This window comes from Chiloscyllium plagiosum, unplaced genomic scaffold (genome assembly GCF_037043375.1).
Source record: "Chiloscyllium plagiosum isolate Xiang-an unplaced genomic scaffold, Cpla_swu_hap1 HiC_scaffold_29, whole genome shotgun sequence".
Classification (NCBI taxonomy): domain Eukaryota; kingdom Metazoa; phylum Chordata; class Chondrichthyes; order Orectolobiformes; family Hemiscylliidae; genus Chiloscyllium; species Chiloscyllium plagiosum.
The window spans coordinates 1,052,465-1,111,027 of NW_028270167.1; the positions used below are offsets into that span (position 1 = coordinate 1,052,465).

Here is a 58,563-nt window from a genome sequence, read left to right on the forward strand (position 1 = left end):
CCCCATTTTCTGTGGCTCCACATAAAGGCTGCCTTGCTGATCTTTGAGGGGCCCTATTCTCTCTCTAGTTACCCTTTAGTCCTTAATGTATTTGTAAAAACCCTTTGGATTCTCCTTAATTCAAGTGTTGAGGGTAGAAAGGTTAAAGTGTAAATATAGTCTTTCTTAATCTAAAAATGATGAGGAATCAGAGAAAAAAGTTAGTGAAACATGCTTATAAACAGAAAATTTTTTAAATTTATCAAAATAGCAGATATGAAGTTAGTTTAAGTTACAAAAATGTTGTTTTTGCTGGAAAAGCGCAGCAGGTCTGGCTGTATCTGTGAAGAAAAATCAGTTAACATTTCAGATCCGGTGATACTTCCTCAGATGCTGCCAAACCTGCTGAGCTTTTCCAGCAACTTCTGATTTTGTTCCTGATTTTCAGCATCTGCAGTTCTTTTGATTTTTTAAAAAAAATTAAATTTTCCAAACCCAACATTTTATTATATATTGATCTTTTCAGTCTCTTTCAAATAAAATGGGACATTTCAAGTTGTCATCGCTACAAATAGTTTTAGGCATTGTCAAACATTCAACAAGGAAGTAAGACAAAAGAATGGCTGATACCTTTCTACGGAAGGTTAGAGTGTGACAGCCTCCAGTCAGTTCACAGATTGCGACTTGGTTGATCACTTAAAGGAATTGGAGAAAGTTTCTCCAATTGAACTTTATCTTTTGCCTCTTCCTGCAGATTATGAAGCAGTGTGGGGTAGGAAGGGAATGTATAAAATATAGGCATTCCAAAACCGATCAACAACTTGATATAAATCCCGATGAGACTTTAGTAAAGCATTCTGCTTCCTTAAAGTTGTTGTATCTTTCCTTTGAATGCAGTGTACTTGCATTACAATGAACACGAACATTCCTTTTAGGCTGTGCATAAAGACATAACCTTCAACACCAAAAATTGAGAAAAAGCAAGACAACTGCAAGTTACAAGGTATGTCAATATATTTATTAAATATACTGTACCAGGATTGAAGATTCCATTACCCTGAATCTTACAAGGGATACCGAAAAAGAGAATAACAGAAAATGCTAGGAATACTCAAATTAGGCAACATCTCTGGACAGGGAAAGTGTTGTCAGTTTAAATTCTCCAGTTGTTATCCAACTGGAGTATTTCCAAAACATTATTTTTGGTTCTCTGTATTTTGCTTTTATTTCAAAGAAATGTAGGATTCCACTCCATTATCAACAACAGAGAATATGAATGTATGCTCAATCACCAACATAAACACCCAGCCATTTAGCAAGCAATTAGCAAATTGCAAGCAATTAGCAAATTATTTGGAATAATACCAATTTCTCAATGTTTTTACGCTTGTTAGCAAAATAGTAAGTTAATGGTTGAAAGCTTCAGAATGTTATCTGAGATTAGGGTTGTGAAATAGAATGATGGATTTGGTGGTTACAAAATGCAATTCTGCTTAAAATAATTCTACGAACATACAACATCCTGGAAGGTACTCAAAACGTGCAGCCAACTTTTCAAGCTACATTGATCCCACAGACTTAATGAGTCATAGTCTTGCAGCACATAGGAACAGCTTCTCAGATTGTACAATCACCAGTCAATTCAAGCATCAAATCCATCACCTCATTCGGACCATCAAATAAATGCGTGGAATTGTACGGAACAATTATACGATATATATTGGGCAATACTGTTTCCTGATTGATTGACTACTTGTAGTTTGGTCACCTCCAGATTGTACAACCCAAAATACTGAACCACAATACAAAAGAGATAATGGAAAGCTGCATTTGGTGCATTACTTCAACTGATAGCATCTACCTGGTCAGACTTGTGAATCCAACATGTACTGCAATTAGAAGCAAATGACTTTCTGCATTTTATTTTATATGAAGTCAGAATGAGTTAGCATCAAAATATTAGATTCAAGCATCAAATGAGTGCATCGAGCGGTGAGTTAAGCTCTCATCTGCCATTTATCCTCATTTCAGTTTAATCAGGAAGACCCAATTGAAGGCTATGTGGATATTTGCTCCCACCTTGGATGGTTGGAAGAACACATAATAAAGACAGCAATAAATCCAGCAACTAATCCAGTAACTTCTTTCACTTTGAATCAACTGGCAAACCAATATTCAGGATCTGTGAATTGTACAAAATGTATTCACATTCACATCACATTCTATTACAAACACTTCAATGATCAACGCTTTTGAGATCACCTTTCTTTTGATGAATATCTATTTCAACATTTCAGATGGTACACCAAGGGATCAGACAAGCTATCCCTGTCCTGACTGATCCCTGCTCTCTGTTTTATTTATCTATTTCCTGCTCCTGATAATTTTCAGTCTTCAGGTCATTCAAACCAAGTTCCTCATTATCTTCAAATGTGCGCTCATACTTTTCAATCTTCATTTCTGGATCAGGATCTGGAGCATATAAATTCTAGAAAGACAGGAAAACAAGTAAATGAGTTAGGAATGCAGCCCAATAATAATGATTAAATCCCAAGCTCCATATTGCACCCTGTACATTGTCTCTTCTGTGTTTACAATACTTTCCAAATTAAAAACAGTTCAAGTTGTCACTACAATATATTTATGGAATCTCCTTTTTCTTATAGCAGTCACTCACTGAAGACAATTCAAAATGAAGAAGGGTTGGGGTGACATGAATTAATCTGGGTCTGTCAGTTAAAAGGCTGTGGAGCGTAAGTCACCAGTCATGTGATATTCATTCTGAACAAAGGGACATGAAACCTCAGTGTAGAGATACAACCAGGACAAAAGCAGTTAGTAGTCTCTGAAACTGCTTCAACACCAGCTGTGCAAATGCCATTTTGATTCCATGTTCTGGGAACAACGGATTATCGCATCCATGGGGATGTTCCTGGGTTTTTTTTGGGGAGGATGGGCAGGCAATCAAACTATATGTTCAGTTCATTTGAAGTTGCTTTTTTGGACACAGCCTGCAGCACATGAGAGGTTGTCCCCCCATCCTGAGAGTTTAAATAGGTGAAGCTATTCCAGCAGCACTTGCCTGGAGATAACTGTTTCCTGCTGAGTCTTTAAGAATGATGTGAGCTTCTCTCTTACCCGCAATAATCTGAAGGAAAAAATAAACAATTAAATTCAATTTTGAAAAGAGAGTTCAGCTAAAGCACAGAAAAACACAAATAGTTGAAAGTTAAGCTGCACAGGTTTGAGGAATCTCAGCGGTATAGCTCACCTGACAAGGTGCCCCACGCAGTGTAGGAGCTGCTCTCAGTACAGGTCGTTCTGTTATAATGCAATAGTTGTGTTCCTCTGCAACCTCACATTATGAGAAACCGCTGTACAAGATCGTGCTATGGAAAACCCGATATAACCATTCAGCAGGAAGTTTGTGTTATGCAAACAATGTCCATGATTCATCAATCGCGTTATAGCCAATTCGTGCTGACAAAATGGGTTGTAGAAGAACTACCTGTATTGTATTTACACCAGTAAACACTGTAGCTGCTTCTAAAAATACCATTAATAAAGCAACCAAGTAAAATATCCCAATGACCTTCACAGCAGCAAAGTCAAACAATTTGATAACAAGCAACATAAGACACTAAGGCAGGTAACCAAGAGATATCTTTTAGGGAACATTTTAAAAAGAGGAAAAATGTGGAGTTGTAAAGGTTGGGGTATGGAATTCCAGAGCTTAGGGCCTTAGCAACTAAATGTGTTTTTAATGTGTTTTTACCAATGGTGGAGTGATAAAATTTGAAGATGCTCAAGAGGCCAGAATTAGAGGAGCCAAGAGACATTGGAGGGTTGTGGTACGTTTGGAGATCACAAAGATAGGGAAATAGGATTTTGAAAGCAAGAGTTAGAAACTTAAGTCTTTTTTGTTGCACTATGAACTATAGAACAATACAATCTGACTTTAACAGTCCTAGTGTTCCACAGAAAAATATGGGAATAAAATCTATAAACTAAATACCAAAAAGTGTGCCAGTGGTCAAACAGTACACCTAATTCCATATCCACTCATAGTGGATGAAGTATATACATAGAAAGGAGAGACAATGAATGATAAAACTGTCCACTATGCTTTCAGCGATATAGAAGATTAGAACAGTGTTCTCTGCCTGTGAATCACTCCACGTTCTGTTACTGTCTACAAAGACTTATTCACCGTCAGCCATTTTATTCTGATTGTCAACATCCAAAGAGCCAACCATACCCTAAACAGACTCCCTGAACACAATCAATTCCTTACTTCACTGCAGTTTACAGTGGAACAGCAAGTCCTGTAAACATGAGAACTGGAACAATATTTACATAAAGTTCAACCATGGAGAAAGGTGCAAGCTCAAGGTCACTACAGTAAAGCAGGAGGTTTATTTTAAAATAGTAATTGGTTTTGAATCTGGTTCAGCTTCCAGTCACTGCTCAGTGCCAGCAGGATTCACTTGTACAGGGTGAGCTGCAACAGGACCATTAAGCACTGGGCCACAGGCGCAATGGATAATATGCCTGACTCCAGATCAGGAATTATAGCCTCAACTCCAATTCGCACCTTGGCATGTATGGTGGCTCAGTGGTTAGCACTGCTGCCTCTCAGCGCCAGGGACCCACGTTTGATTCCAACCTCGGGTGGCTGTTTGTGTGGAGTTTGCACATTCTCTGTGTCAGTGTGGGTTTCCTCCAAATGTTCCAATTTCCTCTCCATAGTCCAAAGATGTGCAGGTTAGGTGGATTAGCCATGGGAAATGCAGGGTTATAGGGTAGGGGGTGGGTCTGGTAGAGTTCTCTTTGGAAGGTCGGTGTGGACTCTATGGGCTGAATGGCCGGCTCCCACATTGTAGGGATTCTATGATTGTGAAACTAGTCTAATGCATACTTCAACTAGTCAGAACTGGAGGATCACTTCATTAGTTCATCTGAAGATGAACTCAAGATTTTTATATACAAAATTCACCCATAATATTTTTTTACCTCATCCAACTTCTGCCCAAATTCTCTGAGCTTTCCAGATTTTTCAGGAGCAGAGCTGTCCCCAGCAAAAAATGGATTCTTTGCCATAATCTACAAATAAAAAATAAACAGTGAGATATCCCATAGGCCAGTTTTCAAATCTTCAGAGCAACAACTAAGTTGGAGTTCAGCATTAACAGCCAAGATTGGCACAATCTCAAAAATAATCTGCACTGCTTTTCCATTTTGTTGCAAACCACGCAGGATCAACATTAAAGATCTGTTACAGCATTCAGATGAGATGTGCAAATTACCTACAGCCCTTTAACTCTGTGCAGCTTTAGAATAGTCCCAAACGTGGAGTAACGTGTTTTGTGACTGAATCTTTGCTTCAACACAAACTAAAATTTATTAACCAGAACTATGCAAAAGATCTGTATATGGGGCAAAAATGCAATTCAAAAACTGAATGCGGGGAGAAGAAACAGCCACTTCTCGAAGTCCAACATGTTTTACAAGCACTCCTTATGGCAGAGTTGGTACATTTTGAACAAGAGAATTACTTGCTTATTCCTAATACTTCCCATAAACACAACCCACAATTTTTGCTGCTGTTTCCCATTCACCCTTCAATGTTTTTTATGTAATAGCATGGTTTCCCTGTGGGATTGAGCAGAGGCAAAGGCAAGAGTAAGAATGAGCACCAGCTCTCTACTTCCATTGCCCCTAGACACAGTTGAAAGTATCACAAACATCTGCCATTGTTCCCAGCATTTCAGGCTACAGAATATTAATAAAATGTAGAAGAATAAACATTTCTCACCAATTCTTTCATATCTGTCAGCAACCCTTCCAAAGTGGTGAACTTTCCTCCAAGAATGCCCATTCCAAGCTGAAATTCCAGCTCTGGAATAGAAACGGTGCAGGTTTCAGACTGCAAAAGGTAAAAAGGACAGAATTACAAATTGTTCTGTTACACCCAGTAAAAACACAACTCATTTATGAATCATGTCAAGTCATACCCCAAGCCAAGTTGTCTAGTACAATAACAACACACACATCTACCTGGTTATGTGGAAAATTACTCAGGTATGTCCTGTCCACAAAAATTAAGACAAATCCAAAACAAGCTAATAAGCACTGCCCCAGTCTACTCTTGATCGTCAGTAAAAAGTGATGGAAAGTACCATCAACAGTACTATCAAGCAGCACCTGCTCAGCAATAAGCTTTTCAGTAACGTCCAGTTTGATTTCCCCAGCGCCTCAGCACATTACAACTTTGGCTCAAACATGGACAAAAGAGCTGAATTCCAGAAATGAGGTCAGAGGTCAAAGACATCAAGGCCGCATTTGACTGAGTGTCCCATCAAATCGTTCTAGAAAAATTGGAGTTAATGGTAATCAAGGAAAAAAAACATTTCACTGGTTAGCACAAAGGAAGATGGTTGTGGTTATTGTAGATCAATCACCTCAGCTCCAGAACGTCTCTGCAGGAGTTCCTCAGGGTAGTGTCCTTGGCCCAATCATCTTCCGCTGCTTCAATGACCTTCCCTCTATCATAAGGTCAAAATTGGGAATGTTGACTCATCACTGAATAATGTTCAGCAGCATTTGCTTGTCCATATGCACCATGACCTGAACTATATCCAGACTTGGTCTGATAAGTAGCAAGTAACAACACAAGTACAAAGCAATGACCATCTCCAACAAGAAATAATCTAATCCTCATCCTCTGACTTCAAAGAATTTACCATCACTGATTCCCTCATTACTAACATCTGGGGGTTACCATTGACCAGAAACTGAACTAGCCATATAAATACTGCAGCTGTAACAGCAACTCAGGCTGGGAATCTTGCAGTGAGTAACTCACCTCCCGACTCCCCAAAGATTGTCCAACATCTATAAGGTGCAAATCAATGGGGTGATAGGATACTCTCTATTTGCATGGATGAGTGCACTCCAAGAAGCTTGACATCAGCAGGATGAAGGAGCCTGTTTGACTGGCACCACATCCATCACTTTCAACACTCACTCCCTCCATCACCAACGTAATGACAGCAGCATTTACCAGCTACAAGATGCACTGCAACAATCAGTCAGTCACGCCTCCTTCAACATAACCTTCTAAATCCATGATTTTACGAGGTAGAAGAACAAGGGTGGCAAATACAATGGAACACCACCAGCTGCAAGCTTTCCTCCAAATCACTCACCATCCAATATATCACCAATCCTTCTGTCATTGGATTGAAATTCTGCAACTCCCTCCCTATCAGCATAGTGGGCGACCCCACACCACGTGGACTGCAGAGTATCAAGAAGGCAGCTCATCACCATCTACTCCAGGGCAATAAATGCTGATCTTGCAAGCACATCCACGTCCCATAAACAAAAAAAATGCCCTGTTTGCAAAGTTTTGATTATTCACAATTCAACAGGTTCATTTACCAGGTGTAAAGAGATCAACAGCAAAACACATTACAAAGCTTATCCATCAGATTACACTGCTGCAAACTGTCACCATGAAGCAATGCTGTACCTTCAGCAGGTCTCTGGTCATGTCAGAAGGATCTGTAATTCGCAGTGTGATTTTAGTGCCCAGAGGCTCTGTGGCACCTCCCGACTTCACCTGAAATTGCAAAATACAAAAGAAACAAGTAATATCATAAAATTCCACCTGTCCTTTTTCTCTCTGCTTACCATCACCTCTGCCACCTTCCCATACAGACTCCTTATAAAGGTGCCACAACATCTGAACTCTTATATTTGACCCAATAATTCTTTCTTCATCTTGGAGCGGTTTAACCATGGTGCACATCAGTCAGACAATAGTTCATTTCTGCATTACAACAGAGGCTTCCCAGCATAAATATTTCATTACCTGGAAAGCACTTCTGATATCTGGTAGGTGTGAGAGGCACAATATAAATGCAAGTCTTTAATTGTTTCTCAGACTTTGCAACATAAGTCACAAAATAAGGAGCAGGAACTAGTCCTTTTTACAAAGATTCTTGAGCCCAACAGCATAAAGGGGACAACTTTAGTACTGCTGCTTCATTCTGAATGGAATGAGCTCAGCACAGGAGGGTTTGGGAGTGCTCTGGCCTGCAGGAACAAACACAAACTTTTATTCAGAACTTTTGCTCAAGTATCAGTTTATCCTACTGCATGATTTCTATTCACAGTCAAATCTTGACTGGTTTTGCTATATTACACAGCAGCAGTAAGGAATTCCTTTTCGAGAGCAATACCTGAGTGACTGACAGATCGAGTGTAGGGAAGGCAGAGAGCTGTGTTGCTATTACATGATTAACAGGGCCACTGTGAATGTATAAACCTGAAACTCTCCACAGTTAACCTGCACACTCTGGGTGCCTTCGGGGAGACAGTTAATGACAGTGATTGGGAGAGTGTCACCCAGGCTAGTCTGATGTCATTCTAGTCTAGCATCGTCAGAAGTCGTCGACCAAGGTCATCAGATTATCCTGTTCATAATGATGAGGGCTTAGTGCAGATAAACCCAATGAAGACTCAATTCCCACAAAAGAATGGGAGAGGCAAAATTATTTTTCACAATGTCAGTGTCAATACTTCAGTCTTCTTCCCACAACCCAAAGGCACTCCCTTCCCCACCCTGTGATAAATTAGAAAGTTGGAACATTTGTGAGAATTACCTCATTGGTCCTGTGTCCACAAGCTCCACAGTTTGTTGCCATAATGATCACCTCCTTAAAGTGGGGGATCTCTAGGAATTTTTGATGAAGGAAAACACAGGCACCGCTTAACATGAAGTGATTGCAAACCCGGAACAGGGTGGCTCTAAGTGGAAGTGAGCACACCACCATTGTCCATGCTATGGATAAATTTTGACAACAAAAGAAAAAAATCAAAAAGAATGGATTTGAGAGAGTAATGTTAATTCTTGCCAGATACATGCTTATGTTCTAATCCCACAGGGAATCCTACATTAAATTCAAGGACAATCAATGACTGAGCAAAGCAACCCTGAATAGCAAACATTTGAATAGGGAAAACCTGCTATATTGCTTTTACTGAAGGCCATTCATGGTCATGATGCAAATAATTCCTTTCATAACCAGTTAAGCAGTTATCCATACCATTTCTCACACTGCTTCAAAAAACCTCAAAAAAAAGTACAATGTGATGATTCAATGAGTAATAAACCCCATATCATCCAAAACCAAAGGGGTCATTAGGCTTGACTAAACAGGCGAAGAGTGGGAACTGCAAGTTAGAGAAACTATTTCGATAGTCATCCATTCTCTGAAACAGCAATGTAACTGCTCACTTTAAAACACTGACTGACTGTGTGCAGCTCCAGAATTACATTTCTAAATATGACTGCAATTTCTATAAAGTTGCCCCATTCTATCAAGATTGTTTTATTTCGACTGAAATGATGTGAGATCTTTCATAAGGGAAAAGGATACTATAGAGTAGTGAATTCCTATGGCTTTTAACCTGTTTTTTTTTTAGAACATTGAATAGTAAACCTTAGGCCCATGATGTTGTGCCAAGCATTGATCTTAATCTAACATCAATCTAACCTATACACCCCTCAGTTTACTACCATCCATGTGCCTGTCCAGCAGTCACTGAAATGTCCCTAATGTCTCGAACTCTACCACCACTGCTGGCAGTACAGTGCATGCACCCACCACTCTCTGACATCTCCCCTATACCTTCCTCCAATCACCTTAAAATTATGACCTCTGTGACAGCCATTTCTGCCCTGGGGAACAGTCACTGGCTATCTTCTCTATCTATGCCTCTCATTACCTTGTACATCTCTATCAAGTTACCTCTCTTCTTTCTTCTCTCCAGTATGAAAAGCCCGAGCTCACTCAACATCTTTCCTACAACGAGGCGACCAGAACTGGACACAGTATTACAAGTGTGGTCTCACCAGGGTTTCAGAGAGCTACAGCATAACCTTGCAGCTCTTAAACTCAATCCCCCTGTTAAAGAGAGCCAAAACACCATACGCCTTCTTAACAACCCAATCAACTTGGGTGGCAACTTTGGGGGATCTACGTATGTGGACCCAAAGATCCCGCTGTTCCTCCACTCCCAAGAATCCTGTCTTTAACCCTGTATTCAGCATTCAAATTCGACCTTCCAAAGTCACTTCACATTTATCCAGGTTGAACTCCATCTGCCACTTCTCAGCTCAGCTCTTCATCCTGTCAATGTCTTGTCGCAGTGTCGAGGGCTGTTGCAGGCTATCTACAACACCACTGACCTTTGTGTCATCGGCAAACTTACTAATCCACTCTTCTATCTCCTCAACCAAGTCATTTATAAAAACTACAAAGAGCAGAGGCATAAGAACCTGTGAGACATCACTGGTCACCAACCTCCAGGCAGAATACTTTCCATCCACCACCACTCGCTGTCTTCTTTCAGCCAGACAATTCTGTATCTAGACAGCCAGATTTCCCTGTATCCCACACCTCCTAAATGAGCCTACTCTGGGGAATCTTATCAAATGCCTTAGTCAAATCCACATAAACCACATCCACTGCTCGACCTCCGTCAACTTGTCTTGTCACATCCTCAAAGAACTCAATAAGACCTGTGAGGCATGACCTGCCCCTCATAAAGCCATGCTGACTATCTTTAATCAAACTATGTTTTTCCAGAGTCATAAATCCTATCTCTCAGAATCTTTTCCAGTACCTTGTTTACCACAGACATAAGACTGACTGGTCTGTAATTCCCAGGGATTTCCCTATTTCCTTTCTTGAACAGAGGAACAACATTCGCCTTCCTCCAATTATCCAATACTACTCCCATGGAGAGTGAGGATGCAAAGGTCATCGCCAAAGGTGCAGCAATCTCATTCCTCACTTCCCGCAGTAACCTTGGATATTTCTGGTTCGGCCCTGGGCACTTATCTATCTTGATGCTGCCCAGAACTTCCACCACATCCACTTTCTTAATATCAATCTGTTCATGTCTATTAACCTGGTTCCACTGTGTTCTCATGATCAACAATGTCCCTCTCTCTAGTGAATACTGAAGCAAAAGACTCTTTAGGGTCTTTCTCTTCAGACTCCAGACACAAGTTCCCTCCATTATCTCTGATCGGCCCTACTCTCTCTCTGATCATTCTCTTATTCCACACATAAGTGTAGAACGCCTTTGGGTTTTCCATAATCCTTCCCGCCAAGGATTTTTTGTGACCCCTCTTGGCTCTCCTCAGTCCATTTTAAATTCTTTCCAAGCAACCCTGTAATCCTCTAAAGTTGTGCCAGATCCTTGCTTCCTCAACCTTAAGTAAGCTTCTTTCTTCCTCTTGACAAGAAGCTCCTCTTCTCTCGTCGTCCAAGGCTCCTTCACCTTCCCATTCCTTACCTGTCTCAGTGGGACCAAGTTATCCAACACTCGTAACAAGTGCTCCTTAAACAGCCCCACGTTTCTGTTGTGCATTTCCCATAGAACAATTACAGTCATAGAGTCATAGAGATGTACAGCACGGAAACAGACCCTTCGGTCCAACTTGTCCATGCCAACCAGATATCCTAATCTAGTCCCATTTGCTAGCAATTGACACATATCCCTCTAAACCTTTCCTATTCACATACCCATCCAGATGCCTTTCGAATGGTGTAATTGAACCAACCTCCACCACTTCCTCTGGCAGCTCACTCCACACACGGATCATCCTGTGTGTGAAAAAGTTGCCCCTTAGGCCCCTTTTATATTTTTCTCCTTTCACCCTAAACCTATGCTCTCTAGTTCTGGACTCCCTCAAGCTAGGGAAAAGATCTTGTCTATTTACCCTATCCATGCCCCTCATGATTTTATAAACCTCTATAAGGTCACACCTCAGCCTCTGGCACTCCAGGGAAAATGATCCCAGCCTATTCAGCCTCTGACCAGAATTGCACACAATATTCCAAAAGTGGCCTAACCAATGTCCTGTACAGCTGCAACATGACCTCCCAACTCCTGTACTCAATACTCTGGCCAATAAAAGGAAATGTGTTGCTGGAAAAGCGCAGCAGGTCAGGCAGCATCTAGGGAACAGGAGAATCGACGTTTCGGGCATTAGCCCTTCTTCAGGAATGAGGAAAGTTGGTCCAGCAGGCTAAGATAAAAGATAGGGAGGAGGGACTTGGGGGAGGGGCGTTGGAAATGTGATAGGTGGAAAGAGGTCAAGGTGAGGGTGATAGGTCAGACTGGGGTGGGGGCGGAGAGGTCGGGAAGAAGATTGCAGGTTAGGAAGGCGGTGCTGAATTTGATGGATTTGACTGAGACAGGCTGGGGGGAGGGGAAATGAGGAAACTGGTGAAATCCGAGTTCATCCCTTGTGGTTGGAGGGTTCCTAGCCGGAAGATGAGGCGTTCTTCCTCCAACCGTCGTTTCGCTGTGGTCTGACGATGGAGGAGTCCAAAGACCTGCATATCCTTGGTGGAGTGGGAGGGGGAATTGAAATGTTGAGCTACAGGGTGGTTGGGTTGGTTGGTCCGGGTGTCCCAGAGGTGTTCCCTGAAACGCTCCGCAAGCAGGCGGCCCATCTCCCCAATATAGAGGAGGCCACATCGGGTGCAAAGGATGCAATAGATGATATGTGTGGAGGTACAGGTGAATCTGTGGCGGATATGGAAGTTTCCTTTGGGGCCTTGGAGGGAGGTGAGGGGGGAGGTGTGGGCACAAGTCTTCCTCTGGCAGCCTGCTTGCGGAGGAAGACCACAGCGAAACGACGGTTGGAGGAAGAACGCCTCATCTTCCGGCTAGGAACCCTCCAACCACAAGGGATGAACTCTGATTTCACCAGTTTCCTCATTTCCCCTCCCCCCAGCCTGTCTCAGTCAAATCCATCAAATTCAGCACCGCCTTCCTAACCTGCCCCCATCCATCCTTTTTGTTACTTTCTCAAAAAACTCAATCATGAGGGGTGACCTTCAGTTTAGCAGCAGTTGCAGTGGGAGGAGGACCAGAGGTCTGATGGGAAGGTAAGTTTAAAATTTAAAAGCTTACCTTGTGTATAGGCAGACACACGCTGAGCAGGAGCGGACACTGGACTGCTGGGTAAGTGAGGCCTTACATCTGGGCGGTTGCTTTACCCAAAACACTATTCAGGTAGCGACTCCCACCTATTCCCCCTTCTCTAATAAAAAAAGGGTTGTGTGTGGCAGATTGGTAGTGACTTTTTTTTAGTTTGCAGTAGTCTTGTTGGGAACTTAGAACAGTGGGAATGGAGGTTAGGGCAGATGAATGTTCCTCCTGCAGAATGTGGGAGGTGAGGGTCACCATTAGTGTCCTTGCTGACTGCATCTGCGGGAAGTGCACCCAACTCCGGCTCCTGGAAAACTGCGTTAGGGAACTGGAACTGGATGAACTTTGGATCATTTGGGAGGTGGAGGTGGAGGGGGTTATTGAGGGGAGTTACAGGGAGGTAGTCACACCTCAGGTGCAAGAAGATGGGAGATGGGTTACCGTCGGGGACAGAAAAGGAACCGGCAGGCAGTGTAGGGATCCCCTGTGGCCATTCCCCTCAACAATAAGTATACCGTTTTGGATACTGTTGGGAGGGGCAACTAACCAGGGGAAAGCAGTGGGGTATAGATCTCTGGCACAGAGTCTATCCCTGTTGTTCAGAAGGAAGGGGAAGAGAAGCAGAACATTAGTCATTGGGGACTCCATAGTTAGGGGGACAGAGAGAAGTTCTGTGAGAACGAGAGACACTCACAGTTGGTGTGTTGCCTCCCAGGTGTCAGGGTTTGTGATGTCTCTATTCATGTTTTCGGGATCCTTGAGGGGGGAGGGGAGCAGCCCCAAGTCGTGGTCCAAAAAGACACCAATGACATAGGTAGGAAAGGGATGGGGAGTTAAGGCAGAAATTCAGGGAGCGAGGGTGGAAGCTTAAAGCTAGGACAGAGTTATCATCTCTGGTTTGTTGTCCATGCCACATGCTAATGAGGCAAGGAAAAGAGAGAGAGGGGAGTTGAACATGTGGCTACGGGGATGGTGCAGGGAGGGTGGTTTTTGGATTCCTGGATAATTGGGGCTTTTTCTGGGGAAGGTGGGACCTCTACAAACAGGATGGTCTTCACCTGAACCAGAGAGATACCAATAGATGTTTCAGTAAGAACACAGAAGGAGGTAGTGGGTGGGTGGGATTGTTCAGCAAGGACAGTATAATAGTTTCAAAAAGGACGTTTGAGGACTCATCTACTGAGGTTAGAAACAGGAAAGGAGAGGTTGGAAGTTTTCTATAGGCCTCCGAATAGTTCCAGAGATGTAGTGGAAAGGATAGCAAATATGATTCTCAACAGGAGTGAGAGAGACAGGGTAGTTGTGATGGGAGACTTTAACTTTCCAAATATTGACTGGGACTACTATAGTTCGAGTACTTTAGACAGATCAGTGTTTGTCCGTTGTGTGCAGGAGGGTTTCCTGACACAGTATGTAGACAGGCCAATGAGGGGTGAGGCCACATTGGATTTGGTACTGGGTAATGAACCTGGCTAGGTATTAGATTTGGAAGTAGGTGAGCACTTGAGTGATAGTGACCACAATTCAGTTATGTTTACTTAAGCGATGGAAAGGGATAGGTATATACTGCAGGGCAAGAGTTATAGCGGGGAAAGGCAATTATGATGCGATTAGGCAAGATTTAGGATGGGGAAGGAACCTGCAGGGGATGGGCACAAATCAAATGTGGAGCTTATTCAAGGAACAGCTACTGCGTGTCCTTGATAAGTATGCACCTGTCAGGCAGGGAGGAAGTTGTCAAGGCGGGAGCTGTGGTTTGCTAAAGAAGTCGAATCTCTTGTCAAAAGGAAGAAGGAGGCTTATGTTAGGATGAGACATGAAGGCTCAATTAGGGCGCTTGTGAGTTTCAAGTTAGCCAAAGGAACTAAAAAAATGTTAAGAGGAGCCAGGAGGGGACATGAGAAGTCAATGGTGGATAGAATCAAGGAAAACCTTAAAGCTTTCTATAGGCATATCAGGAATAAAAGAATGACTAGAGTAAGATTAGGGCCAGTCAAGGGTAGTAGTGGGAAGTTGTGTGTGCAGTCCGAGGATATAGGAGAAGTGCTAAGTGAATATTTTTGTCAGTATTCACACAGGAAAAAGACAATGTTGTCGAGGAGAATACTGACTTACAGGCTACTAGACGAGATGGGATTGAGGTTCACAAGGAGGAGGTGTTAGCAATTCCGGAAAATGTGAAAATAGATAAATCCCGTGGGATGGATGGGATTTATCCTAGGATTCTCTGGAAAACCAGGGAGGCGATTGCAGAGCCTTTGGCTTTGATCTCTATGCTGTAATTGTCTACAGGAATCTTGCAAGAAGACTGGAGGATAGCAAATGTTGTTCCCTTGTTCAAGAAAGGGAATAGAGACAACCCTGGGAATTATAGACCAGTGAGCCTTACTTCAGTTGTGGGTAAAGTGTTGGAAAAGGTTATAAGAGATAGGATTTATAATAATCTAGAAAGGAATAAGTTGATTAGGGATTTCACAAACCTCACAAACCTTATTGAGTTCTTTGAGAAGATGACCAAACAAGTGGATAAGGGTAAAGTGGTTGATGTTGTGTATATGGAGCTCAGTAAGGCGTTTGATAAGGTTTCCCATGGTAGGCTATTGCACAAAATACAGAGGCATGGGATTGAGGGTGATTTAGCGGTTTGGATAAGAAATTGGTTAGCTGACAGAAGACAGAGGGTGGTGGTTGATGGGAAATGTTCATCCTGAAGTTCAGTTACTAGTGGTGCACTGCAAGGATCTGTTTTGGGTCTACTGCTGTGTCATTTTTATAAATGACCTGAATGAGGGCGTAGAAGGATGGATTCATAAATTTCTGGGTGACACTAAAGTCGGTAGAGTTGTGGATAGTGTCGAAAGAGTTTATGGTTACAGAGGGATATAGATAAGCTGCAGATGTGATGAAAGGTGGCAAATGGAGTTTAATGTGAAAAAGTGTGAGGTGATTCACTTCGAAGGAGCAACAGGAATGCAGAGTACTGGGCTAATGGTAAGATTCTTGGTAGTGTGGATGAGCAGTGAGATCTCAGTGTCCAGGTATATAGATCCCTGAAAGTTGCCACAAGGGTTTATAGGGTTGTTAAGAAGGCATATGGTTTGTTAGTTTTTATTGGTAGAGGGATCGAGTTTCTGAACCATGAGGACATGTTGCATCCGTACAAAACTCTTGTGCGGCCGCACTTGGACTATTGCGTACCGTTCTGGTCGCCGCATTATAGGAAGGATGTGGAAGCTTTGGAAAGGGTGCAGAGGAGATTTACTAGGATGCTGCCTGGTATGGAGGGAAGGTCTTATGAGGAAAGACTGAGGGACTGGAGGCTGTTTTCGTTAGAAAGAAGGAGGCAGATTGAGAGGTGACTTATTTGTGACATAAGATAATCAGAGGGTTAGATAGAGTGGACAGTGACAGCCTTTTTCCACAGATGGTGATGGCTAGCACGAGGGGGCATAGCTTTAAATTGAGGGGTGATAGATATAGGGCAGATGTCAGAGGTAGTTTCTTTACTCAGAGTAGTAGGGGCGTGGAATGCATTGCCTGTAACAGTAGTAGACTCGACAACTTTAAGGGCATTTAAATGGTCATTGGATAGACATATGGATGAGAATGGAATAGTGTAGATTAGATAGGCTTCAGATTGGTTTCACAGGTCGGCACAACATTGAGGGCCGAAGGGCCTGTACTGTGCTGTAATGTTCTATCTCACAAACTTGGTTCCCATCCCCCTGCCAAACTAGTTTCATCTCTCCCAACGTACACTAACAAATCTCCAGGCCAGGACATTGGTGTCCCTCCAGTTTAAGTGCAACCTGTCCTTCATGTACATGTCCCACCTTCCCCAGAAAGTATCCCAATGACCTACATATCTGAAGTCGTTCCTCCTACACCAGCCCTGTAGCAACGCGCTTAGCTGCACTCACTTCATGTTCCTCACCTCACTTTCACGTGGCACCAGTAGTAATTTGGAGATTGCTAGTCTGCTCATCCTGCTTTTTAGCTTCCAATTCAACTCCCCGAAATCACTTTTAAGATTGTCATCCATTTTCCTAGAAATGTCATTAGTGCCAATGTGCATCACGACTTTTGGCTGTTCACCCTCCCCATTCAGAATCTTGTAGACTTGATTAAAGACACCCCAGACCCTAGCACCTGGGAGGCAACATACCTTCCAGGAGAAAGTGAGGGCTGCAGATGCTGGAGATTAGAATTGAGTGTGGTATTGGAAAAACACAGCAGGTCAGGCAGCATCCGAGGAGCAGGACAATGGACCATTCTGGCCGGAGCCCTTCATCCGGAGTCCTGTTCGCGAGCACAGAATCTCCTGTCCATATCTCTAACTATTGAGTCTCCTACCATTAGCCCTTTTCTATTCTCCCCCTTCCCTTCTGAGCCACAGGGCCAGGCTCAGTGCCAGACACCTGGCCACTATGGCTTTCCTCTGGTCAGTCCCCCTCCCCAACAGCATCCAAAACTATATAATTATTATTGAGCATCCCCAATGAAGAACCCAGACTGTCACTGTACAGAATCCATGGAGTTGAGGTGGAGTTCACAGTATACCATTGGTCTGAAAAGCCCCCCACCAGAACGATCAGGTTTGGTGCAGGAGATACAGGACACCCAACCTACCTTCCACATGACTTAGCCCTCCCCTACCAGCTTCTTGATGGTCAAGAATCAACAACTGAATTGTACGTGTAGAAAACATCAGGAACACTTGATACCAGTCACATTACACAGCCTGTTATCAGTCATTGGTCAGACTCTCACAAGGAACGAACCCCGAACCTTGACATTCACAGTCAGTGTATTCAGTGAGTGACGGCAAGAGAAACAGAACTGCAGCAAAATAACCTCTGCGCCTTAAGATTTCCACATTTTAACCTGCTGGCTAACTTGATGGGGAGCTGCTTCTTTAACTTTGAATTTCTACCTGGAATCAAGCAACCTTTCAAATTTGACATTTGTAATTCCTGTACAAATAAGCTGGGTTCTACTGGAGCTGTCTCCCCACCTACTATTCCGTCAAATCAAACACTACGTAAAAGGATACGCAGTAACTTCATGTTGGTTTCAGCAGGTGCATTGCACTCTGGACAGTTGGTACTGAACTGTAACACCTATTAAGAGAAAGAAACACAATAGTTAGCAACACATAGTTCCCTTTGTGAAAATCATAACTAATTTTAGGTTTAAATATTAGATTGAATTAGATTACTTACAGTGTGGAAACAGGCCCTTCGGCCCAACAAGTCCACACCGACCCGCCGAAGGGCAACCCACCCAGACCCATCCCCCTACATTTACCCCTTCAACTAACACTATGGGCAATTTAGCCTGGCCAATTCACCTCACCTGCACATTTTTGGACTGTGGGAGGAAACCGGAGCACCCGGAGGAAACCCACGCAGACACGGGGAGAATGTGCAAACTCCACACAGTCAGTCGCCTGAGGTGGGAACTGAACCCAGGTCTCTGGCGCTGTGAGACAGCAGTGCTAACCACTGTGCCACTGTTCTTCAGGTCAGTCTGGTCATTAGATGCAGAGTTAAGATACTCCCAAATTTCTCCTAATCCTAACATCAGGAAAACCTCCTTTGAATTATTGTCTCTTATTCTTTCATGCAATGTGGCGTCACTGGTGAAGTCTGTATTTGCTGCCCATCCTAGTTTCTCTGGAACCGAGTGACTTGCTAGGCTACTTCAGAAGGCATCGAAGTCAACCACATTGCTATGGATCTGGAGTCACATGTAGGCCAGACTGAAAAAAGGATATTAGTCTACCTATAGTTTTTACAATAATCAATTATAGTTTTGTGTTCACCATGAATAAGATTAGATTTGTATTCCAGATTTATTAATTGAAATTAAATTCCACCAGCTGACAATGTAAAAACATTGCTGAAATCTAGAAGAGTAAATGATAAACATGAAACACACACATCTCCTTTCATTTTGACACACACACAAGAAAATAAATTTCCGACATCTAAGAGACCAACATCATTGTTAAAGCAGAGGATAGCAATCTGTCACTAGGTTGGGGGGAGGTGCTCGAAGGGTTGACAAGTTGCGACTGAAATTATCCTTTCAGGGGCAGCAGGGGAATGGGGTGGGTGGGAAATATAAGTTGGGAAATTAGAAATGCAAGGCAGACACTAGAATAACAGGTCGCAGAAATCACCACACTGAAGGTGGCTTTTCATCCCAACATCTCCACAGCAGCTCTCGAAGAAAGCTCTGCCAGTCTCAGTGCCTATCCTCTCCCCATAGCCGGTTCCTGTTGATTCTAAGTGCTCTCAAGCAGCACATTGCAGATTCTAACCACTTGCTGTGAGAACATGTTTTCCCTCCTGTCACTGTTACTTCTTTTACCAGTCACGCTAAACTGGTGTCCTCTGATTCTTGAACCTTCCACCAAAGGAAACAGTTTCTTCCCATTTGCTCCAGATTTTGGCTACCACTTCACACATCACTGCTTATTTTTCCCTATTCAGAGGAAAATAACTTCAACTTCTTGAAGTTGTGTAGCTGAATTTCCTCATTCCTGAAATTATTTTCCTATACTCTCTCAAAAGCTTCACATCCTTTCAATGTTGTGTGCACAGAACCAGACAGTATTCTAGCTAAAGCCAAACCTGCGTTTTCTGCAGGTTCATCACACTCCCGTGCCCACAATTTTGTATGCCTTCTTAACTACACTCTCAAACTGTCTTGCTACCTTCACATAATTTGAACACAGACCCTCAGGTGCACATTGCTGCATTTCTTTAGAATTTTATCTTTGCCTTTCCTCACAATCCCTTACAAACATTTCATTTTGCACTTCTCAAATAAATTTCAGAAAACTGTTCACTGTCACTAAGTTTCTTGTCACTCAGCCAATCCATGCTGTCATTCGCCCTTTTATTGCATGTGGTCCAGCTTCGCGGTAAGTTAATCACATTCCTGGTGATGAAATGCCAGTTGGAAGTCCATGTTACATCAACTACATTGCCCCCTTAAAAGTAAATCAAGCCAGTCAGTTGAACATGATTTACCGTCAAATACATACATTCTAAAGGGTCAATGATCTTGAAACATTAACTGCTTTCTCTCTGCAGATGTTGCCAGACCTGCTGAGTTTCTCCAGTAACCTCTCTTTTTATTAATATATAGGCTTTTTACAAATAGTCTATATTCCATATCATTTTGACAAGTTTTTCCACCACAGGGTGGAAAGAACCTCAGCATCTACTTGCCATCAGACATCACAGAGAACAGTGCAGCCCCTTCGGCCCTCAATGTTGTGCCGACCATTTATCCTACTCTGAGATCAAACTAACCTACATACCGTTCATTGTACTATCATTCATGTGCCTATCCAAGAGTCACTTAAATGTTCCTGATGTCTCTGACTCTACTACCACTGCTGGCAGAGCATTCCATGCACCCACCACATGGTATAAAGAACCAATCTCTGACATCTCCCCCAAGTCTTCCTCCAGTCACCTTAAAATTATGCCCCCTTGTGTTAGCCACTTCTGCGATGGTAAAGTCTCTGGCTATTCACTCTCTCTATGCCTCTCATCATCTTGTTCACCACTATCAAGTCACATCTCATCCTTCTTCGCGCCAATGAGAAAAGCCCTAGCTCCCTCAACCTTATTTCACAAGACATGGCCTCCAGTCCAAGCAGCATCAGCATCCTGGTAAGTCTCCTCTCCACCCTTTCAAAAGCTTCCACATCCAGCCTATAATGAGGCGACCAGGACTGAACACAATATACCAAGTGTGGTCTAACCAGCGCTCTATAGAGCAGCTGCATAACCTCGCAGCTCTTAAACTCAATCCCCCTGTTAATGAAACTGAACACACCATACACCTGTTTAACAATTCCATCAACTTGGGTGGCAACTTTGAGGGATCTGTGGACATGGACCCTAAGATCCCTCTGTTCCTCCACACTACCAAGGATACTGCCTTTAACTCTGTATTCTGCATTTGAATTCGACCTTTCAAACTGAATTGCTTCACACTTTTCTAGGTTGAACTCCATCTACCACTTACCAGCCCAGTTCTGCATCCTGCCAATGTCCCGTTGCAATCTACAACACCTCTCCACACTATCCACCACTCCTCATCGACAAATTTACTAACCCATTCTTCCACTTCCTCATCCAAGTCATTTATAAAAATCACAAAGTGCAGAGATTCCAGAACACCACTAGTCACCGAGCTGCAGGCTGAATACTTCCCATCAACCACCACTCTCTCGTCTTCTATGGGCCAGCCAATTCTGTATCCAGACAGACAGGTTTCCCTATATCCCATGCCTCCTTACTTTCTGAATGAACTTACCATGGGGAACCTTATCAAATGCATTGCTAAAATCCATGTACACCACATCCACTGCTCTACCTTCATTAACATGTTTGTCAAACTCTCAAAGAATTCAATAATGTTTGTGAGGCATGACCTGCCCCTCACAAAGTCAACCTGACTGTTTAGTCAAGCTTTGGTTTTTCAAGTAATCATAATCCTGTCTCAAAATCCTGTTCAGTAATTTGCCCAGCACAGACTGATTGGTCTGTAGTTCCCAGGGTTATCCCTATTTCCTTTCTTGAACAAGAGAGTAACATTTGTCACCGTCCAATCAGCTGGCAGCACTCCAGTGGACAATGAGGCTGCAAAGATCATTGACAAAGGCACAGCAATCTCTTCCCTCGCTTCCTGTAATAACCTTGGGGATATCCCATCTGGTGCAGGGGACTTATCTACACATATGTTTTTCAAAATTTTCAGCACATCCTCTTTCCCAACATCAACTTGTTCAAGCATATCAGTGTTTCACAATGTCCTCACAAACAAGCTTCCTCTCACTAGTGAATACTGAAGCAAAATATTCATTAAGGACCTCCCCTACCTCCTCCAACTCCAGGCACAAGCTCACTCTGGCCATCCTCTTGATCCTCACAAGCGTAGACCGCCTTTGGGTTTTCCTTAATTCTACCTGCCTAGGCTTTTTCATGCCCCCTTCTAGCTCTCCCAAGTCCATTCCTTCAGTTCCTTCCTGTCTGCCTTGTAACTCTTTAGAGCCCTTTCTGATCCTTGCCTCCTCAACATTAAACAAGCTTTCTTCTTCTCTTCACGAGATGTTCCACATCCCTTGTCACCCAAGGTGCTTTCAACTGACCATCCCTTCCTTGCTTCAGTGGGATAAACCTGTCCAGTGCTATCAGCAAGTGCTCCCTAGACAACCTCTATATTTCTGTCATGTATTTCCACGAGAACATCTGTTCCCAATTTAGGTGCCCCAGCTCTTGCCTAATATCATTGTAATTTCCTCCTCTCCCAATTAAATACTTTCCCATACCATCTGCTCCTATCCCCGAGTACAGTAAAGGTAAAAGAGTTGTGATCACTATCACTGAAATGCTCTCCCACCTCCTACTCCAGCTCTGCAGCCACATGGTCATCTGCATTTACAGTCAGAGAGATGTACAGCATGGAAACAGACCCTTCGGTCCAACCCATCCATACCGACCAGATATCCCAACCCAATCTAGTCCCACCTGCCAGCACCCGGCCCATATCCCTCCAAACCCTTCCTATTCATATACCCATCCAAATGCCTTTTAAACGTTGCAATTGTACCAGCCTCCACCACTTCTTCTGGCAGCTCATTCCACACAAGCACCACCCTCTGTATGAAAACGTTGCCCCCGAGGTCTCTTTTATATCTTTCCCCTCTCACCATAAACCTATGCCCACTAGTTCTGAACTCCCCAACCCGAGGGAAAAGGCTCTGTCTATTTACCCTACCAATGCCCCTCATAAGTTTGTAAACCTCTATAAGGTCACCCCTCAGCCTCTGATGCTCCAAGGAAAACAGCCCCAGCCTGTCCAGCCTCTCCCTGTAGTCAAATCCTCCAACCCTGATAACATCCTTGTAAATGTTCTCTGAACCCTTTCAAGTTTCACAACATCTTTCCGATAGGAAGGAAACCAGAATTGCACGCAATATTCCAAAAGTGGCCTAACCAATGTCCCGTACAGCTGCAACATGACCTCCCAACTCCTGTACTCAATACTCTGACCAGTAAAGGAAAGCATACCAAACGCCTTCTTCGCTATCCTATCTACCTGCGACTCCACTTTCAAGGAACTATGAACCTGCACTCCAAGGTCTCTCTCTGTTCAGCAACACTCTCTAGGACCTTACCATTAAGTGTATAAGTCCTGCTAAGATTTGCTTTCCCAAAATGCAGCACCTCGCATTTATCTGAATTAAACTCCATCTGCCACTTCTCGGCCCATTGACCCATCTGGTCAAGATCCTGTTGTAATCTGAGATAACCCTCTTCGCTGTTCACAACCCCTCCAATTTTGATATCATCTGCAAACTTACTAACTATACCTCTTATGCTTGCATCCAAATCATTTATATAAATGATAAAAAGTAGAGGACCCAGTATCAATCCTTGTGGCACTCCACTGGTCACAGGCCTCCAGTCTCAAAAACAACCCTCCACCACCACCCACTGTCTTCTACCTTCGAGCCAGTTCTGTATCCAAATGGCTAGCTCTCCCTGTATTCCATGAGATCTAACCTTGCTAACCAGTCTCTCATGGGGAACCTTGTTGAATGCCCTCCTGAAGTCCATATACATCACATCTACCGCTCTAGCCTCATCAATCCTCTTTGTTACTTCTTCAAAAAACTCAATCAAGTTTGAGACATGATTTCCCACGCACAAAGCCGTGTTGACTATCCCTAATCAGTCCTTGCCTGTCCAACAGGATTCCCTCCAACAACTTGCCCATCACTGACAACAGGGTCACCGGTCTACAGTTCCCTGGCTTGTCCTTACCACCCTTAAACTGTGGCACCACGTTAACAAATTCCAGGCTTCAGGCACCTCATCTGTGACTATCGATAATACAAATATCTCAGCAAGAGGTTTCTCTAGCTTCCCACAGAGTTCTAGGGTACACCTGATCAGGTCCTGGGGATTTATCCACCTTTATGCGTTTCAAGACATCCAGCACTTCCTCCTCTGTAATTTGTACATTTTGCAAGGTGTCACCATTTATTTCCCTACAGTCTATATCTTCCATATCCTTTTCCACAGTAAATACTGATGCAAAATACTCGTTTAGGTTATCTCCCACGTTTTCTGCGGCTCCACACAAAGGCCGCCTTGCTGATCTTTGAGGGGCCCTATTCTCTCCCTAGTTACCCTTTTGTCCTTAATGTATTTATAAAAACCCTTTGGATTCTCCTTAATTCTATGTGCCAAAGCTATCTCATGTCCCCTTTTTGCCCTCCTGATTTCCCTCTTAAGTATACTCTGTATTTAGCTTCACTAGCCTGTCACATTGGTACCGATCCTGAGATTACTACTCTGCCTCATTCTGCCCTCTAGCGTCCAACCTAACTCCTTATATTCTCTCATCAGGTCCTCATCCCTTTCCCTACCTATGTCACTGGTACCGATGTATGCCATGATTTCTGGCTGCTCTCCCTCCCCCTTAACAATCTTGTAGATCTGAGACATCCCTGACCCTGGCACCCGACAGGCAACATACCATTCGCAACCACAGAATCTCCTGTCTGTTTCTCTCACCATTGAATCTCCTATCAGTATATGTATTATTGAGGGGAATGGCCACAGTGGGTGCTTGCACTTTATTAACACCCACAATTGTACAGTCCTTTAGCGTCACGCACGTACCTAAACGGGACTTGAAAAGTTATGGCCTTCTTCTCTGCAATTTCAACATTACTTCCCCCGTTATCTTCAGCTGCATCAGACCTGGTTCTGGTGCCTGATCAAGTTTATCTACAGCCAGCCTTTCTACCATCGTCTCTTTTCAAATATTATAGTCCTCATGGGAACACTTACCTCATTCCTTAATTCGTCCAAGGTGGCTGTGTGTGTCTCCTCTTCTGTAGCCTTCTGGAAGGATAGTAGACAAGAAATTAAAATGTTGTTGAAAACAAAGTTCAACATTTACTGTCATAGTTAGTTTTCTCTCAATCACATGGATTGCATTTCCTACAAGTGGGTTCCTTCAATGGCCGTTTGAATTTTACGCTTGGGCAACCCCAGCAATGACAGCATTTGCTAAGCCTCCTTACACAAAATGGCAACTGAATAAATCCTGGTTAAATCAAACCATTTGCATACACCTGAGATAGCTACCTGCAGTCCCAACATACTGTCCTGATGAGCATCTCGTTTGTAATGAGTAATTGTTAACGCCTCATCTTTCTGCGGGGCGTGGGGATTCTCGATGAAACTGTTTCCAGATGGATCATCAATAATCTGCATAAAGAAACCAGATTATGTGAAACAAGAAAGCAAATACAGTTGAAAACTACACTCTCAAGGAGGTAACTCATTTCCCTCATTTTGTCCCCACAAATTACAGCATAGGAACAGATAATTTAGCATTTATCCTCCAGTCAGGTAGGACACTGATCTTGTTTGGTGATCCACCCTAATCCTTCAACTGCCTAATTTATTCTGAGATGTACCCATGGTCTGTGAGTCAATCACTAACTCCCATGGTGCATTCCAGCACCTCAGAATCCTGCTTCTGCTTCAACCCCATGGGAAACAGCAGGCTTTTATCTAGCCGAACCTATCTTTTTATAACTTTCAAGCAAGTAATTTTATGATCTCTGTTCATTGTAACAATTGAGCTCAAATGCTCATGCAAGCTCACCTTCTCACTACCTTCTCAAAAGGAAATTAAACAATTTTTTTAAAAAGCCTTTTTTTCCCACAGACCATTTTCTCCAACATACAATTACTCTCTTCTTTTAAAACCTTACATTTCCTGACACCAAATTAATTCTGTCAACTCTTGTCCTGTTTACTATTAATACCTCCTTGAAGATGTTTACTTTGGACCTCTGAATTATTTACTATGCATCCCAGCATTTAATAATCTGGGCATCTTTACCTCTATTACCACAGCTAAAATACCAATGTACACCTGTTTCAGAATTAGTCTGCTTGACCAGTCTAGCTTACGTGTGTATAAACAGCTTGCCCCCGCAACTGTGTGTAGAGTTCACGTTTACAGAACAACAGCAGTGACACACCAAAGCAGAGAAAAAGGGTTAACTACCAGTGTAAATGGCACGTCAACATCTTTCAACTTCTTTAGTTTTTCAATAAATTCCTCAATCTTCAAGGCGACGCTGGGATCCATTGCCTGGGATAGACAGCAACATTAAAGGTATTTTGTTAGGTCACATTTCTGCGACAGATGGAAAAAGTACACATCAAGCCTAAAGCACTAATTAGCATTTTCAAAATGAAAAGGGAGGGATCAAAAATTACAATGACCAGAGAAGTAGTACTGAGTAAATTGCTGAAACGAATTGACAAATATCCAGGCCTTGAAGTATTTCATTCTAAGGTCTTAAAAGAAGTAGCCAATGAGGTAGCTGATTTGATTTTCTAAAACACATTAGATTCAGGGAAGGCTCCTTTAGATTGGAAAACAGCTAATGTAATTCCTTTATTCAAAAGAGGCAGGCAGAAAACAAACTACAGGCCAGTTGGCTTTACACATCTCATAGGGAAAATATTAGAAGCTATTAAAGATGTTACAAAAGGGCACTTGAATAGGTTCAGATTAGATTAGATTCCCTACAGTGTGGAAACAGGCCCTTCAGCCTAACAAGTCCACACCGACCCTCTGAAGAATAACCCATCCAGACCCATTTCCCTCTGACTGATGCACCTAACACTATGGGTCATTTAGAATAGCCAGCCCACCTAACCTGCATATCTTTGGACTGTGGGGAGGAAACCGGAGGACCCAGAGGAAACCTATACAGACATGGGTAGAATGTGCAAACTCCACACAGTCACCCAAGGCTGGAATCGAACCTGGGTCCCTGGCGCTGAGAGGCAGCAGTGCTAACCACTGAGCCACCGTACCACCCGAACAAGGGTTCTAGGATTCTGAGAATTAAATTGTGCTCTAGTTAAAGGGGAAACAGTAAATGTATTGCTCTTTATTTCCATAAGATATTTACTAAGGTGCCACACTAAAAGCTATTGTGGAAAATTAAACCTCGGTGTAGGGGGTAATGTACTGAAATGGATAGATGATTGGCTGGCTAACAGGAGGCACAGAGTAGGAACACGTGGGTCTTTGTGGGCTGGCAGGATGTCACGAGTGATATGTCACTGGGGTCATGCGGGAGTCTCAACTTTTTACATTTGATTTGAATGAAGGGTCAAGAGTAGGGAGTTAAATTTGATAATTTCATTTTCTGATAGATAGGAAGGCTAGCTGTGAAGAGGGTTAAAAGGCTTCAAATGGATATCATTAGATTAAATGAAGAAGCTAAGATCTGGCAAATGGAGCACAATGTGGGAAAGTGAAATTATGTCCATTATGACAAAGAATAAAACAACCACATAGTATCTAAATGCTGAGTGATTGCAGAGCTTTGAGATGCAAAGAGATCTGGATTCCTTAGTCATGAATCACAGAAAACCTGTGTACAGGTACAGCAAGCAATCAGGAAAACAAACAGAATGTTATGGATTGTTGCAAAGGGAATTGAAAGCAAGAGGAGGGAGATTATGCAGCAGTTATGCAAGGCATTGGTGAGATTGCACCTGGAGTACATTACTAGCGATTATAGTTACGGATGGATGTTAATGTGTTGAAAGTTGATCAGTAAAGGTTTAATAACCTAATGGCTAGAATGAGTGGATTGCTTTATGCGGAAATGCTTTGCAGGTTAGGCCTGTATTTTCTGGTGTGACTTAAGTGAAACATAAAAGCCTCTGAGGGGACTACACTGGGTGTTTGAGGAAATAATGTTTCCTCTGATGGGAGAATCCAGAACGAAGGGTCATGGTTTAAAGACAAGCAGATGTCTATTTAAAACAGATGAGGAAACATTTTTCTCTCAGAGGGTTAAGTGTCTTTGGAATTCCAGTCATCAAAAGGCAGAATCTTTAAATATGTTTAAGGTAGAGGGAGATAGATTCTTGATGACTAATGGGGTGAAGGATTTTCAGAATATACAGGAATGTACAGTTGAGATTAAAATCAGACCAGCCACGATCTTATTGAATGATGATGCAGGCTGTAATAAGCCAAGCGGACTATTCTTGCTCCGTGTTTGTACACTTGCATATTTTGAATCCTACCATTGTAATGAGATACTGAAACAACTATGAGTTTCTGCAAGAGGAGACAGGTGTGTGGAGCACAAATTCAACGCTGTTCCAGAACCAGAGGCAACCAGAATTTGAAGACAGGAGAAAAGTAAACCATCTGTTACCTTCCGTGTGGGCTGGTCCTGCTCTAGTCCAGCTACAGCTCTGTCAATCAGACCCTCAAGAGTAGAAAGTGCTGCAGAAACAGAAACAGCCCAGTCTAAGAAACTAACTCTTCAATCTGCTAAACGCAGCAACAAAATATGTTCCAGTACAGTCATTACCATCAATCTATCATGGCCTACAAACAATATCCAGTTAAAGAAGCTCTAAGTGGATACCTCATGCTTACAGATGACATTTAGATTCAAGCTTTTAAATTATCAGCTGTCAACAACATGCAAACAGAGTATATGATTAACAATCATTCCTGGTTTTACAACAGATTTTGAGATCACTAATATAATTTAAGAGGTGTCATATTCACAATTTGAGACTGGATTTTGAACAAGTTGCATGTGGGTTTTCATCTGTGAGTTAAAGGGCTTAAATGATTAATTTGTCAAGATTTCTTAAGATTGTTTTTTAAAATGTCGGAGAGATTTTCTGGAATGATAATGGAAACTTGTTTGTACTGGTATAAAGTTTCAAAACTGGATAAAGTAAACATTGAAGATCAATAGTTTGTTTTCAGTTAGAAACATCAGGAATTGATTTGGTTCGGCCTGGGGGAAACAGCTATAGCTTGGAAAGCTTCTGTTCTGATTGAAACTGGATATATAAAAACAATTTCTGCTCCAGAAAGGAGTTAGTTCATAACTATTAGGAAATAGGTCACTTCAGTGCAAGGGTTTTAGTGTGAAAGTTTCCAAGCAAACGTGTTTGAAAAGAACCCTGAAGGAGATTCTCAAAGCCGAGAAAAGATTAAGCTCAGCTGTGTGACTACACAAGGAAGCAACAATCAAATTCTCAAAACCCAAAATGAAGAAACATCAGCAGATGTGATAAGAGGGAATTCTCTCTGGTGTTTGAATAAAGGGACATTGTTGGAATAAATGGAATATTGTATTTCACTGTTTCAAAATTTGCCAAATTGCTATAATGTAAATAGCTTGGTTTATTATATTTTATCATCTTTACTTTTGCATAATAAACTTCTTGTTTTATAGTTAAAATTATATCTGCAACTTGTGAGCTTGTGTTACAGTGAAGACCGCCCTGTTAAACTTTAAAAACAATCTGTTAAGTAGATTTCAATCTGGGATCTGAATAATATCATCAGCTTGGATCATAACACTACGTTGTTTCTTAGGATTATCAGAACAACAGTTCAAATCTTTACAACTGTCATGTCTCTCCTTTACTTGCAGCAGTTTGATTTGTTGGTTTAAAGGGACCAGGCAATTATTGGTGGTCTTTCGATCATCACATACTGGATCATCACATCAGACAACACTAGGAAATGTCAACACGTTACAGCATGTGTTATAAACATACAGAAGCAGCAAACAAACTCATTAAGAACACTGGTGTGAAGATGGTGCAACCACCTGTATTGCTGATCCTATCCTTTAACCACAGCAGGTGCAAACACAGGAAACGCCTCCAGCGTCATAAGAAATTGTGCAAAGGAAAGCCCATTCTGTGTCCCCCCCCCCCACAAGCAGAGAATACTTCATATCTCGTTAACTTCATCTAAATCGCATTTTATCACGTTCACATTTTTATTTTGAGTATTAATTTAATCTTTTATCAAAAAGCTCTTTATCGAACATGCTACAGAAAGCAATGACAAAAGATTCTACCTGGCATCCTCTAGTCCAGGAACGACACCACCCACGCCCTCTACCTCCTCCAAGACTTCCGTTTCCCCGGCCCCCAACGCCTCATCTTCACCATGGATATCCAATCCCTCTACACCTCTGTCCGCCATGACCAGGGCCTCCAAGCCCTCCGTTTTTTCCTCTCCAGACGTCCCCAACAGTACCCTTCCACCGACACTCTCATTCATTTGGCTGAACTGGTCCTCACCCTTAACAATTTCTCCTTTGAATCCTCCCACTTCCTCCAGACCAAAGGGGTAGCCATGGGCACACGTATGGGCCCCAGCTATGCCTGTCTCTTTGTTGGCTACGTAGAGCAGTTGATCTTCCGTAATTACACCGGCACCACTCCCCACCTCTTCCTCCGCCAAATTGATGACTGCATTGGCACCACCTCGTGCTTCCCCGAGGAGGTTGAGCAATTCATCAACTTCACCAACACATTCCACCCTGACCGTAAATTTACCTGGACCATCTCTGACACCTCCCTCCCCTTCCTGGACCTCTCCATCTCCATTAATGACGACCGACTTGACACTGACATTTTTTACAAACCCACCGACTCCCACAGCTACCTGGATTACACCTCTTCCCATCCTACCTCTTGCAAAAATGCCATCCCGTATTCCCAATTCCTCCACCTCCGCCGGATCTGCTCCCAGGAGGACCAGTTCCACCACAGAACACACCAGATGGCCTCCTTCTTTAGAGACCGTAATTTCCCTTCCCACGTGGTTAAAGATGCCCTCCAACGCATCTCATCCACATCCCGCACCTCCGCCCTCAGACCCAACCCCTCCAACCGCAACAAGGACAGAATGCCCCTGGTGCTCACCTTCCACCCTACCAACCTTTGCATAAACCAAGTCATCCGCCAACATTTCCGCCAAACAGACCCCACCACCAGGGATATATTTCCCTCCCCACCCCTTTCCGCCTTCCGCAAAGACCGTTCCCTCCGTGACTACCTGGTCAGGTCCACGCCCCCCTACAACCCACCCTCCCATCCTGGCACTTTCCCCTGCCACCGCAGGAACTGTAAAACCTGCGCCCACATCTCCTCCCTCACCTCTATCCAAGGCCCTAAAGGAGCCTTCCACATCCATCAAAGTTTTACCTGCACATCCACTAATATCATTTATTGTATCCGTTGCTCCCGAAGCGGTCTCCTCTACATTGGGAGACTGGGCGTCTCCTAGCAGAGCGCTTTAGGGAACATCTCTGGGACACCCGCACCAATCAACCACACCGCCCCATGGCCCAACATTTCAACTCCCCCTCCCACTCTGCCGAGGACATGGAGGTCCTGGGCCTCCTTCACCGCCGCTCCCTCACCACCAGACGCCTGAAGGAAGAACGCCTCATCTTCCGCCTCGGAACACTTCAACCCCAGGACATCAATGTGGACTTCAACAGCTTCCTCATTTCCCTTCCCGCACCTCATCCTAGTTTCAAACTTCCAGCTCAGCACTGTCCCCATGACTTGTCCGGACTTGTCCGACCTGCCTAGCTCCTTTTCCACCTATCCACTCCACCCTCTCCTCCCTGACCTATCAACTTCATCTCCTCCACCACTCACCCATTGTACTCTATGCTACTCTCTCTCCACCCCCACCCTCCTCTAGCTTATCTCTTCACGCTTCAGGCTCACTGCCTTTATTCCTGATGAAGGGCTTTTGCCTGAAACATCGATTTCAAAGCTCCTTGGATGCTGCCTGAACTCTGTGCTCTTCCAGCACCACTAATCCAGAATCTGGTTTCCAGCATCTGCAGTCATTGTTTTTACCCAATACCCTTCCCTACCATTCCAAAAGTCACAGGCAATTTCCATTCCCAAATAACCCACTCAGAATAGGTCACTCCAATCCCTAATTTTTATCACCATCATTACATTTCCTCTCAGCCTGTGTTTAAACAGCCCCAAAGTTAATATTATTCAGATTAGCCTCCCTCATCACTTACACCAAAGCCCAGAAGGTGGGGCTTTCACACCGGTGGCTCAGAATGCCTCCAGCTGGCTGCTTACCTCCTTTCTGTGTGAATGGTGGAATCTCAAAGTCAAGTTCAGGGATTCTGGTCGTAGCGCAGTCAGCTTTCACAACTTCACGGTTCAGGTCCTGCACAACACACATTTACAGCATCAGACACGATTCATGACAGATCATCTAAAAATACTGAACTGGCAATATAAGGGAGCATTCAAGTCCAACAGTTTAACAGAATGATTTTGCAAGCGTTATGATGAATTCCTGTCTCATCTTATCAATTTCTACTACAGAGCCAGCATTGTGAAAATACGAACGTTTAAGGAACAGAATCCTTTGTATTTGCTACATTTGATCATTCCAAACACTGGTTGCATTCAATTCTGCCTAGAAATCGGATCGAAACAACAAAAAACGTAGGTGCTGGAATCCAAAATAGACAGGCAGCGGGCTGGAAGCCAGCAGCATCAGGAGGTGCAGAAGTTGACATTTTGGGTGTAACCCTTCCTCAGGACTGGGGGTGGGTGGGTGGCGGGAGCTGCAGTTAAAGAGGGTGGTGGCGCAGGGTGGTGAAGTGGGGATAGGTAGAGGGTATGACTTGGTTGGTCATTGGGAGGAATGGATGCGGTTGGTGGCAGGGAGGAGTGGAAGGGTTGGGGAGGGGCTGAGAAGGGAGTTGGGGGATTGGGAGGGAGGTTATTTGAAATTGGAGAACTCAACGTTGAGTCCTCTGGGCTGTAGGCTGCCCAGGTGGAAGATGAGGTGTTGTTCCTCCAATTTGTGCTGTGGTTAGTTTTGCCAAATGCAATTAGAAATTGGATCAGCATTTGGTAATACATCATTCAAAACAGTTCCAGGGCCAGGTGGTTGGAGGAGGAGAGAAGCCAACTCCCATGTTCGGCAGTCTGCATTAACTGAATTACATCAGTTCTGTGTAGTGGGTGCTCAAGGAAGTCCTATTGCAGCTGAATAACTGTGTAGTGAAGGGTCAGGGAAGACAGGAAAGATTTAAAAGGTTTAAGGTGAGAGAGAAAAGATTCAAAAGGGACCTGAGGGGTAACTTTTTCACAAAGAGGTTAGAATCAGAGGTGTACAGCCCGGAAACAGACTCTTCGGTCCAACTTGTTCATGCTGGCCGGATATCCTAAACTAATCTGGTCCTATTTGCCAGCATTTGGCCCATAACCCTCTAAACCCTTTCTATTCATATACCCATCCAGATGCCTTTTAAAAGGTTGTAATTGTACCAGCCTCCACCACTTCTTCTGGTAGCTCATTCCATACACACATCAGGCTGTGTGTGAAAAAGTTGCCACTTAGGTCCCTTTTATATCTTTCCCCTCTCACCCTAAACCTATGCCCTCTAGTTCTGGATTCCCCCACCCCAGGGAAAAGACTTTATCTATTTATCCTATCCTTGTCTCTGTAAGGTCACCCCTCAGCCTCCGACGCTTCAGGGAAAACAGCCCCAGCCTATTCAGCCTCTCCCTATAGCTCCAATCCTCCAACCCTGACAATATCCTTGTAAATCTTTTCAGAACCCTTTCATGTTTCACAACATCCTTCTGATAGGAAGGAGACCAGACTAACCAATGGTCTAACCAATGTCCTGTACAGCCACAAGATGACCTCTCAACTCCTGTACTCAATACTCTGACCAATAAAATAAAGCATACCAAATGCCTTGTGTGTGTATGGAACGAGCTGCCAGAGGAAGTGAAGGCTAGCACAATTACAACATTTAAAAGGTACCTGGATAGAATAGGAAGGGTTTAGATGGATATGGGCCAAATGCTGGCAAATGGAACTAGGTCAGATAGGGATGTCTGTTCGGCACAAATGAGTTGGACTGAAGGGTCTGTTTCCGTGCTGTATGACTCTATAATTAATACTCATGTGGATAAATATGGGTAATCTATGGAGAACAAGCATAGATTTCAGGGAAAGTCATGTGTAACTAATTTGCTGAGTTTTTTTAAGAAGAAACAGAGAGGATTGATTAGGGTAATGTCAATATGGTGGACATGGACTTCCAAAAAAACTCTGATACAGTGAAACACAAGGCTTGAAAGAAACATTATGCATCATGGAATAAAAGGGACAAGAAACAAATGTGATATATTAAACTGGCTGACAGATAGAAAAAAAGAGAATAAAGGACATTTTTCAAGCTGGAGGATTGTTTGGAGTGGAGTTGTCGAGGGGTCAGTTTTGAGACCCTTGCTTTTCCTGATATAAATGAATTAGCTGGAATGGTGATTGTTGTGCAGGGAGCAATTTAAAAATTTGCATTTGATACAAAATTTGAAAAAAATGTAAACTTTGTAGAGGACAGTGTAGAATTTCAAAAGGCTCCTGTGGTGCAGTGGTAGTATCTCTACCTCTGAGCCAGGGAGTTCAGGTTCAAGCCCACCTGCTCCAGAGGTGGGTAACAACATCCCTGACAGGTTGACTAAAAAAAAATCTAGAACTTTACAAGAGTTGGAGTGGGTGGCAGATGTTCAATGCTGAAAAACGTGAGGGGCGATGCACTTTGGTACAAAGAACATGGAGAGATACTACAAAGAATACTCCTGTGAAGGGTGTGCAAGAGCTGGCAGACCTGGGTAAGAGGATCTGAGCTATGGGGAGAGGCTGAACAGGCTGAACAGCATCAGAGGCTGAGGGGTGACCTTATAGAGGTTTATAAAATTATGAGGGGCATGGACAGGGTAAATAGACAAGGTCTTTTCCCTGGGGTTGGGGAGTCCAGAACTAGAGGCATAGGTTTAGAGTGAGAGGAGAAAGATATAAAAGAGACCTAAGGGGCAACTTGTTCACGCAGAAGGTGGTACATGTATGGAATGAGCTGCCAGAGGAAGTGGTGGAGGCTGGTACAATTGCAACATTTAAAAGGCATTTGGATGGGTATATGAATAGGAAGGGTTTAGAGGGATATGGGCCAGGTGCTGGCTGGTGGGACTAGATTGTGTTGGGATATCTGGTCGGCATGGACGGGTTGGACCGAAGGGTCTGTTTCATGCTGTACATCTCTATGACTCTATATCTGGATAAGTCATTAAAGGTGGCAGGTCAGATAGGAAGAGCACTTAATAGAGCATATAATATCCAAGTCCTTATTAATAGCGGCATTGAGTACAAGAACAGGAGGTTGTACTGAACCTGTATAAGACAATGCTTCAACCTCAGTTAGAGAATTGTGTACAGTTCTAGTGTTGGACTTTAGGAAGGATGCGAGTACATTGTAAAGAGTACAGAAGAAGTTTAGGAGAATGATTTCAGGAATGTGAAACTTCAGTAATGAGCAAAATTAGGAGAAGTTGGGACTGTTTTCCTTCGAGAACGAGGCTATGAGAAGATGAGTGGAATTTTAAAACTTTAAGCAATCTAGAGAAAGTGGATAGAGAGAAAGTGCTCTCACTTACAAAGGATCGAAAACAAGACGGCACACTTTTAAAGTGAACTGTAAAAAGGATTAATTGTGATATGAGAAATACACAGCAAATGGTTCAGGTCTGGAGGTGTGGAGGTTCAATAAGATGTTTCAATGGGGCAGTAGATGATTATTTCAATAGTAATAACATGCAGGGCTCTGGGAACTGAGAAAACAGCACCAGGTTACAATGCTAAGTTCGAGTGTCAGTGCAGACATGATGGATCAACAGCTTCCTATGCACCATAACAAGTCTGAGATTCTGTGGAAGCGAGTGACTAGAAAGGAAGCGGTGTACCCTTGAGCCTTGATTGTAGATGCAGAACACAGTAATGGCGATAAACAAGATGACTATCTACACTCTACATGCCAGTGCTCTGATCCATATTGAGCTGTAATTTCACACCATCAGAACCTTCAACTGTTTTAGCAGAGCGGTCAGCCTGCATATATCAGTCTAAAGGTAAATAAAGCACTTGTACAACTTTAAAAGCATTACAGCCAAAATGATCCAGCTGTACCTATCTGAATATCTCAATATTCGATTGCATAATTCATTACTTTACTTTACAGTTTACAAAATGCCTCCTACCGAATATTACTTACTCGGGACACTGAGGTTAAGAAAATATAAATTCTCTGTAAGGGAATTCCAAACAGCAATGATCCTCAGAAACAAAATTCTTCTGGAATTTATTCTTAAATAGAAAGCCTTTATTTTGAAACTGTGCCCCCTCGTTCTAAGTTAAAAATCACACAACACCAGGTTATAGTCCAACAGGTTTAATTGGAAGCACTAGCTTTCGGAGCGTCGCTCCTTCATCAGGTGGTTGTGGAGGACACAATCGCAAGGCACAGAATTTATAGCAAATTGGGTCCTCCACTACCACCTGATGAAGGAGCAGTGCTCTGAAAGCTAGTTTGCTTCCAATTAAACCTGTTGGGACTATAACCTGGTGTTGTGTGATTTTTAACTTCGGACACCCCAGTCCAACACCAGCATCTCCAAATTATGACCCCTCGTTCTAGATTACCCTATGTGGGGAAACATACTGTCTTTACCCTGTCAAGCCGCCTCAGAATCTGATATTTTAATAAGACCACATCTCATTTTTCTGACCTAAATCAAGGCCAACACTTGCACATTATGCTCAGGGAGGTGATGAATCAGAAAAGCAATCCCACTGAGATAGAAATAAATATGTGAACTTAAACAGCAGCTCGTGTTGTCTTAAACTCACCTCTTTGGAGGAAACACAGAGTGTGTACCGGACTCCTTCCTCCTGTATCTTTCCAGCTGACTGAACCTCATTATTAACCCAGCCACAGCTCTCACAGGTAAAAGAACTCACAATAATTTCTTTGAAGAATGGAATTTTAGTCAACAGCAACCGGGTCATCCCCTTTAGAGAGAGAAAAACGGGAAAAGAGATGATAATGCACGTCAATAATTCCACTAGGCAAGGTAGATAAAAAGATCTGACACTCAAGTGAAAGCAAAATACTGCAAATTCTGGAAATCTGGAAAAAAAACAGGAAATGATGGAGAAACTCAGCAGACCAGGCAGCATCTGTGGAGTGAAAAATAAAGTTAATGTTTTGAATCCAGTATGACTCTTCTTCAGAACTGAAAGCTGTTGGAAAAATTTCTTTATACATTCTTGTCAGAGGCAGGAAAGCAACAAGATGATGGTGGAGAGGCCTACTGTAACAACCTCTTTGTCTTTTCCTTCCTTCTCCACTCTACCCTTTCCCTTCCCAACCCATTCCCTTTCTCTCTCACCATAGAGAATCCTACAGTGCAGAAAGTGGCCATTTGGCCTGGTGAGTCTGCACTGACCCTCTGAAAAGCATCCAGAGCCATCCTCCTACCCTATCGCTGTAACCCTGTATTTCCCATGACTAATCACCCAATCTGTACATCCCTGAATACTTTGGGCAATTTACTTATAGATACAGAGTTTCACAGCATGATAAAGATCCTTCAGTCCAACTAGTGCTGACCATGATCCCAAACTAAACTAGTCCCACCTGTCTGGGTTTGGCCCATATCCCTCGAAACCTTTCCTATTCATGAACTTATCCAAATGTCTTTTAAACGTTGTAACTGTATCTGCATCCACCACTTCCTCTGGCAGTTTATTCCAGCATGAACCACTCTCTGTGTAAAAAACATTGCCCCTCATGTCCTTTTTAAATCTTTCTCCTCTCACCTTAAAATTATGCCCCCTAGTTTTGAACTCCCTCAGCGTGGGGAAAGGACCCTTGACATTTACCTTATCTGTGTCCCTCATGATTTTATATACCTCAGTAAGGTCACTCCTCAACCTCTTACTCTCCAGTGAAAAACATTCCCATCTTTCCAATCTATGTTTATATCTCAAACCTTCCATCCCAGGCAACGTCCTGGTCCCTCTCCAGTTTAATAAACTTTCCTATAACCTCTTCAAAGAACTTCAATAGGTTGTTCAAGCAGGATTTTCTTTTCACGGAACAATGTTGATTTGCCTGATACAGGGGCGACCCCTGTATCCATGAATTGTTTTCGCTGTTTCAGTTTACCGCAGCCTGAACATATTATAGGGAACCTTCTGGAACCAGAGGGCTGCTGGGAAGGTAAATTTCCCATTGAAATGAATGGGTTCGCTCGTTGGTTTCGGGTTTCTGCAGGAGGCCTTAGAATATATCCCCCGTGGGTACAGGGGGACTACTGTATTCTTGAACTTATCCAAATGCCTTCCTGCATGTCAACTGCATTTAACATTTTCCCATAACAAGTGGTGGAGGCTGGTACAATTGCAACAGTTAAGAGGCATTTGGATGGGTATATGAATAGGAAAGGTACAGCAGTTCAGGCAGCATCCAAGGAGCAGCGAAATCAACGTTTCGGGCAAAAGCCCTTCATCAGGAATAAAGGCAGAGAGCTTGAAGCGTGGAGAGATAAGCTAGACTTCAACAGTTTCCTCATTTCCCCTTCCCCCACCTCACCCTAGTTCCAAACTTCCAGCTCAGCACTGTCCCCATGACTTGTCCGGACTTGTCCTATCTGCCTATCTCCTTTTCCACCTATCCACTCCACCCTCTCCTCCCTGACCTATCACCTTCATCCCCTCCCCCACTCACCTATTGTACTCTATGCTACTCTCTCCCCACCCCCACCCTCCTCTAGCTTATCTCTCCACGCTTCAGGCTCTCTGCCTTTATTCCTGATGAAGGGCTTTTGCCCGAAATGTCGATTTTACTGCTCCTCGGATGCTGCCTGAACTGCTGTGTTCTTTCAGCACCACTAATCCAGAATCTGGTTTCCAGCATCTGCAGTCATTGTTTTTACCTATATGAATAGAAAAGGTTTGGAGGGATATGGGCTGGGTGCAGACAGGTGGGACTAAATTGGGTTGGGATGTCTGGTCAGCATGGGCGAGTTGGACTGAAGGGTCAATTTCCATGCTGTACATCTCTATGACTCTATGTTATGCTGGCTTTTGGTTACTGCTTTCTTTCTTCTTTCCTTTTTGAATAAAACAGTTATCTTCACTATCTTCCAACTGAATTGTACTATCCCTGATGCAAGGGAGTTTTGGAAAATTTAAACCAATGCATCAAATACCTTATTGACCACTTCTTTTAAGACTGTAGGAAAATATCCAGCAGGATACAGACACTTGCCTGCCCATAGCGCAAACAATTTACTCAGGACCATTTCTCTGGTGATTGTGATTTCCCGTCCCCCATTCCAAAGTCCTCCCTCCTTTCTATTTCTTGCTTTATCTGTATTTGTGAGAGGTTATGTATATCCCTAATTGCCCAGAGGGAGATAAGGGTCAGCCACATTGCTGTGGGTCTGGAGTCACATGTAGGCTAGACCAGGTAAGGTGGGCAGTTACCGTCCCCGAAGGACATTAATGAACCAGATGGGTTTTTTTGACAATAAACATTTAAATTATGGCCATCATTAGACTCATGATTTCAGATTTTATTGGATTCAAATTCCAACACCGGCTGAGGGTGGGATGAGAACCTGAGCCTCCAGAATATTACCCGAGTCTCTGCATTAAGTAATTAATTAACAATCCACCCCCCAACACTCCCCACCCCCCCACACTGCCCCCCCAAACTCACCACACCACCCACCCCTCACACTGCACCACCAACCCCACTCCCCATGCCCCCACACTCCCCACACCGCCCCCCCAACCACACTCCCCACACCCCCAATACTCCCCACCCCACACACTGCCCCCCAACCCCCACCCACACTCCCCACCCCTCACACTGCCCCCAAACCCTACACTCTCCACCCCTCACACTGCCCCCCCAAACCCACTCCCCACCCGCCCAACATTCCCCACCCCTCACACTGCCCCCAAACACTACACTCTCCACCCCTCACACTGCCCCCCCAAACCCACTCCCCACCCCCCCCAACATTCCCCACCCCTCACACTGCCCCTCAATCCCCACCCACATTCCCCACCCACCCAACTGCTCCCCCAAACCCCACTCCCCACCCCCCCACACTGCCCCCCCAACCCCACTCCCCACCCCCCCACACTGCCCCCCCAACCCCACTCCCCACCCCCCCACACTGCCCCCCCAACCCCACTCCCCAACCCCCCACACTGCCCCCCCAACCCCACTCCCCAACCCCCCACACTGCCCCCCCAACCCCACTCCCCAACCCCCCACACTGCCCCCCCCAACCCCACTCCCCAACCCCCCACACTGCCCCCCCCAACCCCCCACACTGCCCCCCCCAACCCCACTCCCCAACCCCCCACACTGCCCCCCCAACCCCAATCCCCACCCCCCCCACACTGCCCCCCCAACCCCACTCCCCACCCCCCCCAACCACACTCCCCACCCCCCCCACACTACTCCCCCAACCCCACTCCCCACCCCCCTCACACTACTCCCCCAACCCCACTCCCCACCTCCCCACAGTGCCCCCCCAATCCCACTCCCCACCCCCCCACACTGCCCCCCAACCCCACTCCCCACCCCCCCACACTGCCCCCCAACCCCACTCCCCACCCCCCCACACTGCCCCCCAACCCCACTCCCCACCCCCCCCACACCGCCCCCCAACCCCACTCCCCACCCCCCCCACACACCACTCCCCACCCCCCCCACCCCCCACTCCCCACCCCCCCCACACCCCACTCCCCACCCCCCCCACACTGCCCCCCCAACCCCACTCCCCACCCCCCCCACACTGCCCCCCCAACCCCACTCCCCACCCCCCCACACTGCCCCCCCAACCCCACTCCCCACCCCCCCCACACTGCCCCCCCAACCCCACTCCCCACCCCCCCCACACTGCCCCCCCAACCCCACTCCCCACCCCCCCACACTGCCCCCCCAACCCCACTCCCCACCCCTCCACACTGCCCCCCCAACCCCACTCCCCACCCCTCCACACTGCCCCCCAACCCCACTCCCCACCCCCCCACACTGCCCCCCCAACCCCACTCCCCACCCCCCCACACTGCCCCCCCAACCCCACTCCCCACCCCCCCACACTGCCCCCCCAACCCCACTCCCCACCCCCCCACACTGCCCCCCCAACCCCACTCCCCCCACACTGCCCCCCAACCCCACTCCCCACCCCCCCCCACACTGCCCCCCCAACCCCACTCCCCACCCCCCTCCACACTGCCCCCCAACCCCACTCCCCACACCCCCCCAACCACACTCCCCACCCCCCCCCACACTACTCCCCCAACCCCACTCCCCACCCCCCCCAACCACACTCCCCACCCCCCCCACACTACTCACCCAAACCCACTCCCCACCCCCCCCAACCACACTCCCCACCCCCCCCACACTACTCCCCCAACCCCACTCCCCACCCCCCCACAGTGCCCCCCCAACCACACTCCCCACCCCCCCACACTACTCCCCCAACCACACTCCCCACCCCCCCCACACTGCCCCCCCAACCACACTCCCCACCACCCCCAACCACACTCCCCACCACCCCCCCCACACTACTCCCCCAACCCCACTCCCCACCCCCCCACAGTGCCCCCCAACGACACTCCCCACCCCCCCACACTACTCCCCCAACCCCACTCCCCACCCCCCCAAACACACTCCCCACCCCCCCAAACACAACTCCCCCAACCCCACTCCCCACCCCCCCACAGTGCCCCCCCCAACCACACTCCCCACCCCCCCACACTACTCCCCCAACCACACTCCCCACCCCCCCCACACTACTCCCCCAACCCCACTCCCCACCTCCCCACAGTGCCCCCCCAACCCCACACCCCACCCCCCCACACTGCCCCCCAACCCCACTCCCCACCCCCCCCACACTGCCCATCCAACCCCACTCCCCACCCCCCCCACACTGCCCCCCCAACCCCACTCCCCACCCCCCCCACACTGCCCCCTCAACCCCCCCCCCACACTGCCCCCCCAACCCCACTCCCCACCCCTCCACACTGCCGCCCAACCCCACTCCCCACCCCCCCCACACTGCCACCCCTTAACTGCCCCCCAAACCCCACTCCCCACCCTCCCCACACTGCCCCCCCAACCCCACTCCCCACCCCCCCACACTGCCCCCCCAACCCCACTCCTCACCCCCCCCACTCTGCCCCCCCAACCCCACTCCTCACCCCCCCCACTCTGCCCCCCCAACCCCACTCCCCACCCCCCCCACACTGGCCCCCCAACCCCACTCCCCACCCCCCCCACACTGCCCCCCCAACCCCACTCCCCACCCCCCCCACACTGCCCCCCCCACCCCACTCCCCACCCCCCCACACTACCCCGCCAACCCCACTCCCCACCCCCCCACACTACCCCGCCAACCCCACTCCCCACCCCCCCACACTGCCCCCCCAACCCCATTCCCCACCCCCCCACACTGCCCCCCAACCCCATTCCCCACCCTGCCCCCCCAACCCCACTCCCCACCCCCCCACACCCCCAAGCCCACTCCCCACCCCCCCCACCCCACTCCCCACCCCCCCCACACCCCCAACCCCACTCCCCACCCCCCCCACACCCCCAACCCCACTCCCCACACCCCCAACCCCACTCCCCACACCCCCAACCCCACTCCCCACCCCCCCCACACCCCCAACCCCACTCCCCACCCCTCCCACACCCCCAACCCCACTCCCCACCCCTCCCACACCCCCAACCCCACTCCCCACCCCCCCCACACCCCCAACCCCACTCCCCACCCCCCCCACCCCACTCCCCACCCCCCCCACACCCCCAACCCCACTCCCCACCCCCCCCCACACCCCCAACCCCACTCCCCACCCCCCCCACACCCCCAACCCCACTCCCCACCCCCCCCACACCCCCAACCCCACTCCCCACCCCCCCCACACCCCCACCCCCACTCCCCACCCCCCCCACACCCCCACCCCCACTCCCCACCCCCCCCCACACCCCCAACCCCACTCCCCACCCCCCCCACACCCCCAACCCCACTCCCCACCCCCCCCACACCCCCAACCCCACTCCCCACCCCCCCCACACCCCCAACCCCACTCCCCACCCCTCCCACACCCCCAACCCCACTCCCCTCCCCCCAACCCCACACCCAACCCCCCCAACCCCACTCCCCACCTCCCCCAACACTGCCCCCCAACCCCACTTCCCACCCCCCCCACACTGCCCCCCCAACCCCACTCCCCACCCCCCCCACACTGCCCCCCCAACCCCACTCCCCCCCAACCCCATTCCCCACCCCCCCCACACTGCCCCCCCAACCCCACTTCCCACCCCCCCCCCCACACTGCCCCCCCAACCCCACTCCCCACCCCCCCCCACACTGCCCCCCCAACCCCACTCCCCACCCCCCCCCCACACTGCCCCCCCAACCCCACTCCCCACCCCCCCCCACACTGCCCCCCCAACCCCACTCCCCCCCCCCACACTGCCCCCCCAACCCCACTCCCCCCCCCCCACACTGCCCCCCCAACCCCACTCCCCACCCCCCCCCACACTGCCCCCCCAACCCCACTCCCCACCCCCCCCCACACTGCCCCCCCAACCCCACTGCCCACCCCCCCCCACACTGCCCCCCCAACCCCACTGCCCACCCCCCCACACTGTCACCCCAACCCCACTCCCCACCCCCCCCCACACTGCCCCCCCAACCCCACTCCCCACCCCCCCCACACTGCCCCCCCATCCCCACTCCCCACTCCCCCCACACTGCCCCCCCAACCCCACTCCCCACCCCCCCCAACACTGCCCCCCCAACCCCACTCCCCACCCCCCCCCCCACAATGCCCCCCCAACCCCACTCCCCAACCCCCCCCCACAATGCCCCCCAACCCCACTCCCCACCCCCCCCACACTGCCCCCCAACCCCACTCCCCACCCCCCCCACACTGCCCCCCAACCCCACTCCCCACCCCCCCCACACTGCCCCCCAACCCCACTCCCCACCCCCCCCCACACTGCCCCCCCAACCCCACTCCCCACCCCCCCCCACACTGCCCCCCCAACCCCACTCCCCACCCCCCCCCCCACACTGCCCCCCCAACCCCACTCCCCACCCCCCCACAATGCCCCCCCAACCCCACTCCCCACCCCCCCCACAATGCCCCCCCAACCCCACTCCCCACCCCCCCACAATGCCCCCCAACCCCACTCCCCACCCCCCCCACAATGCCCCCCCAACCCCACTACCCACCCTCCCACACTGCCCCCCCAACCCCACTACCCACCCTCCCACACTGCCCCCCGACACCACTCCCCACCCCCCCACACTGCCCCACCAACCCCACTCCCCACCCCCCCACACTGCCCCACCAACCCCACTCCCCACCCCCCCAACCCCACTCCCCACCCACCCACAATGCCCACCCAACCCCACTCCCCAACCACAATCCCCACCACCCAACCACAATTCCCACCCCCCAACCCCACTCCCCACCCCCCCCCACACTGCCCCCCCAACCCCACTCCCCACCCCCCCCACACCCCTAACCCCACTCCCCACCCCCCCACATCCCCAACCCCACTCCCCACCCCCCTCACACCCCCAACGCTCCCCACCCCTCACACACCCCCAACACTCCCCACCCCTCACACTGCCCCCCCAACCCCACTCCCCACCCTTCCACACTGCCCCCCAACCCCACTCCCCACCCCCCCACACTGCCCCCCAACCCCACTCCCCACCCCCCCACACAGCCCCCCCAACCCCACTCCCCACCCCCCCACACAGCCCCCCCAACCCCACTCCCCACACTGCCCCCCCAACCCCACTCCCCACCCCCCCCACACACTCCCCTCCCCCCAACCCCACTCCCCACCCCCCCCACACTGCCCCCCCAACCCCACTCCCCACCCCCCCCACACACTCCCCTCCCCCCAACCCCACTCCCCACCCCCCCCACACTGCCCCCCCAACCCCACTCCCCACCCCCCCCCACACTGCCCCCCCAACCCCACTCCCCACCCCCCAACCCCACTGCCCCCCCAACCCCACTCCCCACCCCCCAACCCCACTGCCCCCCCAACCCCACTCCCCACCCCCCAACCCCACTGCCCCCCCAACCCCACTCCCCACCCCCCCACACAGCCCCCCCAACCCCACTCCCCACCCCCCCACACAGCCCCCCCAACCCCACTCCCCACACTGCCCCCCCAACCCCACTCCCCACACTGCCCCCCCAACCCCACTCCCCACACTGCCCCCCCAACCCCACTCCCCCCAACCCCACTCCCCACCCCCCCCACACTGCCCCCCCAACCCCACTCCCCACCCCCCCCACACTGCCCCCCCAACCCCACTCCCCACCCCCCCCACACTGCCCCCCCAACCCCACTCCCCACCCCCACTGCCCCCTCAACCCCACTCCCCACCCCCCAACCCCACTGCCCCCCCAACCCCACTCCCCACCCCCCAACCCCACTCCCCCCCCAACCCCACTCCCCACCCCCCCCACACTGCCCCCCCAACCCCACTCCCCACCACCCCACACTGCCCCCCCAACCCCACTCCCCACCCCCCCACACTGCCCCCCAACCCCACTCCCCACCCCCCCCACACTGCCCCCCAACCCCACTCCCCACCCCCCCCACACTGCCCCCCCAACCCCACTCCCCACCCCCCCCACACTGCCCCCCCAACCCCACTCCCCACCCCCCCCACACTGCCCCCCCAACCCCAGTCCCCACCCCCCACAATGCCCCCCCAACCCCACTCCCCACCCCCACACTGCCCCCCCCAACCCCACTCCCCACCCCCCCCACACTGCCCCCCCAACCCCCACCAACCCCACTCCCCACCCCCCCACACTGCCCCACCAACCCCACTCCCCACCCCCCCAACCCACCCCACTCCCCACCCCCCCACCCAACCACAATTCCCACCCCCAACCCCACTCCCCACCCCCCCCAACCCCACTCCCCACCCCCCCCAACCCCACTCCCCACCCCCCCCACACTGCCCCCCAACCCCACGCCCCACCCCCACACTGCCCCAACCCCACTCCCCATCCCCCCAACCCCACTCCCCACCCCCCCAACCCCACTCCCCACCCCCACACCCCCAACCCCACTCCCCACCCCCCTCACACCCCCAACCCCACTCCCCACCCCCACACCCCCAACCCCACTCCCCACCCCCCTCACACCCCCAACCCCACTCCCCACCCCCCTCACACCCCCAACCCCACTCCCCACCCCCCTCACACCCCCAACACTCCCCACCCCTCACACTGCCCCCCAACCCCACTCCCCACCAACCCCACTCCCCACCCCCCCAACCCCATCCCCACCCCCCCACTGCCCCCCCAACCCCACTCCCCACCAACCCCACTCCCCACCCCCCCAACCCCACTCCCCAACCCCCACAATGCCCCCCCAACCCCACTCCCCACCCCAACCACAATCCCCACCCCCTAACCTCAATTCCCACCCACAAACCCCACTCCCCCAACCCCACTCCCCACCCCCCAACCCCACTCCCCACCCTGCCCCCCATCCCCACTCCCCACCCCCCCACACTGCCCCCCCAACCCCACTCCCCACTCCCCCAACCACACTCCCCACCCCCCCACACTGCCCCCCCAACCCCACTCCCCTCAGCCCCAACCCCACTCCCCACCCCCCTCACACCCTCAACACTCCCCACCCCTCACACTGCCCCCCCAACCCCACTCCACACCCCCCATACTGCCCCCCCAACCCCACTCCCCACCCCCCATACTGCCCCCCAAACCCACTCCCCACCCCCCATACTGCCCCCCCAACCCCACTCCCCACCCCCCATACTGCCCCCCCAACCCCACTCCCCACCCCCCCAACCCCACTCCCCACTCCCCCCACACTGCCCCCCCAACCCCACTCCCCACCCCCCCCACACTGCCCCCCCAACCCCACTCCCCACCCCCCACACACTGCCCCCCCAACCCCACTCCCCACCCCCCCACACTGCCCCCCCCAACCCCACTCCCCACCCCCCCACACTGCCCCCCCAACCCCACTCCCCACCCCCCCACACTGCCCCCCCAACCCCACTACCCACCCTCCCAAACTGCCCCCCCAACACCACTCCACACCCCCCCACACTGCCCGACCAACCCCACTCCCCACCCCCCCAACCCCACTCCCCACCCCCCCACACTGCCCCCGCAACCCCACTCCCCACCCCCCCAACACTGCCCGACCAACCCCACTCCCCACGCCCCCAACCCCACTCCCCACCCCCCCACACTGCCCCCCCAACCCCACTCCCCACCCCCCCAACCACAATCCCCACCTCCCCCACACTGCCCCCCCAACCCCACTCCGCACCCCCCCAACCACAATCCCCACCCCCCCACACTGCCCCCCAACCCCACTCCCCACCCCCATAACCACTATCCCCACCCCCCAACCCCACTCCCCACACCCCCAACCCCACTCCCCACCCCCCACACTGCCCCCCACCCCCACTCCACTCCCCATCTCCCCACACTGCCCCCCCTCCACTCCCCATCCCCCCACACTGCCCCCCCCACCCCCACTGCACTCCCCATCCCCCCACACTGCCCCTCCTCCCCCACTCCACTCCCCATCCCCCCACACTGCCCCCCCTCCCCCACTCCACTCCCCATCCCACCACACTGCCCCCCCTCCCCCACTCCACTCCCCATCCCCCCCCCACTGCCCCCCCTCCCCCACTCCACTCCCCATCCCCCCACACTGCCCCCCCTCCCCCACTCCACTCCCCATCTCCCCACACTGCCCCCACCCACTCCACTCCCCATCCCCCCACACTGCCCCCCCTCCCCCACTCCACTCCCCATCCCCCCACACTGCCCCCCCTCCCCCACTCCACTCCCCATCCCCCCACACTGCCCCCCCTCCCCCACTCCACTCCCCATCCCCCCACACTGCCCCCCCCTCCCCCACTCCACTCCCCATCTCCCCACACTGCCCCCCCTCCACTCCCCATCCCCCCACACTGCCCCCCCCCTCCCCCACTCCACTCCCCATCCCCCCACACTGCCCCTCCTCCCCCACTCCACTCCCCATCCCCCCACACTGCCCCCCCCACCTCCACTCCACTCCCCATCCCCCCACATTGCCCCCCCCCCACCTCCACTCCACTCTCCATCCCCCCACATTGCCCCCCCCACCTCCACTCCACTCTCCATCCCCCCACACTGCCCCCCCCCTCCCCCACTCCACTCCCCATCCCCCCACACTGCTTCCCTCCCCCACTCCACTCCCCATCCCCCCACACTGCCCCCCTCCCCCACCCACTCCACATCCCCCCACACTGTCCCCCCTCCCCCACTCCACTCCCCATCCCCCCACACTGCCCCCTCCCCTCCCCATCCCCCCACACTGCCTCCCCCTCCCCCACTCCACTCACCCCCTCCCCCACTCCACTCCCCCCCTCCCCCACTCCACTCCCCCCCCTCCCCCACTCCACTCCCCCCCCCTCCCCCACTCCACTCCCCCCCCCTCCCCCACTCCACTCCCCCCCCCTCCCCCACTCCACTCCCCCCCCCTCCCCCACTCCACTCCCCCCCCTCCCCCACTCCACTCCCCCCCCTCCCCCACTCCACTCCCCCCCCTCCCCCACTCCACTCCCCCCCCTCCCCCACTCCACTCCCCCCCCTCCCCCACTCCACTCCCCCCCCTCCCCCACTCCACTCCCCCCCCTCCCCCACTCCACTCCCCCCCCCTCCCCCACTCCACTCCCCCCCCTCCCCCACTCCACTCCCCCCCCTCCCCCACTCCACTCCCCCCCCTCCCCCACTCCACTCCCCCCCCTCCCCCACTCCACTCCCCCCCTCCCCCACTCCACTCCCCCCCCTCCCCCACTCCACTCCCCCCCCTCCCCCACTCCACTCCCCCCCCTCCCCCACTCCACTCCCCCTCCCCCACTCCACTCCCCCCCCTCCCCCACTCCACTCCCCCCCTCCCCCACTCCACTCCCCCCCCTCCCCCACTCCACTCCCCAGCCCCCCATACTGCCCCCACTCCACTCCCCATCCCCCCACACTGCCCCCACTCCACTCCCCATCCCCCCACACTGCCCCCCTCCCCCACTCCACTCCCCATCCCCCCACACTGCCCCCACTCCACTCCCCATCCCCCCACACTGCCCCCCTCCCCCACTCCACTCCCCATCCCCCCACACTGCCCCCCCTCCCCCACTCCACTCCCCATCCCCCCATACTGCCCCCACCTCCCCCACTCCACTCCCCATCTCCCCACACTGCCCCCCCCTCCCCCACTCCACTCCCCATCCCCCCACACTGCCCCCCCCTCCCCCACTCCACTCCCCATCCCCCCATACTGCCCCCACCTCCCCCACTCCACTCCCCATCCCCCCACACTGCCCCCCCTCCCCCACTCCACTCCCCATCTCCCCATACTGCCCCCACCTCCCCCACTCCACTCCCCATCCCCCAATACTGCCCCCACCTCCCCCACTCCACTCCCCATCTCCCCACACTGCCCCCACCCACTCCACTCCCCATCCCCCCACACTGCCCCCCTCCCCCACTCCACTCCCCATCCCCCCACACTGCCCCCCCACCCCCACTCCACTCCCCATCCCCCCACACTGCCCCCCCACCCCCACTCCACTCCCCATCCCCCCACACTGCCCCCCCTCCACTCCCCATCCCCCCACACTGCCCCCCCTCCACTCCCCATCCCCCCACACTGCCCCCCCTCCACTCCCCATCCCCCCACACTGCCCCCCCCTCCCCCACTCCACTCCCCATCCCCCCACACTGCCCCCCCTCCCCCACTCCACTCCCCATCCACCCACACTGCCCCCCCTCCCCCACTCCACTCCCCATTCCCCCACACTGCCCCCCCTCCCCCACTCTCCATCCCCCCACACTGCCCCCCGTCCCCCACTCCACTCCCCATCCCTCACTCCACTCCCCATCCCCCCACACTGCCCCCCGTCCCCCACTGCACTCCCCATCCCCCCACACTGCCCCCCCTCCCCCACTCCACTCCCCATCCCCCCACACTGCCCCCCGTCCCCCACTCCACTCCCCATCCCCCCACACTGCCCCCCTCCCCCACTCCACTCCCCATCCCCCCACACTGCCCCCTCCCCCACTCCACTCCCCATCCCCCCACACTGCCCCCTCCCCATCTCCCACACTGCCCCCACCCACTCCACATCCCCCCACACTGCCCCCCCTCCCCCACTCCACTCCCCATCCCCCCACACTGCCCCCTCCCCATCTCCCACACTGCCCCCATCCCCTCCCCATCCCCCCCACACTGCCCCCCCTCCCCCCCTCCCCCCCCCACACTGCCCCCCCTCCCCCACTCCACTCCCCCCCACACTGCCCCCCTCCCCCACTCCACTCCCCCCCACACTGCCCCCCCTCCCCCACTCCACTCCCCCCCACACTGCCCCCCCTCCCCCACTCCACTCCCCCCCACACTGCCCCCCCTCCCCCACTCCACTCACCCCCTCCCCCACTCCACTCCCCCCCTCCCCCACTCCACTCCCAACCCTCCCCCACTCCACTCCCCCCCTCCCCCACTCCACTCCCAACCCTCCCCCACTCCACTCCCCAGCCCCTCATACTGCCCCCACTCCACTCCCCATCCCCCCACACTGCCCCCACTCCACTCCCCATCTCCCCACACTGCCCCCACCCACTCCACTCCCCATCCCCCCACACTGCCCCCCCTCCCCCACTCCACTCCCCATCCCCCCACACTGCCCCCCCTCCCCCACTCCACTCCCCATCCCCCACACTGCCCCCCCTCCCCCACTCCACTCCCCATCCCCCACACTGCCCCCCCTCCCCCACTCCACTCCCCATCCCCCCACACTGCCCCCCCTCCCCCACTCCACTCCCCATCCCCCCACACTGCCCCCCGTCCCCCACTCCACTCCCCATCCCCCCACACTGCCCCCCTCCCCCACTCCACTCCCCATCCCCCCACACTGCCCCCTCCCCCACTCCACTCCCCATCTCCCCACACTGCCCCCACCCACTCCCCATCCCCCCACACTGCCCCCCCTCCCCCACTCCACTCCCCATCCCCCCACACTGCCCCCCCTCCCCCACTCCACTCCCCATCCCCCCACACTGCCCCCATCCCCTCCCCATCCCCCCCACACTGCCCCCCCTCCCCCATTCCACTCCCCCCCACACTGCCCCCCCTCCCCCACTCCACTCCCCCCCACACTGCCCCCCCCCACTCCACTCCCCCCCACACTGCCCCCCCCCACTCCACTCCCCCCCCTCCACTCCCCCCCCTCCCCCACTCCACTCCCCCCCACACTGCCCCCCCTCCCCCCCCACACTGCCCCCCCTCCCCCACTCCACTCCCCCCCACACTGCCCCCCCTCCCCCACTCCACTCCCCCCCACACTGCCCCCCCTCCCCCACTCCACTCCCCCCCTCCCCCACTCCACTCCCCCCCACACTGCCCCCCCTCCCCCACTCCACTCCCCCCCCACACTGCCCCCCCTCCCCCACTCCACTCCCCCCCCACACTGCCCCCCCTCCCCCACTCCACTCCCCCCCACACTGCCCCCCCTCCCCCACTCCACTCCCCCCCACACTGCCCCCCCTCCCCCACTCCACTCCCCCCCACACTGCCCCCCCTCCCCCACTCCACTCCCCCCCACACTGCCCCCCCTCCCCCACTCCACTCCCCCCCCTCCCCCACTCCACCCCCCTCCCCCACTCCACTCCCCTCCCCCACTCCACCCCCCTCCCCCACTCCACTCCCCTCCCCCACTCCACTCCCCTCCCCCACTCCACTCCCCTCCCCCACTCCACTCCCCATCCCCCCACACTGCCCCCACTCCACTCCCCATCCCCCACACTGCCCCCTCCCCCACTCCCCATCCCCCCACACTGCCCCCCTCCCCCACTCCCCATCCCCCCACACTGCCCCCCTCCCCCACCCCCCATCCCCCCACACTGCCCCCCTCCCCCACCCCCCACCCCCCCACACTGCCTCCGCCCCCCGCGGCCTCACTCACATTTTTCAGGCAGTTCATGCACAGACTCTCGATCAGGTTCGGCCCTGCATCCTCCCCCCCTAAATCCGGGAAAAGCGGCCCCGGCCCCGGGCCCGGGCCCGACCCCCCGGGGGCCTCGCCTGCGGACACCGCCATCGGCCTCGCTCCTGCTCCTGGTCCCGGTCCCGGTCCCGGTCCCCGGCCTCGGGCCTGCTCCTCCTCCCGCTCCTGGACACGCTGCTGCCACCTCCCGGTGGGAGGAATGGACAACTGCAATAACTGCATTTCTGTAGCGCCTTCCATGGTCTAAGTGGATCATTCTGGTGTTTTCATTCTTGTCTTCATCCACTTAAAACATAAAAACAAAAATTTTTCAAACCACTTAAATTTTATAGCAACATTTGATTGCCTTGAATTTACTATCTACCACATGCGCAGCATGTTTAAAAGTGCTTTTTTGAAGCGTTGTCATGATCAAAGCACACAGCAAGATCCCAGAAATACCAAAGGATAAATCAGAAAATGCCGGAAATACTCCTCTGGTCAGACAGTATCTCAAAGAAGCTGAGATAACAGATGGAATCATGTTCTCACACTGGATTGGTGTGGGGGGTGTGAGTTTTTTGTGGGGTGGTGGGGTCTCTAATCTGCTGTCGAGCCATCATGCAAGAAGACTTGTGCTTTCACTTTACAGCAAAGCTCACTGTCAATCAGACCTACCCTGGTGTAATGAGCAGGACCAGCTGCCAGAGGCTCCAATAGCTTATGACCTTCTGATGTATTTTATGCTAAGAAGGTGGAAACATTATTTTAGCCTCATTTTTCTGGAGTTTTTAATGTACTTTCTGTTGGGATGCTTGGGGACTTGTTTGTGTTCCCACATTTTCAGTGAGGTTTTACAACCCTCAAAGTAGGGCCTCAGTTGACAGGATGGTTGGTTTGTGATGCAGAATACACGAACAATTTGGGTTCAATTCCCACACTGGCTGAAGTTACTGTGGAGAACCGTCCTTGTCTATCTCTCCAATCACCCTGAGATGTTGTGTCCCTCAGGTTAACCCACCACCAATCAGCTCTCTCTCGAATGAGTCATGGAGATGTACAGCAGGGAAACAGACCCTTTGGTCCAACTCGTCCATGCCGACCAGATATCCCAACCCAATGTCGTCCCACTTGACCCATATGCCTCTAATCCCTTTCTATTCATATACCCATCTGGATGCCTTTTAAATGTATAATTGTACCAGCCTCCACCACTGCCTCTGGCAGCTCATTCCATACACGTACCACCCTCTGTGTGAAAACATTGCCCCTTAGGTCCCTTTTATATCTTTCCCCTCTCAAGCTAAACCATGCCCTCTAGTTCTGGACTCCCCCACCCCAGGGAAAAGACTTTGTCTATTTATCTTATCCATGCCCTCATGATTTTATAAACCTCTATAAGGTCACCCCTTCAGCCTCCAACGCTCCAGGGAAAACATCCCCAGCCTGTTCAGCCTCTCCTTATAGCTCAAACCCTCCAACCCTGAGGTTGAATCCTTTTCTGGTATTCATAGTGAAATCTTTCCAACCTATTTATCTGTTGTAATGTAGTTCATGCTTTCCTTGTTTAGTAAAAGTTTTATTGCTTGTCTTAAAGCACACTTAAGGCACTCTTGTGAATGTGTTCAGTAACTGACTTGAAGGATTTTTTTAAAATCCCAGGTATGGTTTATTGATGCAGTTTTCAATCAGGGATGTGCCTTTTTCAGCATTGCCATCAACTGGGCTCAGAGACAGGGAGCACATGGTACAGGAGCTCAGACACCTCATTTCCTCTAAAAGCAAAATACTACATTACTCAAAATCTAAAATCAAAGCAACTCTAAATGTAGATGTAGGGTCACTGAACTGGAGGGTGTAATGAGACCCAAATACAGAAATTGCTGGAAAAACTCAGTAGATCTGGCAGCATTTGTGGAGAGAACACAGAGTTAATGTTTTGGGTCTAATGACCCTTCCTCAGAAGTAATGAGAGAGGCCAGAGGAGTGCTCTCTCTCTAGTCCCACTGCTGCCACAACCACATTTCAATGTCTTACTCAATTACCAATGAGGTCAGTTAGAGATTTTGGGTGGAACTTTCCCAGACCCTGAACATCGTGGTCTATGGTGCTAAAGCTGAACAATTGTGTGAGAGGCGAATTGAGGAGAGATGTCAGGAGCTGCAAGATGAAACATCTATCAGAGTTCTGGGAAAGAGCAGCAAGAGGTGGATTAATGGAATTGTTGTTCTTTATCACCTTCAGTAACATCACCTCATTAATATGCAGCATCTGCAGGATAGAAACTAGACTGTGAGAATTCCTGATGGGAAAGCCGGAGCGGTTATAGGGAGATTCCAGAAACTGCTCACATCCTGCCCAGTCTGCATGCCCATTTAGACAAGGCTGGCAGCAAAGCACTGGGAGGAGCATTCAATTGAAGGGAAGTTTAAAGCTTCAAAATCAAAACATGAGAGTAGAGGTGCGAGGTAATAAAGAGGGAAATGATCATCAAAGTCTAACAGGATGGGGCAGAAAATAATAAACAATAGAAATCAGAACCAGAATATCTCAGAAATGGATAAAGTCAAGGCTCTTTCTCTGAATAGATGCAGCATTTGTATAAAGATAGATGGGTTGATGGCACAAATTGAAATAAATGAATAGGACTTGATAGCTATTAGAGAGCCTTAGTTACAGGGTGACCAAGACCGAATAGTCAATATTCAAGCTGTTCAAAATTGCAGAAGAATAGGCAGAGGGAAAAGGAGGTGAGGTCACTTTGTTAATGAAGGAAGGTATAGTGTTGTGGTCAGTAGTATCGTAACTTGTGGAGTGCCACAAGGATCAGTCCTGGGGCCTCAATTATTTACTACCTGTATGAAGACTTGGTGGAGGAGCAGAATGTAATGTATCTATGGTCATTGATGTATCCAAAAATAGGTGGGAGGGCATGTTGTGATGAGGATATAAAGAATCTGCACAGGGATTTCGATAGGTGGAGTGAGTGGTCAAAAACTTGGCAGGTGGAGTTTAATGTTGGAAAATATGAAGGTATGCATTTTTCTGGGAAGAATTAAAAGGCAAACTATTAGTTAATGATAGAGAGACTCCAAAAAAGAGCAGCACCAAGGGATCTGGGTGTTCTTGTGCATGAAACAGGAAGTTAACTTGCAGCTGCAGCAAGTAATGAAGAAGATAAAGACAATGTTGACCTTGAAGAGGGAAGTCTTGTTCTAACTGTACAGGCTGTTGGTGAGGCTGCACCTGGAGTGCTGTGTAGAGCTTTGGTCCCTGTATTTAAGAAAGGATGGACTGGTATTGGAGGCAGTTCACAGGAGATTCACACGGCTGATTCCTGGTTGCCATCAAACACAGAAAGAACAAAAACAGAAATTGATGGAGAAACTCAGCAGGTCTGGCAGTACCTGAAGAAAGAAACATACTTAATGTTTCAAAGGGTCACCAGACTCAAACAATCCCAACATCAGTATAACCGTGAATTAGTGTAGGAGCTGAAAATCAAAACTAAAACCAGCAAACTGGGAAATACTCAGCAGCTCAGACAGCATCTGATGTGGAGAAACAGAGTAAAAGTTTTGGAATGCTGTCCCTTCATCAGCACTGGAAAACATCAAGAATATAACAAGTTTTAAACACATCTAGAGCCAGAGAAAGAGGGAGAGGAGGAAAGAGTTAAAGGAAAGGTCTTTGATAGGACACAGAGCTGAGGAGATGAAATGACCATTGGGAAATCGCCAAGGTAAAAGGATGTATAATCGGAGAGGTAAATACAAACGATGTTTCGTGGAGCTGCAGGCTGGCAAAAAAAACTGTAACCTCAGCAGTGTCTTTCCTAAGTAATGTTTTAGCCTCCATTATTGTATCTGAAAATTGAGCAGCTGAAATTATGTTTGTTACTTTAAATCCTTATCCTAATCCTACCATTTAAAGTAATTTTCCAGAGATTTTATCATACTTTTATTCCATAAGACCATCTCTCAGGCTGATACCTGTCCACTCTTATTCTCCGCGACCTGAACTCATGAGGTCAGCAGAGGTCACTGTCTCTGAGCTACCCCAATGCTTCTCACTGCCAAGGACGATCCAATAGCCACCCAGAGCAATGTCTAATACATTGTGCACAAATTCCGCTTCCAGGATTTCTAACCCATAATTAAATGGTTAATTAATAAATACTGTCACTGGGCTTTGTGATCTCAATGTTCAGCTTCCACGTTGTGTGTGTGAACTTTAACCCATCGTTAAGTAAATATCCACGTGTGAAGTTTATTTTCTTGAATTGAATTCCTGCCAAATGTTTATCTGTAAAATTAGCACTTGTAACTAGTCAGCAAATTCCATTGTTTGACTCTGGACAACAGCAGTACAATGTCTGAATGATCATTCTGTCATTACTAAAGAAACAGAGAGAGAGAGAGAGAGAGACAGACAGAGAATGTGTTCCTTTCTTTGGTCAGGGGCTGTGGGCATCTCCAGCATGGTTAGAAATTGTTTCCATCGCTTACAGCCCTAGAGAGCAATCATCAATCAAGATGGGCTGTACCAGAGAAGGACATAGGAACAGGCATTGACTAGATGTCCCTTTCAGCCTGCTCAGCATTCAGTATGATCACAGCTAATCCCTTCTCTCAAATGTAATATTCCCGCTTTCTCCCCATACACCTTGATGCCTTTAAAATCTGAAATGTTATCTATCTCTTTCTTGAATATATTCAGGGATTTGGCCCCCACAGCATTTTGTGGTAAAAATTTCTGCATTCATTACCCTCTGAGTGAAGACATTTTTCCTCATTTTAGTCCTAAATGGTCTATCCCATATCCTGAGGCTGCCCCCCGGTTCTAGATTCCTCAACCAGGAATAACATTCACCCTATAGTGTATCTAGCCCTGTTAGATTATTTTATGTTTCAATCAGACCCTCGCCTTCTAACCTCTAGTGAATACACATTGAATCCCTAGGGTGTGGAAGTAGATCATTTGGCCCATCAAGTCCACCTTAGCCCTCCATAGAGCATCCAACCACCTCCCCACACTATCCTGGCAACCCTGCATTTTCCATAGCTAATCCATCTAACCTGCATATCTTTGGACTGTGGGAGCAAACTGGAGGAAACTCACGCAGACACAGGGAGAAGGTGTAAACACCCCTACCGACAGCCTGTCGGAGGCGGGAATCAAACTCTGGTCCCTGGCACTGTAAGGCAACTGTGCTAACCACTGAGCTACTGTACTACTCAGTCAATCTAATCTCTCCTCATTGGACAGTCCTGTATCCCTGTATCAGCCGAGTGAACCTTTGCTGTGCTCCCTCTATTGCAAATACAGCAAACATTGTTTTAGCTGGCATCTTATGAACTGGCACCCTTGATAAACTGGCAATAATATATCCCTCAAATACCACCAAGTTTACAGTATTATTCGGTCCAATTATTACAGATTTTTAATTTATTTTCCTCAATGTAAGTTTTTATTTGTTGCTCAATTGAATAGCCTCACGGAATATCGACGTTGATTCAATTTCGAGTCCATTTCTCCTCAAATACCGCAGTCTGCCACGATGTCTGAGTCAGTTGAGGGTGTGAGTGGGAAGACTTTCTGCCAGTAAGTTTTATTTAAGGTGAAGTTGCATTATTATTTAAGTGAGTTGTGCTGTAAACAAAGTACAATAATGATGTGTATACCCCTGCATCAAGTTTCAATTACATTGTCTGTGTTTTTACACTGATATGTGTATCTTATGATTATCCAAATATTCAGTCAACCAGCGCATTCCTGCTGTAAGTATTACTCTGGGTATGCTCTCACTAAGGCCCTGTATAACTACAGTCAGAGATCCCTACATCTACACTCTCATCCTCTTGCAATGAAGGCCAATATACCATTTGCTTTCCCCGTTGTTTGCTGCACTGGCCCGTCTACTTCCATTGACTGCTGTACAAGGATATTCAGATCCCTTTGCACAGTCACACTTTCCAAATCATCACCATTTAATAACAACCTGCCTTTCTGCTTTTCACACAAAAAGTATAACTATACATTTAATATAAACATACTGTATCCACTGTGTATTTTCCCACTCACTCAACCTGACTAAATCGCCCGGGGAGGTGGTGGCCTCATGGTAAACTGTTAATCCAGAGACCCAGGTAAAGTCCCAGGTTCAAATCCCACCAAGGCAGATGGTGGAATTTGAATTCATAAACATCTGGAATTAGTGATGACTGGGAATCCATTACCGAGTATCAGGAAAATCACTAATGTCCTTTAGGGAAAGAAACTGTCATCCTTACCTGGTCTGACCTCCATATGACTCCAGACCCATAGCAACATGGTTGACTCTTAACCCCACTCTGGGCAATTAAGGATGGGTAATAAATGCTGCCTCGTCGGTGATGCCCTCGATGATCCCATGATGAATTTTAAAAAACCTTGGAGCCTCCTTGCATCCTCCTCACAACTCTGCCCAACTTTGTGCTATCTGGAAAGTTCCCTCAAGAATAGCTGGGGCCTTAGCATTGATCTGAGTGCGACCACACCAATCACTTCCTGCCACTTTCTGTTTCCCACTCTCTGTTTCCACTCTGTTTCTTGTCTGTCAACCAATTCCCGACCCCTGCCAAATATTAGCATCTATCCCAAGTACTTTAATTTTGCCCACAAA

The 58,563-nt window shown here is 49.7% G+C and overlaps 1 protein-coding gene across 1 annotated transcript; it reads right to left on the reverse strand.

Annotated features, from left to right (window-relative positions):
* Positions 1-975: 975 nt before the first annotated feature.
* Positions 976-52,035, reverse strand: zpr1 (ZPR1 zinc finger). The gene is made up of 14 exons (XM_087976286.1): positions 51,879-52,035; positions 36,664-36,825; positions 32,031-32,121; positions 28,307-28,377; positions 26,122-26,208; positions 25,188-25,310; positions 24,888-24,941; positions 18,053-18,119; positions 8,649-8,719; positions 7,514-7,603; positions 5,795-5,905; positions 4,993-5,082; positions 3,062-3,127; positions 976-2,467 (listed from the first exon to the last, which is right to left on the reverse strand). The coding sequence occupies exons 1-14, from the start codon at positions 52,011-52,013 to the stop codon at positions 2,336-2,338; spliced, it is 1,350 nt and encodes a 449-aa protein (XP_087832412.1). The 5' UTR covers positions 52,014-52,035; the 3' UTR covers positions 976-2,335.
* Positions 52,036-58,563: the final 6,528 nt, after the last annotated feature.

Coding starts and splice junctions, on each gene's coding strand:
- zpr1 (XM_087976286.1), bottom strand. CDS start 52,013: ATGGCGGTGTCCGCAGGCGAGGCCCCCGGGGGGTCGGGCCCGGGCCCG. Junction 36,826..51,878: donor GCATGAACTGCCTGAAAAAT/GTGAGTGAGGCC, acceptor CTCTCTCTAAAG/GGGATGACCCGGTTGCTGTT. Junction 26,209..28,306: donor AGGACCAGCCCACACGGAAG/GTAACAGATGGT, acceptor TGTCTATCCCAG/GCAATGGATCCCAGCGTCGC.